The sequence below is a fragment of the Triticum aestivum genome, chromosome 7A, assembly GCF_018294505.1.
Source record: "Triticum aestivum cultivar Chinese Spring chromosome 7A, IWGSC CS RefSeq v2.1, whole genome shotgun sequence".
NCBI lineage: Eukaryota > Viridiplantae > Streptophyta > Magnoliopsida > Poales > Poaceae > Triticum > Triticum aestivum.
Genome location: NC_057812.1, coordinates 511972190 through 512044278, shown reverse-complemented (window position 1 = coordinate 512044278; position 72089 = coordinate 511972190). Strand labels below are relative to the sequence as shown.

The 72089-nt window shown below is 44.3% G+C and overlaps 1 protein-coding gene across 1 annotated transcript; it reads left to right on the top strand.

Annotated features, from left to right (window-relative positions):
- The first annotated feature begins 24566 nt into the window (after positions 1-24566).
- On the top strand, positions 24567-31814 carry LOC123147896 (polyadenylate-binding protein-interacting protein 8). Its single transcript, XM_044567216.1, has 10 exons — positions 24567-25149; positions 25664-25774; positions 25856-25900; positions 27103-27175; positions 27261-27373; positions 27492-27551; positions 28321-28368; positions 28466-28534; positions 31272-31333; positions 31434-31814. Exons 1-10 carry the CDS (start codon positions 24736-24738, stop codon positions 31489-31491), a joined length of 1053 nt encoding a protein of 350 aa, XP_044423151.1. The 5' UTR covers positions 24567-24735; the 3' UTR covers positions 31492-31814.
- Positions 31815-72089: the final 40275 nt, after the last annotated feature.

The window sequence follows — 72089 nt, the reverse complement described above, 5'->3', positions numbered from 1 at the left end:
TGAAACTTCAGATCAAGTTACTACTGGACCTCGTAGGTCGAACAGAGCATGTTCCGCACCAGAGTGGTACGGTAATCCTGTGTTGGAAGTCATGTTACTAGACCATGACGAACCTAAGAACTATGAAGAAGCTATGATGAGCCCAGATTCTGATAGATGGCTTGAGGTCGTGAAATCTGAGATAGGATCCATGTATGAGAACAAAATGTGGACTTTGGTGGACTTGCCCGATGATCGGCAAGCCATTGAGAATAAACGGATCTTCAAGAAGAAGACAAACGTTGATGGTAATGTCACCATCTACAAAGCTCGACTTGTCACGAAAGGTTTTCGACAAGTTCAAGGGGTTGACTATGATGAGACCTTCTCATCCATAGCGATGCTTAAGTCAGTCTAAATCATGTTAGCAATTGCTGCATTTTATAATTATGAAATTTGGCAAATGGACGTCAAAACGGCATTCCTTAATGGATTTCTTAAAGAAGAGTTGTATATGATGCAACCAGAAGGTTTTGTCGATCCTAAAGGTGCTAACAAAGTGTGCAAGCTCCAACGATCCATCTATGGACTGGTGCAAGCATCTCGGAGTTGGAATATACACTTTGATGAGGTGATCAGAGCATACAGTTTTATACAGACTTATGGTGAAGCCTGTATTTACAAGAAAGTGAGTGGGAGCTCTGTAGCATTTCTGATATTATATGTGGATGACATATTGTTGATCGAAAATGATATAGAATTTCTGGATAGCATAAAAGGATACTTGAATAAGAATTTTTCAATGAAAGACCTCTGTGAAGCTGCTTACATATTAGGCATCAAGATCTATAGGGATAGATCAAGACGCTTAATAGGACTTTCAAAAAGCACATACCTTGATAAAGTTTTGAAGAAGTTCAAAATGGATTAGTCAAAGATAGGGTTATTGCCTGTGTTACAAGGTGTGAAATTGAGTTAGACTCAAAGCCCGACCACTTCAGAAGATAGAGAGAAAATGAAAGCCATTCCCTATGCCTCAACCATAGGTCCTATCATGTATGCTATGTGTACCAGACCTGATGTGTGCCTTGCCATCAGTTTGGCAGGGAGGTACCAAAGTAATCCAGGAGTGGAGCACTGGACAGCGGCCAAGAACATCCTGAAGTACCTGAAAAGGACCAAGGATATGTTTCTTATTTATGGAGGTGACGAAGAGCTCGTCGTAAATGGTTACGTCGATGCTAGCTTCGACACTGATCTGGATGACTCTAAGTCACAAACTGTTTACGTGTTTATATTGAATGGTGGAGATGTCAGTTGGTGCAGTTCCAAGTAGAGCGTCGTGGCAGGATCTACGTATGAAGTGGAGTACATAGCTGCTTCGGAAGCAGCTCATGAAGGAGTCTGGATGAAGGAGTTCATATTCGATCTGGGTGTAATACCCAGTGCATCGGGTCCAATAAAAATCTTTTGTGACAACACTGGAGCAATTGCCTTGGCGAATGAATCCAGGTTTCACAAGAAGACTAAACACATCAAGAGACGCTTCAACTCCATTCGTGAAAAGGTCAAGGATGGAGACATAGAAGTTTGCAAAATACATACGGATCTAAATGTAGCAGACCTGTTGACTAAGCCTCTTCCGTGAGCAAAACATGATCAGCACCAAGGGTCCATGGGTGCTAGATTCATTATAGCGTAATCTAGATTATTGACTCTAGTGCAAGTGGGAGACTAAAGGAAATATGCCTTGGAGGCAATAATAAAGTTGTTATTTTATATTTTCTTATTCATGATAAAGGTTTATTATTCATGCTAGAATTGTATTGATCGGTATCGGTGTCAAAACCGGCGGATCTCGGGTAGGGGGTCCCGAACTGTGCATCTAGGATCGATGGTAACAGGAGGCAGGGGACACGATGTTTACCCAGGTTCGGGCCCTCTTGATGGAGGTAATACCCTACGTCCTGCTTGATTGATATTGATGATATGAGTATTACAAGAGTTGATCTACCACGAGATCGGAGAGGCTAAACCCTAGAAGCTAGCCTATGGTATGATTGTTGTATATGATCTATCGACTAGCCTGGCCTTGGTTTATATAATGCACCAGAGGCCTAGGATAACAAGAGTCCTAGCCGAATACGCCAGTGGGGAGGAGTCCTTGTCTTGATCACCAAGTCTTGTGGAATCTTCCATGTATGCGGCAACTGTCCAAACTGGCCCATGAGTATACGGCCATGGGGGTCCTCGGCCCAATCTAACAGATCGGGAGACGACGTGGTGAGTACCCCCTAGTCCAGGACATCGTTAGTAGCCCCCTGAACCGGTCTCCAAGTTAGGGACGCTCCTCGATTCTTCCGAACTGTTCTTCATCTTTGGTTGTCGGTCTTGAAAACTGGTTCAACAAATCTTCTCATCTTCGATCTTGAGGATCGCTGAAATGCATTCAACGGGTTTATACGTCGGGTATCCGAGGAGCCACTTTAAGTTTCCGGCCTTTATCAATGCCTTGTTATTTTTATGCCACACCTCAGGTTTGAAGTTGTTCCCAGGAGGCAGTGTCCTCTTGCAGTATCTTTTGCAGCCGAGCACCAATGCCGGTCTGCTTCCGAGCTCCAACGCCGAAATGTATCCGATCTCCAATGCCGAACTGTTTCCAAGCTCCAACGCCGGACTATATCCAAGATTTCACAGATCGTCTTGGTCCAAAAAAGTTGAAGGAGTTTAGCCGAGCTTAATGCCGGAAATACCCTCTATGGAGCTAGCCACTAGCGCCCGAGCTTTATGCCGGACTGCTTTCGAGGTGGCGCACCACCCTAACTGTGGGCTTATTTTTTTATCAATATTTTTTATTGGTGTAATTTATTCTCTGCCGAGATATATAGCCAGTAGCCCTCAAGGTGTGTATCGGTCTAAAACCCGAGATGCACCTGAAGGATGATGTAAGACCGCTGATCCCAGTAGCCGCTGAGACTCAGGCTGATTTGCAAAATCGGCCTGAGTATCAAGTCCTAGCTCAGCAGAATACTTCGGGACACAAAAAGCGGCGTGCTCAGTCCTCGAGACTCGGGTTGGGTGCGGCCGACCAACTTGAGGATCAAAATCTCCTCGGCAACTATATTGCACTTAAAATTTTCTGCATTGATCAGGCAATGCAGTAGCCCCCGAGACACTGGTCGGGTGGCAACACCAGATCAGGGGATCAATGTGCCCCTTTAATATGTTTAAATAATAAGCCCGAAGCCCAGTAGCCCCCGAGCCTTAATGCGGGCACGGGTGGCCGAATTAAGGATCGATATCCATAGTAAAATCACAAATTATGTGTAATGACTCTATGTATCGAAGTACTTTACGTCATTAATGCTCGGATCCGCATTGTTCAAAACTTTGTTGACCGACCATCGATCTGGCCATATGGTTTTATAAACAAAGGTACGTAGAGAGATATGTTATATTACTGTTTAACATAAGAAATGTCTTCCAAAGAAAATAGTCCCGCTATCGGTTCCTTTCTTTGGGTTGTCATGCTAAGCATGATCATGAAACCTCAGCTCCAATGTAAGAGCAAAATATCGAGGATTTAGTTTGGGAGGCCAGTTAATAGCCCCCGGCAGTGTTCGGCGACATTCGAGGTCAAGCCGTAAACACTTCGGCCATTGTTATGAATGGCCCGTCATTTAACACAGTCATCGGATCGCTGACCAATTTACCGGGATTTGTGACAGTCAGTTTTCAGCTTTCTCCACTGAGGTGCTTAACCATGTGAGCTGGAAGCACAATCGCAGTGGTTCTCCCTTTGCACGCCTAGCCAAACAAAGCGGAACGTAGGAAGCAAGTGCAGGAGCCGGGCAACCCAACTATTGACCAAAGACACAATTCGAAACCGATGCATATATAGCAATATCCGAGAATGTTTTTGCCGAAACTCTAAAGGTGTCCGGCGTTGCAACTGTGAGACTTGTGCTGAAAACACACAAATAGTTTAAAAGTGCCACTAGCTTGGAAAACCAAAAAATGTCAGTAAAAACTTGACGTCCGAACAAGATCAAGTGTTCGGTGCCAATCCAAAAATTGGCCTTAGAAAAAAAGTGCTTCTATTGTGCTTTAACATGAAACATTCTATCTCAAGACTTCAAGCGGGTCAGCCTACGGCTTCAACCTCCTATCCCGAAGGCGGAGTACTTCTCGTTAGGCCATCTTAGCAAACTAAACTCTAGCGGCTTTGAGAGGGAAATTAGGCTCCCCGGCTAGTGACCACACACTCGTGTCGAAAAAATGAGTGATAAATAATAATAAAACTTTGCAACGACTAAGAAGAAGATCACTTATTATAAAACGGCTCAAATAAACTTAAGAGCCCCCAATTGACTTGGGTAAAAGAATGATTGCATGTACCTAAGTACTTATATCATATCTATGTTCAACCGAACTTTAAACGCGTCTTAACTGACTGTCGGCTTCTCCCTCTTCGGTCAAGGACCGAAAAGTGTTATGTACTCCATCTGTTGAGAATATCGACGGTGTTTCCAATAACCAGGCAATCAGGCCATAAGGCTGTAACAGACAAAGCGTGCTCAGGGAACTTATGCTATATTACTGCGAAGTGTAAGAAGCATCTTCGAAGAAAATAGTGCCTCCACCGATACCTTTCTTCGGTGCTCATTGTTATTATGAGACTTGTGCAATAGATTTTTTGTACTCATGAGTTCCATTGTGTGCCGACCATGATTGAAAACAATAAGAGCGCTAGCTTTCGGCTTCACCCAATCTGAGGTCAGAGCTCGGAGGACCCAGTCGTGACAATCGCAGAGGTGCTCCCTTTACTCCCTAGCCGAACAACCGGGAACGTAGGGGTAAGCACGGGAGCCAGGCAACCCAGCTTGCAAATCGCTTAGGTCAATATGGTGCATATTGTGGCGTAATACATGAACAAGGAACGAAGCCGTACAAATATAATCATATGCAAGAGGAAAAGCTTCATGAAGGAAGCCCCCAAATGAATTGGGTATTTGAATTTGCATGTCACAAACAAAGTTTTGGCAAGGAGATTTTTTACAAGCAACTTTTTTCCAAAAAAGTATAATGCTTAGTCGAACCGAACACAAGTTAAAAATTTAAAACTTGGAGCATGAAGGCAACTTAGCTGGTTAATGTGTTCGGTATTGACGACGCGGTCCGAGCTTGATACGGGACAAGGTTCCATCCGCCAAGCCGGTCCCGTGGTGGCGGAGCAAAGAGCTCGGCACTCCAAAGTGGTGACATAGTGCGGTCAATGCAGGCCAGCAGAGTGATGCCGAAGTCCCCGACCTGGGGTAATGAAGTGTTGACGAAGCCCCCATCCAGCCGAGGTGACGCCAAAGAATGTAGTCCAGCTGGATCATTTTCCTATGCGCAAAAAATAGTGCAAACCGGAGATAATAGTAATAATAATAATTAAAAAAATCGTTGCATAATAAATAATTTATGCAAAGTGAGTAATAAAATAAATATGGTCTGGTGCCGAAGTCAATGTCGATGCAGGGCGTCGGCGTGATGCGGTAAAGGCGTGGTAAAGCCTGAATTCACAAGTCGGTCCGAGTTCCGGATGCGACGTTCGCCGGACTATGTACAGAGACTGACCGAACCACCATGCGACGTCGTTAATGCGGTCACCATTTGATAGACCTGTGTACATATGATGGACAAACCAGAGTAATAATTCCTTCGGAAAAATGGACCCAAACAAGCAAAAAATACTAGGATTAATAGCACCTGGTTTATTTGTTGTAGCAATTCGAAGGAAGGTGATTCCCAAAATTGGGACTCGATCTGCACACCCATTGCCTGATGGGCGATAAAACAACGGCATGACAATGCTGGCAAAGGTTGGCTTGCCGAGGCAAAGCCCTCGGTCCAGCTAATCGTGATGAAGTTGGTCGGCTGGTGACGCCAAAGTCACCGGAGTAGGTTGATGAAGAGATGATGAAGCCCCCGGTCCAGCCGAGACGTCAAAGCCTCGATGTCAGCCGATGAGTCGAAGTAGGTCGGCGTGACGGACACCAGCTTGAAGAAGCAACAGTGTGGCCCTGCCGATGCAAGTCGTGACGTGGTCAATGCCGGCTTGATGAAGTGACCGTGCGGCGATGCCGGTGTGCCCGCTCCGTGTAATACGTGGGGCGGCGATATTGGTGATGATTTATCCTTCGCGATGCCGGACTCTTGTTCAGCTTGCCGAGATGATGATCCGAATAAGTTGAGCTCGGCTCGGCAAAGCGGCGACGTGTCTAGCGCAGGTCGGCAGCCTTGGAGCAATATTGCCAGACTGGTTTGACACCAGCATGATGATGAAGACGACCTCAGAGGAGGCTTTAAAATTTTATGGGCACGTGTTTAAAAATGACGCACAATACCCTAGAAGAGAATTTCTCTAAAAAGGTTGTACAATATCACGTTCATAAAGAAACGTGAATTCGGGTCGGATCCGTATTCGCGTAGAAAACAGATCCGAAAATTGGTCCACTCATCGGAAGGTTCCCGGAGTTTGAACCATCGGATCGAGCTGAAATTTGGAGGGGTGGTAGATATGGGAATTCCGCAGCCGATCAACGGTTGGATCTTACAAAGGACGTCCGAGCTAGAAGCTGGACACCACGCCCTAAACTCGTCCAGATTTTCGTCCAGATTTGACAGGGCTCCGGTATATCGTGGATTGCCGGAGATTCCTCCATCGAAACTCGAAGAAATTTTCCAGGGTTGTTGTAGACAACATTCCGCACAATTCCGCCGAAGCAATCGTTAAAAAGACACTTGAGGAGGCGGTGGCGGCGGACACAAGTTTGATGTCCAGAAAAACAGCACGGTCGCCCGAGGGCAATGTTGACGTTGAGCCCCCGGGCTCCCTGGATGATTCCTCCATGATCTTGATAGAGATCGGAGTTGATGTTTATAAAGGACCTCATCCGAACATGACGATCGGAGGTAGGGAGCAGTCCTAGGTCAAACCAAGGTGACCAGTCGAGCTGGTGACGAAGATGCCGAAGTCGCAGTTGATCTGCAGGCAAGCCATCAACCTTTTGCTGAACACAGAGCAGAACTCTCAATGAAAGCACCAATGTCGGTGTCAAAACCGACGGATCTCGGGTAGGGGGTTCCAAACTGTGCGTCTAGGATTGATGGTAACAGGAGGCAGGGAACACGATGTTTACCCAGGTTCGGGCCCTCTTGATGGAGGTAATACCCTACGTCCTGCTTGATTGATATTGATGATATGAGTATTACAAGAGTTGATCTACCACGAGATCGGAGAGGCTAAACCCTAGAAGCTAGCCTATGGTATAATTGTTGTATATGATCTATTGACTAGCCTGGCCTTGGTTTATATAATGCACCAGAGGCCTAGGATAACAAGAGTCCTATGGGGAGGAGTCCTTGTCTTGATCACCAAGTCTTGTGGAATCTTCCATGTATGCGGCAACTGTCCGAACTGGCCCATGAGTATATGGACATGGGGGTCCTCGGCCCAATCTAACAGATTGGGAGACGACGTGGTGAGTACCCCCTAGTCCAAGACACCGTCAATAGGAAACTTAAATACATGTGTGAATACATAAACAAATACTGTGTCCCTGGTAAGCCTCTACTAGACTAGCTCATTGATCAAAGATGGTTAAGGTTTCCTAACCATAGACATGTGTTGTCATTTTACAACGGGATCTCATCATTCTCCTAATGATGTGATGGACAAGACCCATCCGTTAGCTTAGCATATTGATTGTTCAGTTTATTGTTATTACTTTATTCATGTCAAATATATATTCCTCCGACTGTGAGATTATGCAACTCCCGGATACCGGAGGAATACCTTGTGTTCTATCAAATGTCACAACATAACTGGGTGATCATAAAGATACTCTACAGGTATCTCCGGAGGTGTTTGTTGAGTTGGCATACATCAAGATTAGGATTTCTCACTTCGAGTATCGGAGAGGTATATCTGGGCCCTCTCGGTAATACACATCATAAGAAGCCTTGCAAGCAAAGTGACTAATGAGTTAGTTGCAGGATGATGTATTACGGAACGAGTAAAGAGACTTGTCGGTAACGAGATTGAACTAGGTATGGAGATACCGACGTTCGAATCTCGGGCAAGTAACATACCAATAGACAAACGGAATTACGTATTGAAAGATCGTGGATGTCGCCTAGAGGGGGGTGAATAGGCGCTTTAAAATAATTACGGTTTAGGCTTGAACAAATGTGGAATAAACCTAGCGGTTAATTTGCCAAGCACAAAACCTAAAACAACTAGGCTCACCTATGTGCACCAACAACTTATGCTAAGCAAGATAAGCAACTATGTGATAGCAAGATATATGACAAAGAACAATATGGCTATCACAAAGTAAAGTGCATAAGTAAAGGGCTCGGGTAAGAGATAACCGAGGCACGCGAAGACGACGATGTATCTTGAAGTTCACACCCTTGCGGATGCTAATCTCCGTTTGGAGCGGTGTGGAGGCACAATGCTCCTCAAGAAGCCACTAGGGCCACCGTAATCTCCTCATGCCCTCGCACAATGCAAGACGCCATGATTCCACTAAGGGACCCTTGAGGGCGGTCACCGAACCCGTACAAATGGCAACCCTTGGGGGCGGTCACCGAACCCGTACACTTTGGCAACCCTTGGGGGCAGTCACCGGTACCCGTCAAATTGCTCAGGGCGATCTCCACAACCTAATTGGAGACCCCGACGCTTGCCCGGAGCTTTACACCACAGTGATTGAGCTCCGAACACCACCAACCGTCTAGGGCACCAAGGCACCCAAGAGGAACAAGCTCTAGGGTGCCCAATCACCCAAGAGTAATAAGCTTCTCAAACTTCACTTCCACGTATCACCGTGGAGAACTCAAACCGATGCAGCAAATGCAATGGCAAGGGCACACGTAGTGCCCAAGTCCTTCTCTCTCAAATCCCACTGAAACAACTGATGCTAGGGAGGAAAATGAGAGGAAGAACAAGAAGGAGAACACCAAGAACTCCAAGATCTAGATCCAAGGGGTTCCCCTCACACAGAGGAGAAAGTGATTGGTGGAAATGTGGATCTAAATCTCCTCTCTCTTTTCCCTCAAAAACTAGCAAGAAATCATGGAGGGACTGAGAGTTAGAAAGCTCGAAGAAGGTCAATAATGGGGGAAGAACACGAGCTTAAAGGATAAGGTTCATTGGGGAAGAAGACCCCCTTTTATAGGAGGGGGAAATCCAACCATTATGTGCTCAGCCCGCACACGAGCGGTACTACCGCTCCATGAGTGGTACTACCGCTCGGGCGGAAGAAACAGGGAAAAGGAGCAACACAACATGAACCTTGGGGCGGTAGCACCGCATATGAGCGGTACTACCGCTAACCCCAGTGGTACTACCGCTGGAGGAGCAGAACACGGGACCAAAAGAGGCAGGGCAGAGCAGAGTACGACGGTAGTAATGCAGTAGCGGTACTACCGCCCGACCGGAGCGGTACTACCGCTTAGGCGGAACTACCGTGCCTTACTGCCGTGCAACTACTGCTAAACCCGACACGAAAAGAGCAGGACCCAAAATCGAGGCGGTAGAAGAGCGGCACTGCAGCGGTACTACGGTTGAGAGCTCCAAGCGATACTACCGCTTGGGATCGCGGTACTACCGCTGGGACCAGACAAAAGCCACTCTCAAGAAGACAAGAACTGCCATAACTTCTGCATATGAGCTCCGAATTGAGCAAACTCAAGCTTGTTGGAAACAAGACGACGAGTAGCATCAAAACAACGACTGGTAATAGTAAGAAGAGGCAGGGGAGGTATGCCTAACAAAAACAGGAGTGAAACCTCCAACCGAGAAGAACCGGCAAAACCTCCAACATCGAAAACATCATAGAAGATGCATGTGAACTCCGTTTTTGATGAACTCGAGCTTGTCATCAAGATGACCATAAGCTCCAAGACTCACAAAGAGAACCAAACAAGAACCAAGAAAGATGATGCAAGGATGCAATGGTTTGAGCTCTCTACGAACGATACGATCAAGCTACTCATCGAGAGCCCCCCTTGATAGTACGGCAATCGATCCTATAACCCGGTCTCCCAACTACCACTATGAGACCGGTAAAATAGAAAACCTATCAAGGGCAAACCTTTGTCTTGCACATAGTCCACTTGAGCTAGATGATGTCGATCTTGACTCTCTCAAGTTGGACCACCTTTCTTGATTGCGTTGGTTTGGTGAAGACTAGTAGATTGCTCCCCCATACTCCACTATGGGTGAGCAACTCTTCCGCACATCTTCACAAGTCCATTGCCACCACAATGGACGGCAAGCTTCAAGCACTTGATCTCTTCATGATGCATCACTCGAACTTGCACACGGCAACCTAACCCCACACAGAACTCTCACGAAGACCATGGGTTAGTACACAAAGCATAATGGACAATGCTTACCATACCATGGGATCACTTGATCCCTCTCGGCACATCTTCTATGCTTTGTGGGTTGATCTACTTGATTCACTCTTTGACTTAGTCTTGATCAACCTCTCACAAGACCAATCTTTGGATATTCCTTGAATAACACCTTGGTCGACACCAACTCTCCTTGAAACCAACACATGTACTCCAAGAAAAGCCTATGGACAAAACCTTCAAATATAACTCAAGGCAACCATTAGTCCATAGAGATTGTCATCAATTACCAAAACCAAACATGGGGGCACCGCATGTTCTTTCACGTATGTTGTCATAAGGTTTGACCGATAAAGATCTTCGTAGAATATGTTGGAATCAATATGGGAATCCAGGTCCCACTATTGGTTATTTACCAGAGAAGCATCTCGGTCATGTCTACATAGTTCTCGAACCCGTAGGGTCCGCACGCTTAACTTTCGTTGACGATATAGTATTATATGAGTTATGTATGTTGGTGACCGAATATTGATCAGAGTCCTGGATGAGAGCACGGACATGACGAGGAGCTCCAGTATGGTTCGGAGGTAAATATTGATATATGGGATAATAGTGTTTGTTAGGGAATGTAGCAGAAATTCAAAATTTTCCTACGTGTCACCAAGATCTATCTATGGAGAAACTAGCAACGAGGGGAAGGAGAGTGCATCTACATACCCTTGTAGATCGCTAAGCGGAAGCGTTCAAGTGAACGGGGTTGATGGAGTCGTACTCGTCGTGATCCAAATCACCGATGACCAAGCGCCGAACGCACGGCACCTCCGTGTTCAACACACGTACAGCCCGGTGACGTCTCCCATGCCTTGATCCAGCAAGGAGAGAGGGAGAGGTTGAGAAAGACTCCATGCAGCAGCAGCACAACGGCGTGGTGGTGGTGGAGGAGCGTGGCAATCCTGCAGGGCTTCGCCAAGCACCATGGGAGAGGAGAAGGACTTGGGAGAGGGGAGGGCTGCACCAAAGGCAAAGGTATGGCTGCCCTCCCTTCCCCCCACTATATATAGTGCCAAGGGAGAGGGGGAGGGCGCAGCCTTGCCCCTTCCTCCAAGGAAGGGTGCGGCCAAGGGGGGGGAGGAGTCCATCCTCCCCAAGGCACCTCGAAGGTGCCTTCCCCTTTAGGACTCTCCCCTCCTCTTGTCCCTTTGGCGCATGGGCCTCTAGGGGCTGGTGCCCTTGGCCCATATAGGCCAAGGCGCACCCCCTACAGCCCATGTGCCCCCCCGGGGCAGGTGGCCCCACCCGGTGGACCCCCGGGACCCTTCCGGTGGTCCCGGTACAATACCGGTGACCCCGAAACTTGTCCGGTGACCAAAACAGGACTTCCCATATATAAATCTTTACCTCCGGACCATTCCGGAACTCCTCGTGACGTCCGGGATCTCATCCGGGACTCCTAACAACATTCGGTAACCACATACAAACTTCCTTTATAACCCTAGCATCATCGAACCTTAAGTGTGTAGACCCTACGGGTTCGGGAGACATGCAGACATGACCGAGACGTTCTCCGGTCAATGACCAATAGCGGGATCTGGATACCCATGTTGGCTCCCACATGTTCCACGATGATCTCATCGGATGAACCACGATGTCAAGGACTTAATCAATCCCGTATACAATTCCCTTTGTCTATCGGTATGATACTTGCCCGAGATTTGATCGTCGGTATCCCGATACCTTGTTCAATCTCGTTACCGGCAAGTCTCTTTACTCGTTCCGTAACACATCATCCCGTGATCAACTCCTTGGTCACATTGTGCACATTATGATGATGTCCTACCGAGTGGGCCCAGAGATACCTCTCCGTCACACGGAGTGACAAATCCCAGTCTCGATTCGTGCCAACCCAACAGACACTTTCGGAGATACCCGTAGTGTACCTTTATAGCCACCCAGTTACGTTGTGATGTTTGGCACACCCAAAGCACTCCTACGGTATCCGGGAGTTGCACAATCTCATGGTCTAAGGAAATGATACTTGACATTAGAAAAGCTTTAGCATATGAACTACATGATCTTGTGCTAGGCTTAGGATTGGGTCTTGTCCATCACATCATTCTCCTAATGATGTGATCTCGTTATCAATGACATCCAATGTCCATGGTCAGGAAACCGTAACCATCTATTGATCAACGAGCTAGTCAACTAGAGGCTTACTAGGGACATGGTGTTGTCTATGTATCCACACATGTATCTGAGTTTCCTATCAATACAATTCTAGCATGGATAATAAATGATTATCATGAACAAGGAAATATAATAATAACTAATTTATTATTGCCTCTAGGGCATATTTCCAACAGTCTCCCACTTGCACTAGAGTCAATAATCTAGTTCACATCGCCATGTGATTAACACTCACAGGTCACATCGCTACGTGACCAACATCCAAAGAGTTTACTAGAGTCAATAATCTAGTTCACATCACTATGTGATTAACACTCAATGAGTTCTGGGTTTGATCATGTTGCTTGTGAGAGAGGTTTTAGTCAACGGGTCTGCTACAATCAGATCCGTATGTACTTCGCAAATCTCTATGGCATCTCCTAGATGCAGCTACCACGTTCTATTTGGAGCTATTCCAAATAACTGTTCTACTATACGAATCCAGTTTACTACTCAGAATAATCTGGATTAGTGTCAAAGTTTGCATCGACGTAACCCTTTACGACAAACTCTTTTACCACCTCCATAATCGAGAAAATTCCTTAGTCCACTAGTTACTAAGGATAACTTTGACCGTTGTCCTGTGATCCATTCTTGGATCACTCTTGTACCCCTTGACCGACTCATGGCAAGGCACACTTCAGGTGCGGTACACAACATAGCATACTGTAGAGCCTATGTCTTAAGCATAGGGGACGACCTTCGTCCTTTCTCTCTATTCTGCCGTGGTCGAGCTTTAAGTCTTAACTTCATACCTTACAACTCAGGCAAGAACTCCTTCTTTGACTGATCCATCTTGAACACCTTCAAGATCATGTCAAGGTATGTGCTCATTTGAAAGTACCATTTAAGCGTTTTGATCTATCCTTATAGATCTTGATGCTCAATGCTCAAGTAGCTTAATCCAGGCTTTCCATTGAAAAACACTTTCCAAATAACCCTATATGCTTTCCATAAATTCTACGTCATTTCTGATCAACAATATGTCAACCACATATATTCATCAGAAATTCTATAGTGCTCCCACTCACTTCTTTGGAAATACAAGTTTCTCATAAACTTTGTATACACCCAAAACTTTGATCATCTTATCAAAGCATACATTCCAACTCCGAGATGCTTACTCCAGTCCTTAGAAGGATTACTGGAGCTTTGCATACTTATTAGCATCTTTCAGGATTAACAAAACCTTCCGGTTGTATCACATACAACCTTTCCTCAAAAATCGTTGAGGAAACAATGGTTTTTGGCATCCTATCTGCAAGATTTCACAAATAATGCAATAATTGCTAATATAATTCCAACAGACTCTTAGCATCGCTACGAGTGAGAAAGTCTCATCGTAGTCAACTCCTTGAACTTGTCAGAAAACATCTTAACGACAAGTCGAGCTTTCTTAATGGTGACATTTACCATCATTGTCCGTCTTCCTTTTTAAAATCCATCTGCACTCAATAGCCTTACGACCATCGAGCCGTTCTGCCAAAGTCTACACTTTGTTTTCATACATGGATCCTCTCTCGGATTTTATGGCCTCGAGCCATTTATCGGAATCCGAGCCCACCATCGCTTCTCCATGGCTCGTAGGTTCATTGTTGTCTAGCAACATGACTTCCAAGACAGGATTACGTACCACTCTGAAGTAGTACGCATCCTTGTCATCCTACGAGGTTTGGGAGTGACTTGATCCGAAGTCTCATGATCAATATCATAAGCTTCCACTTCAATTGGTGTAGGTGCCACAGGAACAACTCTTTGTGCCCTGCTATACACTAGTTGAAGTGACGGTTCAATAACCTCATCAAGTCTCCACCATCCTCCCACTCAATTCTTTCGAGAGAAACTTTTCCTCGAGAAAGGACCCGATTCTAGAAACAATCCCTTATTGCTTTCGGATCTGAGACAGGAGGTATACCCAACTGTTTTGGGTGTCCTATGAAGATGCATTTATCCGCTTTGGGTTCGAGCTTATCAGCCTGAAACTTTTTCACATAAGCGTCGCAGCCCCAAACTTTTAAGAAATGATAGCTTAGGTTTCTTTAAACCATAGTTCATACGGTGTCATCTCATCGGAATTACGTGGTGCCCTATTTAAAGTGAATGTGGTTGTCTCTAATGCCTAACCCATAAACTATTGTGGTAATTCGATAAGAGACATCATGGTATGCATCATATCCAATAGGGTGCAGTTATGATGTTCGGACACACCATCACACTATGGTGTTCCAGGCTGTATCAGTTGTGAAACAATTTCCACAATGTCTTAATTCTGTGCCAAACTCGTAATTCAGATATTCATCTCTATGATCATATCATAGATATTTTATCCTCTTGTCACGACGATCTTTCAACTTCACCCTGAAATTACTTGAACCTTTCAATAATTCAGACTCGTGATTCATCAAGTAAATGTACTCAACATCTACTCAAATCATCTGTGAAGTAAGAACATAACGATATCCACTACATGCCTCAGCACTCATTGGACTGCACACATCAAAATGTATTACTTCCAACAAGTTGCTTTCTAGTTCCATTTTACTGAAAACGAGGCTTTCAGTCATCTTGCTCATGTGGTATGATTTGCATGTCTCAAGTGATTCAAAATCAAGTGAGTCCAAATGGTCCATTTGCATGGAGTTTCTTCATGCATATACACCAATAGACATGGTTCGCATGTCTCAAACTTTTCAAAAATGAGTGAGTCCAAAGATCCATCAACATGGAGCTTCTTCATGCGTTTTATACCAATATGACTCAAATTGCAGTGCCACATTTGCGTGGTACTATCATTACTATCTATCTTTTGGCATGAACATGTGTATCACTACGATCGAGATTCAATAAACCATTCATTTTAGGCGCAAGACCATTGAAGGTATTATTCAAATAAACAGAGTAACCATTATTCTCCTTAAATGAATAACCGTATTGCGACAGACATAATCCAATCACGTCTATGCTCAATGCAAACACCAAATAAAAATTATTTAGGTTTAACATCAATCTCGATGGTAGAGGGAGCATACGATATTTGATCAACCTTGGAAATACTTCCAACACATATCGTCATCTCACCTTTAGCTAGTCTCTGTTTATTCCATAGCTTTTATTTCGAGTTACTAACACTTAGCAACCGAACCGGTATCTAATACCCTGGTGCTACTAGGAGTACTAGTAAAGTACACATTAGCATAATGTATATCCAATATACTTCTATCGATAGCCTTCTCATCTACCAAGTATCTAGGGTAATTCTGCTCCAGTGGTTGTTCCCCTTATTACAGAAGCACTTAGTCTTGGGTTTGGGTTCAACCTTGGGTTTCTTCACTAGAGCAGCAGCTGAATTGCCGTTTCATGAAGTATCCCTTCTTACCCTTGCCCTTCTTGAAACTAGTGGTTTCACCAACCATCAACAATTGATGCTCCTTCTTGATTTCTACTTTGTGGTGTCAAACATCGCGAATATCTCAAGGATCATCATATATGTCCCTGATATATTATAGTTCATCACGAAGCTCTAGCAGCTTGGTGGCAATGACTTTGGAGAAACATCACTGTCTCATCTGGAAGATCAACTCCCACTCGATTCAAATGATTGTTGTACTCAGACAATCTGAGCACAAGCTCAACAATTGAGCTTTTCTCCCTTAGTTTGCAGGTTAAGAAAATCGTCAGAGGTCTTATACCTCTTGACGTGGGCACGAGCCTGAAATCCCAATTTCAGCCCTCAAAACATCTCATATGTTTTGCGACGTTTCAAAAACATCTTCGGTGCCTCAACTCTAAACCGTTTAACTGAACTATCACGTAGTTATCAAAATGTGTATGTCAGATGTTTGCAACATCCACAGACAATGTTTGAGGTTCAGCACACTGAGCGGTGCATTAAGGACATAAGCCTTCTATGAAGCAATGAGGACAATCCTTAGTTTACGGACCTAGTCCGCATAATTGCTACTATCAACTTTCAACTAAATTTTCTCTAGGAACATATCTAAACAGTAGAACTAAAGCGCGAGCTACGACATAATTTGCAAAATCCTTTTGACTATGTTCAGGATAATTAAGTTCATCTTATGAACTCCCACTCAGATAGACATCCCTCTAGTCATCTAAGTGATTACATGATCCGAGTCAACTAGGCCGTGTCCGATCATCACGTGAGATGGACTAGTCAACATCGGTGAACATCTTCATGTTGATCGTATCTACCATACGACTCATGCTCGACCTTTCGGTCTTCTGTGTTCCGAGGCCATGTCTGTACATGCTAGGCTCGTCAAGTCAACCTAAGTGTTTGCATGTGTAAATCTGTCTTACACCCGTTGTATGTGAACGTTGGAATCTAACACCCGATCATCACGTGGTGCTTCGAAACAACGAACTGTCGCAACGGTGCACAGTTAGGGGGAACACTTTCTTGAAATTATTATGAGGGATCATCTTATTTACTACCGTCGTTCTAAGTAAACAAGATGAATAAACATGATAAACATCACATACAATCAAATAGTGACATGATATGGCCATCATCACTTTGCTCCTCTTGATCTCCACCTTCGGGGCTCCATGATCATCATCGTCACCGGCATGACACCATGATCTCCATCATCATGATCTCTATCATCGTGTCTTCATGAAGTTGTCTCGTCAACTATTACTTCTACTACTACAGCTAACGGTTAGCAATAAAGTAAAGTAATTACATGACGTTTATGTTGACATGCAGGTCATAAATAAATTAAGACAACTCCTATGGCTCCTGCCGGTTGTCATACTCATCGACATGCAAGTCGTGATTCCTATTACAAGAACATGATCATCTCATACATCACATATATCATTCATCACATCCTTTGGCCATATCACATCACATAGCATACCCTGCAAAAACAAGTTAGACGTCCTCTAATTGTTGTTTGCGTGTTTTACGTGGCTGCTATGGGTTTCTAGCAAGAACGTTTCTTACCTACGCAAAGACCACAATGTGATATGCCAATTGCTATTTACCCTTCATAAGGACCCTGTTCATCGAATCCAATCCGACTAAAGTGGGAGAGACAGACACCCGCCAGCCACCTTATGCAACTAGTGCATGTTTGACGGTGGAACCGGTCTCACGTAAGCGTACGTGTAAGGTCGGTCCGGGCTGCTTCATTCCACGATGCCGCCGAATCAAGATAAGACTAGTAACAGCAAGCATGTTGAAAAAAATCAACACCCACAACTACTTTGTGTTCTACTCGTGCATAGAAACTACGCATAGACCTAGCTCATGATGCCACTGTTAGGGAACGTAGCAGAAATTCAAAATTTTCCTACGTGTCACCAAGATCTATCTATGGAGAAATTAGCAACGAGGGGAAGGAGAGTGCATCTACATACCCTTGTAGATCGCTAAGCGGAAGCATTCAAGTGAACGGGGTTGATGGAGTCGTACTCGTCGTGATCCAAATCACCGATGACCAAGTGCCGAACGCACGGCACCTCCGCGTTCAACACACGTACAGCCCGGTGATGTCTCCCATGCCTTGATCCAGCAAGGAGAGAGGGAGAGGTTGAGGAAGACTCCATCCAGCAGCAGCACAACGCGCGTGGTGGTGGTGGAGGAGCGTGGCAATCCTGCAGGGCTTCGCCAAGCACCACGGGAGAGGAGAAGGACTTGGGAGAGGGGAGGGCTGCACCAAAGGCAAAGGTATGGCTGCCCTCCCTTCCCCCCACTATATATAGGGCCAAGGGAGAGGGGGAGGGTGCAGCCTTGCCCCTTCCTCCAAGGAAGGGTGCGGCAAAGGGGGGGAGGAGTCCATCCTCCCCAAGGCACCTCGGAGGTGCCTTCCCCTTTAGGACTCTCCCCTCCTCTTGTCCCTTTGGTGCATGAGCCTCTAGGGGCTGGTGCCCTTGGCCCATATAGGCCAAGGCGCACCCCCTACAGCCCATGTGGCCCCCGGGGGCAGGTGGCCCCACCCGGTGGACCCCCGGGACCCTTCCGGTGGTCCCGGTACAATACCGGTGACCCCGAAACTTGTCCGGTGACCAAAACAGGACTTCCCATATATAAATCTTTACCTCTGGACCATTTCGGAACTCCTCGTGACGTCCGGGATCTCATCCGGGACTCCGAACAACATTCGGTAACCACATACAAACTTCCTTTATAACCCTAGCATCATCGAACCTTAAGTGTGTAGACCCTACGGGTTCGGGAGACATGCATACATGACCGAGACGTTCTTCGGTCAATAACCAATAGCGGGATCTGGATACCCATGTTGGCTCCCACATGTTCCACGATGATCTCATCGGATGAACCACGATGTCAAGGACTTAATCAATCCCGTATACAATTCCCTTTGTCTATCGGTACAATACTTGCCCGAGATTCGATCGTCGGTATCCCGATACCTTGTTCAATCTTGTTACTGGCAAGTCTCTTTACTCGTTCCGTAACACATCATCCCGTGATCAACTCCTTGGTCACATTGTGCACATTATGATGATGTCCTACCGAGTGGGCCCAGAGATACCTCTCCGTCACACGGAGTGACAAATCCCAGTCTCGATTCGTGCCAACCCAACAGACACTTTCGGAGATACCCGTAGTGTACCTTTATAGCCACCCAGTTACGTTGTGATGTTTGGCACACCCAAAGCACTCCTACGGTATCCGGGAGTTGCACAATCTCATGGTCTAAGGAAATGATACTTGACATTAGAAAAGCTTTAGCATACGAACTACATGATCTTGTGCTAGGCTTAGGATTGGGTCTTGTCCATCACATCATTCTCCTAATGATGTGATCCCGTTATCAATGACATCCAATGTCCATAGTTAGGAAACCGTAACCATCTATTGATCAACGAGCTAGTCAACTAGAGGCTTACTAGGGACATGGTGTTGTCTATGTATCCACACATGTATCTGAGTTTCCTATCAATACAATTCTAGCATGGATAATAAACGATTATCATGAACAAGGAAATATAATAATAACTAATTTATTATTGCCTCTAGGGCATATTTCCAACAGTGTTTACTCTCCGGAAGGGTTCTGAAATTCACCGGAAGGGGTTTCGGATGTTTCCCGAAATGTTTGGGTACGAGAACACTTTATTTGAGCCAAGGGGTAAAGCCCACAAGGGATTTGGAAAGTGCAAAAGAAAGTTTTGCGGAGGCCAGGGGCCAGACGCCGGGAACCCTGGCGTCTGTGCCTGGAGTCCGAGAGGGACTCTTGCCTTTCGGGCAAGACCGACTTTGAGGAGGCTTTTACTTCAAGTTTCGACTCTAAGGCTCAACATATAAATAGAGGGGAAAGGCTAGCACCCAAGACACATTAAGATCCACTAATCCGCGTGTCAGCAACCCCGTCCCTCTAGTTTATCCTTTGTCATAGTTTCCGTTGTGCTTAGCGAAGCCCTTGCGGAGATTGTTCTTCACCAACACCGTCACCACGCCGTCGTGCTACCGGAACTCATCTACTACTTCGCCCCTCTTGCTAGATCAAGAAGGCGAGGATGTCATCGAGCTGAACGTGTGCTAAACGCGGAGGTGCCGTACGTTCAGTACTTGATCGAGACAGATCGTGAAGGTGTATGACTACATCAACCGCGTTGATTAACGCTTTCGCTTATCGATCTTCAAGGGTATGAAGATACTCTCTCCTCTCGTAGCTTTGCATTTCCATGGATAGATCTTGCGTGTGCGTATAATTTTTTCTTGTTTTCCATGCAACGTTTCCCAATATGTACAAATGCCCATACACCTGCAATTAGACATGACACAAAAGTCTGTGAAGTATTTTTGTCTTGGATAACATAAATAAATTGCTGCATAGTTTGCATTAGAAATCACCTCACAAATATACATGTATACAATATTTTTGGTCGTATCCAAGGTAGTTATGTCCTTATCAGGAAGCCCCAAAATATAATGGTGCACGGGAATGATTTTACCTAGCAAGGAAAGTGCACATTCATAGACCGAAGATCAACCCCGTTTCATCTGATAGGAGCTAGGGCACTTTTATTGAGATTCTATAGAGGCCTAACCAAATAGATCTTGCTCCTAAGCTGCAACTAGTTCGTGCTTTACAGGTTTCGGCTACATTGCCCTGGCTCCTATCAGATGAAACATGGTTGTCGATATGTAACCAATAGAGAAAGTGAATCCAAATTTAAAGTTGTCGATACGTTTCTTAGAGTGCCAATCAAGTTCACAAGGAAATCCGCAGTCAAACTAGAGTTTATAATCCAAATTTAAAGTTGTTGATATGTAACCAGTAGGAGCTAGGGCACTTTTGGAAGCAACTTCAAGGTCATCCTCTAGAGTTTATAAACATATAATCATGCGCCGACGCTTGCTGACATGACCATGAAATAGGTAGTATTAGCGTCAACTTCATTAATCATATCTAACTACCCTTTCTTGTTTACTTGAATTTGCATAGTCTAATTTTATTTTTAACTTCTACACAAAAGTACACACCAAAGTTTGCATACATTGCGAGAGGGGCGTTTTGGAGCTCGGGCTCAGCTGCACCCGTAATCTAGCTCGTTGGTTTCTGTCTTGGGATGTGAACAAATCCAGCTGGGATGTCAGATACGAGCGTGAGAAAAACAGCGAAACCCCGAATACAGTACGAAACAGTGCACGGCTTGGCACGGCCCGACGGATGTCGCGGCGGCTCGGTCTGGGCCGTGGACTAGTACGTTGGCTTTCCTTCTAGGCCGTAGACCAGGAAGTTTGTTTTTTGAGTCTGGGCCAAGGATCAGATAATGGGTCTGTGACGATGGGCGCAATCTGTGCCGTCCTGTCGGTCGGAGGGGAACCCCTTGTGCGCGAAGAAAATGAAAAAAAAGGTAGATTTGTCCTCCCTTTCCCTAGCTCATTCCAGAGGGCCCTCGCCGCCGTGGTAACCTAGGGTGTGGGCAAAAAAAAGGGGAGATTGTCGCGGGGCACGGGCGACCTGACTGCGGCGGCGCCGGTGTTTCAACGTCGGGCTAGCGACGGATGGACGCCAAGGGTATGGAGTTCCTCCTTGACGCGGTTGACAGGTTGGTTCCGGGCAGATCTCTGCAAATTTTGTTATTTTGGATTACAGGCGCCGCTGAGTTTTGAGATGTGCTCGAACTGCCCTGCATACAAATCTGACCCTAATGCCGTCGATTCGCCGTTCCTCTCGTAGATTTCGTGCGGAATCTCCGACGAGTCTGCTCAATTGACTGACAAGGTGAATCCCCAAGCCCCGTGCTGGACAAAAAGGTCAGAGCACCTGTTGTTGTTTCTTCAATTTTCTCATGCAAAAAATTGATTTTACATGAGCACCATATATGTATATTCATTATATATAAAATGATACACAAAACGAACAAAGGGGCAGAAAAAATGTCAGCAACCCTGTGGTTGGATTGCAAATGCCTTGCAGAAATTAACTTTACATGAGGGCCCTGCATTCCTGTTCAGGATGCAAAAATTTAGGCACGAGCCCAGGATAAAAATGAGAAAATGACAATAGAAAGTACTGCTATTAGGAGCATCATATAGGAAAAACGGATTCGCGGTCATGAGAATGAAGTCCACCGCGTTGCTGTGTTATGTTTGCAAATTGCCCATGACGCAAACTGAAAAGGAAATAAAATGAAAAAGGAAACCTGCTATTTAGAAGAATCACCAGTGTGGAATAAAAACAGAAAAATGACTGCATTTTCTAATTTATCTTGCAAAAATGCAGGCTCCGGCACGGAAGTGCGCCACCAGACCGAGTGCCATGCCCATCGAGGATGAGCGCTCTCGAGCTTTCAATCCGCAAATATGCAGAGCAGCCTGACAAGAGCGTCGTTAGACCTGAGCTAGGTCTCAGTTTTGATTCATTGGACTCAGTACCAGAAAGATAATTCACTTAACCTGTCGTTCACATGTAGGCACTCGACACTTGCATGAAAGCCCTGGAGGTAGTGAGGATGGGTGATGCGAGTGCAGAAGTGTTGATCAGATGTTTGGTGGTCTAGAAGCTTTACTGGTGAGTGGTGCACCTTTAGCCGAGAGGAGAGATGGTTTGGGTTTTGAGGACCGCATATCCGGCTTAACTCCGGGTACATTACTTGGCAATGGAGAAATTGCATATGTTGATGACGAAGGTGCTGATATATGCATTAATACTAGAAACTCTGTTAGTGTGAATGCTCTCCATGGCCTAACGGCTCTAGAAAAAGCAAATGAGTGTTGGGAGACCAACAAATAGCAGAGAGAAAGCACCGTACGAGGGTTTGAGTAAGCGGACCAGATTATGCAACATATGCTGTCGAGAGGTTTGGTTTGAGTAAGTGGACCAGATTCTGCAGCATACGCCGTCGAGAGGTTTGGTTTGAGTAAGAGGACCAGATTCTGCAGCATATGCCGTCGAGAGGGGCACAAACGCACTACATGCCCGGAAAGAGGGCTGCTCTGAAGAAACCCTTGAGCCTGGAAAATGCAAGAATTTCGGTGTGGAAGGGCACCGCCGGAACACGCGCGCAAGGCGTCTTGCTGTTGCTGAAAAATGCGTCTTGCTGTTGCTGAAAAATGAAGTATGAACTTTGAATTTGTACTCTGTATTTTTGTTGCTCCGAGGATTTTCTAGTGTATTTCTGTGAGCATTCCTCCACGCTTGTTCCTGACTTTCGAGAGGCATGTTACAGACCTTTGAGCACAACTATGTTTCCTGAACATTTGTAATATGATCGTTGGTTCAGTGTTAACTGGGTCTATTTGCTTGTCCATGTTGGATGCTTTAGGCTTTTATCTGAAACCTATCTTCTGGTAAACTCATTCTGCTAAAGGGTACGGCCGGAGTGCAGCAGGGTTAGCATGTAGGCAAATGGTGATCTTTTTTCTTTGCCCGGCTGCATGTAGAGGACGAGCAGAGGGGATATGCATTTAAGGCGGCCTCACCTGCACGCCGTTTGTGAGTCCGCTGGTGTCCACGGCTCAGAAACGATGCCGATCCATCGATCCGCTGGCTGTTCCGCCACTCCAATGCGACGACGCCGTCGCATTGAATGCAAACCAGCTGTGGACTAGGAAAAGTGAAATACGGGCTATAAAATACATTGGTGGCACGAATCTGCATGCAAGGCTGTGGTATAGATTTCGGGATTAGCTGAGCCCGAGCTCAGAAACCAATTTTCGATACATTGCCCCGTATATTGATGTATAGTCACATTCATCTAGGGAACCAGTACACTGCTAAGTGTATAAAAAAATACACCATTGAAAGAAATTCCTACAATTTTGATTAAAAAAATAATGACTACTATTAACATTAGCCCTTTTTTCATGAAAAAAGAGAAAATGATCCTCGTTCTGCTCTTGTTGCCACTAGCATCATATGGCCACCTAACCCTCAGCTAGATCTCAGATGACAGAGTCTCACCAACCTTTGCACTCCGAGCTCTCGTTCCAACTCCCGTCGTTCAAACCACACATCAGTTTCATGCGCGCCGCATAATAATCGGTCAAGCAAGCTTAGCCCGAGAGGTGCCATCTCACATGGAGCTTCCCTACGTGCACACTGACTCCGCAACACGTATGGTTGCGAGCTTAGAAGATCTCGCCACTCGCACAGATGACTTGCCGTGCCATTCCACACGCCCATACGACTCAATCTACCCACCGAAAACCTTCCCCGTAAAATGATACAACTCTTTATTTTCCCTGCAAGAAAGTCTTTTTTCGGTGTAAAGGATAAGCAAAAAAATAAACGGATAAATACGGTGACAGGAGCACAACGGACAGAAACGGACACGAATACGCCCGGGGGCAATTTATTTCTCCCCAAGAAAGGATTTCGTGGCGCAGGAGAAAATGAAATAAAAACGAAAACGAAAAGGAAAAAGGATATTAGTCGCAGTAGAGAAAAGAGTGGGCTTGGGCACCTATTTATAGCCAACCTCCCCGAAAGCGATCTCGCTCGCCTCCTCCACGCTTTTTTCCTTCCATTCCTCCCTCCCCGCTGCCCCAATAAATAATAAAAACCCAACCCCCACGCCGAATTCCTTCGCTCGATTCGATTTCCTCGCCAATTCACGGGGGCCGCTAGTGCCGGGGGCGCGATCGGCGGTGAGATTCGTCGCCGGGCGGAAATGGTTGCCGTGGCGGCCGAGGGCCCGATCCGCGCCGACGCCGTGCCGCCGGCGGCGGCCGGGGCGGGCGCGGAGAGGGCCGATGCGGCGGCCGCGGGAGGCGCCGCGGCGGCCAAGGCCAGGGAGGACGAGGTCAGGGAGTACAAGAGTGACGTCAGGAAGCTCGAGGAGCTGTTCAAGAAGCTGAACCCCTCCGCGGAGGAGTTCGTGCCGCTCTCCCGCCGCCAGGGGGACGGCGCCCGCCGCCTGTCGGCAGACGCGCCCGTCTTCGTCTCGCCCGCGATCGACTACTACGCGCCCCACCACCCGTTCCAGCATCAGCAGATGCACGTGCTGCAGGTGGTCGGTGGCGGAGGCGGAGGGGGCAGGGACTCCAGCAGCGACGGATCCGCCAACGGCCAGCCGAATCGACGGGTAAGCGCGACCCGAATTGCCGATTTGGGCTCGGTTTTTCGATTTGTTTCCTGTGGGGGCTTTGGACTGACGACGCCTTGTGGCCAGATCAGTCGATCAGATTTGAGGTTTATGGTGATGTTGATGGGTTTGGGTTTTTTGATCTCTCTCCCACGCGATCGGCTCGGGGGTTGATCTTTTTTCTAGGGTTTTAGGTGTAGTTGGGTTCTGATGTTGGTACCGTCAATTTTGGGTGACGCGAATTACTTTGTTGAACGGATTTTTCTCATAGATCGATCGATTTCTTCTCCCCTCTTCTTGTACAAGAGATGTCAGTTTTTATGACTATACTAACGTTGATGTTTTATTGGATTCGTGTGGTTGACTTCATATCCGTTTGCTTTTCAGTTGTTGCTAGTTTTTTCACATGAATTTGTTTGTCAATGCTAATTGTACATTTCACCATATTTGGGTTTTAGGGGGCAGCACTTCTTTCTTGGTTATATTGATCAGCTGCATTGTTCTGTGGTTACAGAGAAGGAATGGCTTCAACCAGGGGAGACGTAGGATGGGAGTTCGGCCCCGGCGAACTGATAGGGAGGATAGTGTACGGCGAACTGTCTATGTCTCAGACATTGATCAACATGTGAGAATATCAAAGATAATTGAGCTGTTGTGTTTTTTTTCAGTTTTGTTATTGATCCCGGAATCCCCCATTGATTTGCAGGTCACTGAACAGAAACTTGCTGAGGTTTTCTCAAACTGTGGTCAAGTATGCTCTTAATTCCTTAATATTAGATCCTAGTTCTGATAACATATGATGTTTGTTTGTCATATGATGTTTTTCTATGTCTTAAAATAAGATAAGCTATATGTTATTTTAATCGCTTAAAATATTGCATGACAAAACTGGTGTAAGTGGAATTCATCATCTGGTAACTAGGATGAATTTGCTGTATATGTTAGATATCTTGAATCCAGAATATGTTGGAACTCATTTCTGTCTGTACGTTGTAGCACACCGCAAGCATGGGTTTGTACTATGACATGAAATAGATGTAATTCACCTGGGTGCCACTCTAGAGTTTCGACTCATTTGATTGAAGGCACTCTGAAACAAATATGTATAGTTCCCTTATTTTCTAATTAATTCTTTAATTATTCCTCCAATCCTCTTTGATCCCTGGCATGAGATAACTTGTCCCAACCCAATAGGAATATGGCCTAACCATTTTTCTTACTCTTATCTATTCATATAGTTTAGTTCTCCCTATTAGTATGCTAAGTTATAAGTTACAAACCAGCATATTTGTGCCACAGTTATACTTGCTGTCAATTAAGGTGGGATGCCATTTGTTTACTCATCTCAGAAGCACAACTAAATTGATCAAAACTGAACAATCCTCATTTAAATAACCCAACCACTACCACGTTTTTACTAATATTTAGTTTAGCAGTCTTTGGTGTATTGAGTATTGACAGAGAGATCATCCTCTGCTGCACCATTTTTTTATGCACATCCCTTTGGTAAGGTGCTTGCACCAGCTCTTGAAGTTAAATTATTTGAGTCCACCTTCACCAGTGCCAGGCTCTCTTGTGTCTTCTGGGGTGCTCTTATTTTTACCTCCCGTAAAGACATAACCCTATTTAAGTGTAACTGATGTATCAGATATTTGATTCCAGTCAATCTGGAACATCCTGTCCTAATTGTCATAATCATCAATTGATGAGAATTACTATCTTCCACGAAACAGATATTATATATCCCTATAAACAGGTGTTGTATGATTGTATCCCTATATTCCGAGTTTGAAGCGATGTGGCGTAAATAGGTGTGGCATAAATACACCCCAATCTTGAAATTCCTGGATCAACCCCTGCTTTAAGTAGTTGCTATATATAGGCAACATTGGATGCTTGCTTGTTTATCTCATTGTTTAGACTTAATCTTCTAACCATCTTTTGCACCTGTAGGTGGTAGATTGCCGTATCTGTGGTGATCCAAACTCAGTGATGCGTTTTGCTTTTATCGAGTTCGCTGATGATGGTAGTATCTTCAACATATAAATTGCTATTTCATAATTGTTATGTTGTAAGAAGCAATCCTGGATGAATTTCTACTTTTTCTGCAGTCGGTGCAAGAGCAGCTTTAACGCTTGGTGGAACCATTCTTGGTTTTTATCCTGTCAGAGTTCTGCCATCTAAGACTGCTATTTTGCCTGTGAACCCCAAATTTCTTCCTCGAGTAAGTAAACATATTTGATCACACAGTTTTCTTTTTCTAAAAATATAGATATAGATTATACTATTAGTTGATTTGTGATATCTATAATAATATTAGCCTGAATCTGCTTTTTGTGCAGACGGAGGATGAGAAAGAAATGGTATCAAGGACTGTGTACTGTACTAACATTGACAAAAATGTATGCTGCCTTCTCTTTCATTTCTGTTATGCTTGTAACTGCACATGTAAATTGTAATCATACCTATCATGAGAGCGTGCAAAATGTGAGCTGGATGTTCTTTCCTTCTTTTGTGAGCAGTTTAAAGACTCACTTGATATGTTGATGTTTTGTGATCGTAACTTAGTAGCCTGATTTGGTATTAGGTACTTTGTATTAGCTGGAACTGAAATCCGTTCCATTTGAACCAACGTACACTCAGATGACCGGTTATGATGGGTTGTGGGTTCGCGCTAGCTATTGCTAATTTTGAATAAGTTCCTTCAATAACGCATGATTTACATTACATTATACAAGTTGAAATCTAGGCGTGAGAATTGTTACTAATACGGACTGTTCTTTCAGATTTGCACACAAATTTCAGCCATGTCCTGAGATAGGGGGTTGATATTAGATCTTAATCGGAATGGATGGCTTAGTTTATGTGTCTACCAGATTTCTTTTGTTTCGGTATCCCTTTTTATAATAGTCTAGGTATTTTTTTGTGTAAGCTTAATGTGCCTAGACTCCTAAATTAATATCATGAGCTGTATTACTTCATTTCTTATTTTCTAGCAGTGAACATTTCAATTATGATCTAGAATAAAGATAAATAACTAAGCCAAAGGACAATTTGTAACGGTAAATCCAGATATCCTTTTGTTGTTCTTTGGTGATTTCTCACGGAGTTTGATATGGTGTTTGTACTGCATCTTTCTGCTTTCTTAGTTCTCTTTGTCTGAACATGTAGGTTCCAGAGGATGTTGTGAAGAATTTCTTTGAGGGAATTTGTGGGGAGGTATGTTCTAATGCTTTTATCTTTCTGAACACATGTTCTTGGATGACTCAGATGAAGTCATTTCCTCAAGACATTGGTACTTTCCCTTTCCATTTAGGTTGCTCGACTGAGGCTGCTCGGTGATTATGTGCATGCCACATGCATTGCCTTTGTTGAGTTTGTTCAGGTAAGCAAAACTTGATATTGTACTTAAATTCATTATAAGTTATCAATAATGTTCTATTTTACCTTCTAAATGCTGCTAATCTCCTAAGATTCTAAAGTGTAGATAAATATAAGATTTTCTTTATGTACTAATCCAACAACTGTAGTTTCTTTTACATAAAGAAACTGCAAACATATAACCAAAGAAACCTTTTGTGTGTGTAACTATCTATCTGCTGTGCTGTTTCATTCTATAGAAGTGTTAATTTTCACAGTCGAACTTAATTTGACCATCCTTTGACATTTGTATTGCGCAACACATTATTTTCTCCTTTCTTTGTGTTACATTCAATCATTCCTTTGCAACACCTTCTGGTTTATGCACATCCAAAATAATAATAATCAGAAACACAGTTTCTGTTCTTACAAAAAAGTCAGATGGAAGTTGCCAAGCATCTGATCCTTTGCACCTAGTTTCTGATTTCCGTTCTTACAGGAAACATCAGATAAATTGTAGAGCGGCCAAACATTTCGGCCTCTGGTACACAATAACAGCAGTACTTCCAAGTTGTTTATGCATAACATTCTAGAAAGTGTTAAGGAGTATTAGTATTGGTCTAGGAGTCCTTATTAGTCTATGTTTAGTTTCCTTGCACCTCAAGTCATGTGTAATATATATATGCCCCTTGGGCCTTCAATAAGTTGCTTTCCTAACATGCTGCTCTAAAATAACACTAAGAATGCGCAAATTTTTATTCAGTCTGAATTCTGAAACCATCCTGCAAAGCATGCAGCAAGCTGCTTACCTTATGATCTGAAACTCAGAGACATTTTGCTTCAGAAGTCATTTTTTTCTTAACCAAGGTCTCTAGGTGGGGGCGACTCCCACCCAAAATTTCTAAAATCATGTTCGAGTATCTTTCAAACTTCATGATCCAAGGACTGTCATTAGGGATGTCAAGTTCTGCCTGCACTCTTGTTCTTAAGGATGTCAAGTTTTAACTTCTGAACCCCCCGCACCATATGTCCAATTCCTAGCCCTGGGAAGTCACCAAGTGCATGATTGACATTCAGTTATATTTTGAAAGCGAAATGCACGTTGCACGATGTTTCAAACTGCAAAGTTTCTGACAAATCATGGAATTGACAAGTAAATTTGCCTTTCCAGCATCATTTGATCAAATATTCTTTATAAAAGGCAAAAACTGTATAGACATTAACTATCTAGAAAGGCACACCCGTGAGAACCGAGTGATGTGTACTATACTGTAACATTAGCTCAGTTCTGCTTGCACTTCTCTGTTGCGATTTCAGTGTTTTTCAGTCATTGTTAGGCACTGTTGCTTGAATTTCAACCACATCTACCTGATTTCTCCCCATTAGATTTTTCAAAATGTGATATTGTACCACCTAAACAGTTTTTGATAGTGAAATTATTGTTAAAAGTAACCCCTTAGTATACGATATCTCTCTGTTACTGGTTTAATTACCCAGCTATCAATATTCCCATAAGCTGATTGTGATTAATTCCCATGTTCGTTAAACCAAGCTGTCATAATCTTGTATGCCACCATGTAAGTCCCGAAATAGATGATGCTTTAGAAACTGCATAGTGGAAGTTCCTTATCATTGACAACTACTTCCTCTATCAAAATATAAAATGTCTTATATTTTGATATGGAGGGAGTAATTGTTAAAAAACTATTTATGTTAGCTGGATGCAAATGATTATCGGTCTAGCTTTACCTGAACCTTTTCTTTTCAGTTTGGTATTTTGTTGTATTGTCTTTGTTGCATGCCATTGCTTACATTTCAATTAACATCTCACTGGTTTCTCCTAAATCTTTCCAAATGTGATACTATCCTACCGGTTTCAAACATTTTTACCATAGCGAAATATTTGTTAAAAGGCTAATTCCCAAATAGACATCCTTTAGTAAGTGTGCAGTCAAATTTCCCTATCAATGACTTAACTATTTGTTAAAAAGGAGTATTTATGTTAGTTAGGTGGACATATTACCATCGTTTTTTTTCATAAAAACTACTTTCACAATATAATCTTGTATGATGTTATACTTGCGTATTTTGTACAAAAGTAACATCAAAGTTTCATGTTGTAGAATATGAAACATAAGAAGAGTCATCTACTATTTTGGAATTGATGGTATCAAGGATTTGGTTATTCAAGGGCTGCTTCCAATCTAACTACGTTTGAATTAGTTCATCTTGCCGCGTGGAAACGTTCAGAAGTTAGGACAAAAGTAGAAAGCTTTTATAAGTCTCATATGCTTGAAGTTTGGTGTGATGTCATTAGTAAGTACAGTAAGTATATCGTAGCTGATCAAGTTTGGAGATACTATTATGACTGATTCACAATTTGTTGGTACTCTTTCTATGGTTAAATGTGAGCACTATTATGACTGATTCACAATTTGTTGGTACTCTTTCTATGGTTAAATGTGAGCCATTTTCTACCCAGTTGTACTCTAAATCTCTTAAAAGCATGACACATTCAAGATTCATTACTTATTAATTATAATGTTCTCCTTGGTATACTATTGTTTATTTTAAGGTTGTTCCTTGCAAAGAAAATCTACTGGTTTCGTTTGGGTGTCGGCATATTGTCACAACTGCTTGATTGAAATCTTTGTACCTAATTGTTATATTTTCTATATACAGTACCATATGTGAGGTTTTTTTTGGCTTTACAGTCTTTGTCTAGCCCTTTTGACCTTTTTTTCTTTTATTTGTACATGTAGGCAGAAGGAGCAATTTTGGCCCTGAACTGCAGTGGCATGCTTCTTGGCTCGCTTCCTGTCAGGTAATCACATGCTTTCCATGCATGTTTTGAATTATTGTTACTTTTAAAAAGCTGATTTATGGCGATGTGCTCAACTGTTTCCTTGTTGTGGATTGTGCAGGGTGAGCCCATCCAAGACCCCAGTGCGTCCCCGTTCGCCTCGTGCGATGTCGCACTGAATCTGTCTCTCGTCTGAAGCCGGCGTCCAGGGCAGCAATTCCGGGCAACAAACCCCTAGTCGTGGCCTTAGAGACTGTTGCGTCGCGGATCAGTAACTGTCGTTGAAGAGAGTGAGTGTTACCGTTTTGGTTATCTAGGCTAGAAGAAGGCCCTTCCTTGCTGATCAGATGAGAGACCCATCTGTATGTTCTTCGCTGGGAGCTCTATTTTCACTTCTTCTTTTTTTGCTATATCCTTATTAATCCGTTTGTTAATTATGGATGGATGCTGTAGCTGCCTTCGACAGGCATTGGAACCATAATGTCTATGGCTTGTTCTATTTCGGACTTCATTCTCACTGATGTTGATGTGCGTGTAACATAAGCTTGCTGCACTATGCATGCTATGAAGGGCATCTTTCGGGGGTAGTGGACAGGGGCATGTGGCTGTGTGTGGCCGTTAGAAGCAGGGCCCACCATTTCTCACAAATGGAAATACTTCAGTGGTTTCAAAATAGGTGTCGTGATAGGATTTTCAAGTCGATCGAAGAGGAACCAAAACACTCCTCGACCGGCCTTGGACAAGGAGCCTGCGATCCTGTCAGCTGTCAGGCTAACTAAGAGTCAACTCAGTGAACAACTAAACAAAATTCGTATTTAGCTACATTTTAGTTTCTTTTTGAGAAATCAACTCCATCTTAGTATTCTTGTTGATTTGGTGATTGGGTATTCCAGCCCAATGCAACACTGATCTCTCCAATTCATACATCCAAACGGGAGTTTAATTTTTATCTACTTCGGTCTAAAGAATGCGTGCTCCAATTCATACATCCAAGTAGAGCCTTAGAGTATCTACAGCAAATCTGGCCCCTCGTCTCTCATGCTCGGCAGCCACATATCTTAAATCCGTACTTTATGCAAACCCAGGCACATCAATCATACAAGCCAATGTTGCATGTAAATAACAAATATTGATACTGAAAATATATAGTTCTCACATAAAATTAATTTTAAGTGCACAACTCAAACATTAGCTCATTGGTTCCCATTGTGAGTCCATATATGCTCCACAAGATCATTGAGTAGCTGCGCGTGCATCTGATGATCTCGAAGATACGAATGCATCTGCAGAAAGTTCATAAGTTGATATGCATCTTGATCTTCCGGTATTTGAACTTGTCTCCAGGCGCTTCAAAATCATTGTTTGTGCAACACCATCACTCTCAGCGTCGATAATCATATTGTATAAAATACCACAACATATCATTAGCTGCCATAAAGTTTCTGATTCTCACATCATTGCAGCTCCACAAACAATTTCCCAACGAGATTGAAGCACACTAAATGCCCTCTCCACATCCTTCCTAGCTGCTTCTTGCTTGTTGCAAAGTGGCTTTGTTTGTTTTCGTATGGTTCGGATATGGTCTTCACAAACGCCGCCCACTAAGGATAGATGCCATCAGCAAGATAATATCCCATGTTGTAGTCATGGATGTTGACAGTGTAGTTGCACGGCGATGATTCCCCATTACAAAGCCTCCTGAACACAGGAGATCGTTGAAGCACGTTGATATCGTTGTGAGAACCCAACATTCCAAAGCATGCCAAATCCATAAGTCATGTGATGCCACTGCTTCCAATATGATGGTGGTCTCTTTGGTGTGATCTTGATACATTCCCCACAAATCTTTGGGGTAGTTCTTCCATTGCCAATGCATACAATCAATTGATCCGAGCATTTCTGAAAATCCTCTGGCCTCTTCAATAGCCAACAACTTTTCTGTGTCCTGCACATTTGGTTCTCTCAGATACTCTGCTCCAAACACCTGCACCATGGCGCGGAAAAACTTGACAGTAGTCTTCAGGCATGTGCTCTCCCCCATCCGGACCATCTCACCAATGGCATCTGCGGCAGTACCAAGTGCAAGCATCCTTAGAGCGGTCGTGCATTTTTGCTTAGCAGAGAAAGAAAGTTGGCTATAGCAATCCCTTGTGAGCTTCAAGTAGTCATCATGTGCCTCCACTCCCCCCACAATGCGCAAAAACAATGGTTTCTGCGTGTGAAAATGGGGACGAAACCATGGATCATCCGGGAAAGTTGGGTCCGGAGCAACGTAGTCCTTGTGCAGTAGCCATGCTCCGGAGACCCTATCCCGACTGATCACTCCTCTCCATTTGATTGAGCCCTTGAAGTTGAGAATATGCTTCACCTGCCGGTCCATTTCCTCTTGCATGCTTATGAGCATGATCATGTCCACTTCTTCGTCCGAATTCGACAAATTGAAGAACTCATCTTGAATCATTTTATCAAGCTTCATCGGTCCATAGTCCTCGTCCAATGAAGCATTAGAATTCATCGCTTCCCTACAAATAAATCACAAAAAACCGGGGCGGACAATGTGTCGAACACTTAGAGTGCAAGGGGCAGCCCGAGAGTTGCCCGACGTACCGCGGTGGTGCCTTGGCCGGCGACGATGTCCGTGGCGGATAGCATGGGTGAGAGGACTGCTCTCCTTTTCCTGGCGGCATGATGCTCGGAACAGCTGAGTAGCAAGGGTGGCGGCGAAGCTGCGGGACGTCTAGTGTCGGAGGAAGAAGAGAGGACAGAACAAATGGATCCGGTAGGTCGACGGGGTAGGCATGTCGGGTCCAACGTGGTGGGCACGCCTGGGCATCCCCATATCCGCCCCATATTTGGGCTGGATATGAGGGGTGCCGGTTAGCCCGGGCGTTTGTGGCATGTTTGAGCCGCCCGTCTGGGTCATTTTTTTGACCGGTCAGTTGTTAGTGACCGGGACGTCCGCCTAGGCATTTGAGACGGGTTTGGGGCCCCTGACTTTAGATGCTCTTGATGACCCACAAGTATAGGGGATTAATCGCAGTCCTTTCGATAAGTAAGAGTGTCGAACCCAACGAGGAGCAAAAGAAAATGACAAGTGGTTTTCGGCAAGGTAATGTCTGCAAGCACTGAAATTGTAAGTAACGAGGAGTTTGATAGCAAGATAATTGGTAACGTGCAAGTAACGATAATAGTAACAAAAGTGCACCAAGGTAGCCCAATCCTTTTGAGGCAAAGGGCAGGCCAAAACGGTCTCTTATGATAAGCAAAGTGTTCTTGAGGCTACACGTGAATTTCATCTAGTCACTTTCATCATGTTGGTTTGACTTGTATTCGCTACTTTGATAATTTGATATGTGGGTGGATCGGTGCTTAGGTGTTGTTCTTACTTTAACAAACCTCCTACTTATGATTAACCCCCTCGCAAGCATCCGCAACTACGGGAAAAGTATTAAGAATAAATTCTAACCATAGCATTAAACTTTTGGATCCAATCGGCCCCTTACGAAATAGCGCATAAACTAGGTTTAAGCTTCTGTCACTCTCGCAACCCATCATATAATAACCACTCCACAATGCATTCCCTTAGGCCCAAATATGGTGAAGTGTCATGTAGTCGATCTTCACATGACACCACTAAGGGAATCACAACATACATACCATCAAAATATCGAACACATATAAAATTCACATGATTACTTGCAACAAGATTTCTCCCGTGACCTCAATAACAAAAATAACTACTCACAAATGATAATCATGCTCAAGATCAGAGGGGGTATTAAATAGCATATTGGATCTGAACATATAATCTTCGACCAAATAAACCATATAGTAATAAACTACAAGATGTAATCAACACTACTAGTCACCCACAAGTACCAATCTATAGTTCCGGTACAAAGATTGAACACAAGAGATAAACTAGGGTTTGAGAGGAGATGGTGTTGTTGAAGATGTTGATGGAGATTGCCCTCCCCAAGATGGGAGAGTTGTTGGTGATGATGATGACGATGATTTCCCCCTCCGGGAGGGAAGTTCCCCCGGCAAAATCGCTCCGCCGGAGGGCAAAAGTGCTCCTGCCCAAGTTCCGCCTCGAGACGGTGGAGGTTCGTCCCGGAAGCCCTCTCCTTATTTTTTCTAGGTCAAAATGACTTATATACCATAAGATGGGCACCGAAGGTGGGCTAGAATGAGCACAACCCACCAGGGCGCTCTTGGGGGTCAGGCGCGCCCTGGTGTCTTGTGCTCACCAGGTGGCCCCTCTCCGGTAGTTATTTGCTCAAGTATTTCTTATTTATTCCATAAAATTTCCTCGTGAAGTTTCAGCTCATTTGGAGTTGTGCAGAATAGGTAGCCTGACGTAGCTTTTTCAGGTCCAGATTTCCAGCTGCCAGAATTCTCCCTCTTTGTGTGGACCTTGCATATTCTGGGAGAAAAGGCATTAGAATTACTCCAAAAAGCATTATTATGCATAAAAACATTATAAATAACAGTAAGTAAACATGATGCAAAATGGACGTATCAACTCCCCCAATCTTAGACCTCGCTTGTCCTCAAGCGAAAACTACAATCGAAAAACATGTCCACATGCTTAGAGAGAGAGAGAGGTGTCGGTAAAAAAATACGGATATAGAAGCATCATGTAAATTTTATATAGAACTTTTATCATAGACTTCTCATGAATAAGTAACTATTCATCACAACATCGAAGTATAAAGCATAAACTCTATTGGACACCAATAAACTATGTTCTCAGTCAACTTTACAACTACAATTCATCATCTTTTCAGGAAGGGTTACGTATCGGAGCCTTTAGGCAAGTCCACATACTCAACCATCATATAGTCTTCTATGATTGCTAACACTCACCGCATACACATGAGAAAAACGTTTCAATCTGACACATAGAAAGATAGGGGCTTATAGTTTCGCCTCCCAACGTATTCACCTCAAGGGTGATGTCAACAATAATAACTCATGCTATCCATATCCAACTGGATATATGTGCCTAGATCTTTCCTCACCACATGATGCTTGCCAAAAGATTAAAATAAAAAGGAATAGAGAGAAATTTTTGACTCTTGCAGAAAAGTAAATACATAAAAGTAAAAGATAGGCCCTTCACAGAGGAAAGCACAGGTTGCCATGCACTTTTTGTTTGTATGCTCAATCCCTTAGTGCAAAAGAACGTCATGTTATATTGCCCCTTGTGATAGCAACCTTTATTATGCAGTCTGTCGCTTTTATTCTTTGCCATCACAAGTTCGTACAACGCTCAATTTTCTCTTACACTAATTGATCTAACATTTTTAGAAGCAATTTTTATTGCCTTGTTGCACCGATGACAACTTACTTGAAGGATCTTACTCAACCCTTAGGTAGGTATGGTGGACTCTTGAAAATAAGATTTGGGTTTAAGGGTTTTGGATGCACAAGTAGTATCTCTACTTGGTGCGGAATTTTTGGCTAGCAAAGATGGGGGGCAAGCACCACATGTTAAAGGATCTATGACAATATAACTTCTATGTGAATATGAACAAGCATAAATCATTACATTGTATTCCTTGTCCAACGTCAACAATTTTGGCATATAATATTTTGATGGGGGCTCACAATCAAAAAAGATTTCCAAGATAGTGTATTTGCACGTGAATCTTCTCTTTCCTTATTAATTATTTCATGAATTGCATCATTGATCAATGCTATATTTGTCAATCTCCAATAAAATTTTCTACTTATGCGGTGTCATTACTTACCATAAGATTAGCATATGATCTTTTTCATTTATTTCCTTTCTTTTTTATTGAACATGAAAGTAAAGAAAACAAAACTCAAACTAAAATTTATTATATATCTCGCACACGATTACAAAGATAGTTCAGTAAGCAAACTCTCGAGGAGAAAGCATCGAACTAAACTTTTATTCATCTAAAGCAAAAGATAACTATGGATCGAACTAAGATAAGTAAATGCAAAAGATAGTGGGGGTGATACGATACCGGGGCACCGCCCCCAAGCTTGGCGAAAGCCAAGGGGAGTGCCCATACCCGATACTCAATGTTCTTTTGGTGATGAAGAAGGAGCTGGTGGTGATGAAGTGGTAGCGATCCTGTCCTCGGGTTTCCATGGCAGAGGCTCACCATCATAAGAGGAGAAGTGAGTCTCGCGGGTCCTGCAACTGGCAGCCAAACTCATACCTTTAAACCTTGCCTCATATTCAAAGACTTGGTTTTGAAGGTCATAGATCTGGCTCTAGAGGAAGTTGATTTGCTCGTTGAAGGAGAAGACGATGTCCTTCATGGACTTGCCATCCACCTTGAGATCACAGGTGTAGTCCGTGATCATGAGGTGATTGGCATTGAGTCCACGTTCCACCATCCCCTTGCACCGAAAGACTTCCTGCTCCATAGCTTCAAGCCTGACCTCCACGAACTTGTTCCTGCATCACTTTCTCTTGGACGGGATATGTCCCAATTGGACGGTATATGCATACGGGGAGTATTTTCGAACCCATAATTGTGAATCAAATTGTGAAACTTTTTATGATGTAACCTATGTAAAGGTCTCCTTGGCAGGAGTTCTTCTTGAACTTCAGGGTTCTCTTAACTGTTTGATGATCTTATGGCCTGATGAGGATTAGGACGAGTGGAGATGCTAGCCAATGTGCCCCTCTCGGAAGCCGGAGAGTGAACCTCGGGAGAGTTTCCTTCATCTTCCTCCATGGCAACTGCTACCTCTTGAGCTTGCGTTGGTTTTTTCCTTGAAGAGGAAAGGGTGATGCAGCAAAGTAGAGTAAGTATTTCCCTCAGCTTTTGAGAACCAAGGTATAATCCAGTAGGAGACAACACACAAGCCACCGAATACCTGCAGAAAAAAACACCAACTTGCACCCAACGTGATAAAGGGGTTGTCAATCCCTTCACGGTTATTTGCAACGTGAGATCTGATATAGATGGATAAACGGTAAAGTAATATTTTTGGTTTATGCAACGGAAAGTAAAAGATTGCAAAGAAAGTAAATAGGAAACTAAAATTGTAGATCGGAAACTTACATGATGGAAAGTAGACCCGGGGGCCATAGGTTTCACTAGAGGCTTCTCTCAAGATAGAAAATATTACGGTGGGTGAACAAATTACTACCGAGCAATTGATAGAACAACGCAAAGTTATGATGATATCTAAGGCAATGATCATGAATATAGGCATCACGTCCGTATCAAGAAGACCGACTCCTGCCTGCATCTACTAGTATTACTCCACACATCGACCGACTCTTGCCTACATCTAGAGTACAATACGTGTCGGTTCCCCTTCTATCACTAGGATCGAGCACCGCAAGATTGAACCCAAAGCTAAGCACTTCTCCCATTGCAAGAAAAACCAATCTAGTTGGCCAAGTCAAATCGATAGTTCGAAGAGACTTGCAAAGATATCAAATAATGCATATAAGAATTCAGAGGAGATTCAAATAATATTCATAGATAAGCTAATCATAAATCCACAATCCATCGGATCTCAGCAAACACACCGCAAAAGAGTATTACATCGAGTAGATCTCCAAGAACATCGAGGAGAACATGGTATTGAGAATCAAAGAGAGAGAAGAAGCCATCTAGCTACTAGCTATGGACCCGTAGGTCTATGGTAAACTACTCATGCTTCATCGGAGAGGCAATGGTGTTGATGTAGAAGCCCTTCGTGATCGAATCCCCCTTCAGCAGGACGCCGGAAAAAGGCCCCTAGATGGGATCTCACAGGTACAAAAGGTTGCGGCAGTGGAAAAGTGGTTTCATGGCTCCCCTGGAAGGTTTTGGGATATTTGAGAATATATATAGGCGGAAGAAATAGGTCGGTGGAGTCACGAGGGGCCCACAAGGGCGGGGGGGGGGCGCGCCCTACCCCCTGGGCGCGCCTCCCGACCTTGTGTCCGCCTCGTGGCTTTCCCGACGTGCACTCCAAGTCTTCTGGATATCGTTTGGTCCAAGAAAAATCATCGCGAAAGTTTCATTCCGTTTGGACTCCGTTTGGTATTTCTTTTCTGCGAAACTCTAAAACAAGGAAAAAACAGAAACTAGCACTGGGCTCTAGGTTAATAGGTTAGTCCCAAAAATAATACAAAATAACATATTAATGCATATAAAACATCCAAAGCAGATAATATAATAGCATGGAACAATAAAAAATTATAGATGCGTTGGAGACGTATCAAGCATCCCCAAGCTTAATTCCTGGTCGTCCTCGAGTAGGTAAATGTTAAAAATAGAATTTCTGATGTGGAATGCTACCTAACATATTTATCCATGTAATTTTCTTTTTTGTGTCATGAATGTTCAGATCCATAAGATTCAAAAGAAAAGTTTAATATTGACATAAAAACAATAATACTTCAAGCATACTAACAAGGCAATTATGTCTTCTCAAAATAACATGGCCAAAGAAAGCTATCCCTACAAAATCATATAGTCTGGCTATGCTCCATCTTCATCACACAAAATACTCAAATCATGCACAACCCGGATGACAAGCCAAACAATTGTTTTTTTCATACTTTTGGTGTTCTCATACCTTTTCAACTTTCACGCAATACATGAGCATGAGCCATGGACATAGCACTATAGGTGGAATAGAATATGGTGGTTGTGGAGAAGACAGAAAAAAGGAGATAGTCTCACATCAACTAGGCACATCAACGGGTTATGGAGATGCCCATCAATAGATATCAATGTGAGTGAGCAGGGATTGCCATGCAACAAATGCACTAGAGCTATAAGTGTATGAAAGCTCAAAAAGAAACTAAGTGGGTGTGCACCCAACTTGCTTGCTCACGAAGACCTAGAGCAATTTGAGGAAGCCCATCGTTGGAATATACAAGCCAAGTTCTATAATGAAAAATTCCCACTAGTATATGAAAGGGACAACATAGGAGACTCTCTATCATGAAGATCATGGTGCTACTTTGAAGCACAAGTGTGGAAAAAGGATAGTAACATTGCCCCTTCTCTCTTTTCTCTCTCTTTTTTTGTTTGGTTTCTTTGGCCTCTTTTTTACTCACATGAGACAATGCTCTAATAATGAAGATCATCACACTTTTATTTGCTTACAACTCGATACTTAGAACAAAATATGACTATATGAATGCCTTCGGCGGTGTACCGGGATGTGCAATGACTCAAGAGCAACATGTATAAAAAATGATGAAAGGTGGCTTTGCCACAAATACTATGTCAACTGCATGATCATGCAAAGCAATATGACAATGATGAAGTGTGTCATGATAAACAGAATGGTGGAAGTTGCATGGCAATATATCTCGGAATGGCTATGGAAATGCCATGCTAGGTAGGTATGGTGGCTGTTTTGAGGAAGGTATATGGTGGGTGTAAGGTACCGGTGAGAGTTGCGCGGTACTAGAGATGCTAGCAATGGTGGAAGGATGAGAGTGCGTATAATCCATGGACTCAACATTAGTAATAAAGAACTCACATACTTATTTCAAAAATCTATTAGTCATCAAAACATCCAAAACAAATAATATAATAGCACGGAACAATAAAAAATTATAGATATGTTGGAGACGTATCAAACATCCCCAAGCTTAATTCCTGCTCGTCCTCGAGTAGGTAAATGATAAAAACAGAATTTTTGATGTGGAATGCTACCTAACATATTTATCCATGTAATTCTCTTTATTGTGGCATGAATATTCAGATCCGTATGATTCAAAACAAAAGTTTAATATTGACATAAAAACAATAATACTTCAAGCATACTAACAAAATAATTATGTCTTCTCAAAATAATATGGCCAAAGAAAGCTTATCCCTACAAAATCATATAGTCTGGCTATGCTCCATATTTATCACACAAAATATTCAAATCATGCACAACCCCAATGACAAGACAAGCAATTGTTTAATACTTTTGATGTTCTCAAACTTTTTCAACTTTCACGCAATACATGAGCGTGAGCCATGGACATAGCACTACATGTGGAATAGAAGGTTATTGTGGAGAAGACAAAAAAGAAGGAGATAGTCTCACATCAACTAGGCGTATCAACGGGCTATGGACATGTCCATCAATAGATATCAATGTGAGTGAGTAGGGATTGCCATGCAACAGATGCACTAGAGCTATAAGTTTATGAAAGCTCAAAAAAAAAACTAAGTGGGTATGTATCCAACTTGCTTGCTCATGAAGACCTAGGGCATTTTGAGGAAGCCCATCGTTGGAATATACAAGCCAAGTTCTATAATGAAAAATCCCCACTAATATATGAAAGTGACAATATAGGAGACTCTCTATCATGAAGATCATGGTGCTACTTTGAAGCACAAGTGTGGCAAAAGGATAGTAACATTGTCCCTTCTCTCTTTTCTCTCATTTTTTTCGGGCCTTCTCTTTTTTTATTTGGCCTTTTCTCTTTTTTTTATTTCCTCACATGGGACAATGCTCTAGTAATGAAGATCATCACACTTTTATTTACTTACAACTCAAAAATTACAACTTGATACTAGAATAGAAATATGACTCTATGTGAATGCCTCCGGTGGTGTACCGGAATGTGCAATGAATCAAGAGCGACATGTATAAAAATGATGAACGGTGGCTTCGCCACAAATACGATGTCAACTACATGATCATGCATAGCAATGTGACAATGATGGAGCCTGTCATAATAAACGGAACGGTGGAAAGTTGCATGGCAATATATCTCGGAATGGCTATGGAAATGCCATAATAGGTAGGTATGGTGGCTGTTTTTAGGAAGGTATATGGTGGGTGTATGGCACCGGCGAAAGTTGCACGGCACGAGAGAGGCTAGCAATGGCGGAAAGGTGAGAGTGCGTATAATCTATGGACTCAACATTAGTCATAAAGAACTCACATACTTATTACAAAACTCTATTAGTCATCGAAACAAAGTACTACGCGCATGCTCCTAGGGGAATAGATTTGTAGGAAAATACCATCGCTCGTCCACGATCGCCACTCATAAGGAAGACAATAAAAAAATAACTCGTGCTCCAACTTCATTACATAACGGTTCACCATACGTGCATGCTACGGGACTCACAAACCTTAACACGAGTATTTCTCAAATTCACAACTCCTTACTAGCATGACTCTAATATCACCATCTTCATATCTCAAAACAATCAGAAGGAATCAAACTTCTCATAGTATTCAATGCACTTTATATGAAAGTTTTTATTATATCCCTCTTGGATGCCTATCATATCAGGACTAATTTTATAACCAAAGCAAATTACCATGCTGTTTTTAAAGACTCTCAAAATAATATAAGTGAGGTACGAGAGTTCAACAATTTCTATAAAATAAAACCACCGCCGTGCTCTAAAAAGATATAAGTGAAGCACTAGAGCAAATTTGCCTTGCTCAAAAGATATAAGTGAAGCACATAGAGTATTCTAATAAATCACGATTCATGTGTGTCTCTCTCAAAAGGTGTGTACATCAAGGATGATTGTGGAAAAATAAAAATCAAAGAATCAAATCATACAAGACGCTCCAAGCAAAACACATATCATGTGGTGAATAAAAATATAGCCTCAAGTAAAGTTACCGATAGACGAAGACGAAAGAGGGGATGCCTTCTGGGGCATCCCCAAGCTTAGGCTCTTGGTTGTCCTTGAATATTACCTTGGGGTGCCTTGGGAATCCCCAAGCTAGGCTGTTGCCACTCCTTATTCCATAGTCCATGAAATCCTTACCCAAAATTTGAAACTTCACAACACAAAACTCAACAGAAAATCTCGTAAGCTCCATTAGTATAAGAAAATAAATCACCCCTTTTGGTACTGTTGTGAACTCACTATTTATTTATATTGGTTTAATATCTACTATATCCCAAATTTTCCATGGTTCATACCCCCCGATACTAGCCATAGATGAATCAAAATAAGCAAACAACATGCAAAAAACAGAATCTGTCAAAAACAGAATAGTCTGTAGCAATCTGGAGATTTCGAATATTTATGTAACTCCAAAAATCCTTAAACAATAGGACGACCTAATAAATTTGTTTATTTATCTTCTGCAAAAATAATCAGTATTTTATGGCGTTTCTGCTAAAAATGAAAATTAATTTCCTGAGCGTAAAAGTTTCTGTTTTTCAGCAAGACCAAATCAACTATCATCGTAAGCTATCCCAAAGGTCTTACTTGACACAAACACTAACTAAAACACAAAACCACACCTAACCAGAGGCTATATGAATTATTTAATGCAAAACAGAACCTAAAAAGTAAAAAAAAATGGGTTGCCTGCCAACAAGCGCTATTATTTAACGCCATTAGCTAGGCATAAAACACAAATAGATCTAAGTGTTTTCATCTTCGGTATGCAATTCGTCAATCTCACACCTATAACCCTTAGGAGGTTCTTTAATTTTGTTAATGATCAAACTCCTAGGCAAGAAATCAAGAAATTCACTTGTAGCAATTGGTTCCTTAATAATAATAAAAAAATTGGGATGAACACTTATTGTTTTGAGATCTTCATTTTCCTTACTAGAAAATTCACCCTTATTCTTAGGAACGTAAGTAAACTTGGCAATCTTAGTAGGAGGAATATTTGGAGTAGTTTTAACGGAGGAAAAAGCGGAACCGAAGTTGGTAATAATATCTTCTAGTTTGCCAATTTAGTAGAATCTTGATCTATCTTTTCATTAATTATGGGTTCCTTTTCCCTAAGGTTCCTTAGAGTAACTCCTACCTTAGATCCATATTGAGTAATCTGATTATGAATCCTTTTATCCAAAATTTCAATCAACTCCACGGTAGTAATTTTATTTTCAATAATATCCAATCTTTGCATTACATGTTCCAAGGTTAAAACAGTTCCATTGACCAAAAGAGGTGGTGGGCCTAGTAAATCTATCATGGCATTGTAAGAATCGAAAGTATGGCTCCCCAAGAAATTTCCCCCAGTAATGGTATCTAGAACATATCTATTCCAAGGAGTAACGCATACGCAAAAATTGCGAAGAAGAACGGAAGTAGATTGCTTTCGAGTAGATCTATTTTGAGCATTGCAAATTCTATACCAAGCATCTTTTAAATTCTCTCCTTCCCTTTGTTTAAAGTTGAGGACCTCATTATCGAGAGCGCTAACAAGAATGTGAGGACTATCAATGACGGCAAGATAAAAGATCTAACGCACAAGCGAACAAAGAGAAAATGAAGAAGACGAACGGAAGAGGGGCGAAGGAAAGGCAAATATTTTCAAAAAACGTTTTAGAAGTGGGTGAGAGGCAAACGAGAGGCGAATGACAAATAATGTAATGCGAGGGATGAGAGTTTATGATGGGTACTTGGTATTTCTCGGCTTGGCATAGATCTCCCTGGCAACAGCGCCCGAAATTCTTCCTGCTATCTCTTGAGCTTGCGTTGATTTTTGAGAGAAGTGCATATTTCAACCCTGAACTCTTGCCCTAGTTTAATTCACAACCCCGAACTTTAATACCGTCTAAATTACAACCCCCAAGTCTCAAAACCGGTCAGGATTCAACCCTCCCCTCCCTGTTGACCGGTTTTTGACCCGGGGTGACCAGTTTTGACTAGTCAAGGGGTCCAATCAGCATGCCACGTCAGATTTTTTTTCAAAATTTCAAGAAAAAGTAAATAAAAATCTGTAAGATCAGGAAAAAAAATATAAAAAAGCAAAATTCCGAAAAAATTGTTCACGAAAAAAGCTAGGGAAAATTAAAAATGATTTTTTTTCTGGAAATATTTTTTTCTAGAATTTGAGTTTTTGGGTTTTTCTAGATTTTTTTTGGAAATTCGTTTTTTTATTTTCCGTGTTTTTCGGAAATTGGATTTCTTATTTCTTTTCCTGTATTTTCTTCGATTTTACAGGTTGTTTCCTTGGAAATTTTGCACTTTTTGTTGATGTGGCATGCTGACTGGACCTGTTGACTGGTCAAAACCGGTCAACCAGGTCAAAACCGGTCAACAAAGAGGGGAGGGTTGAATACTGACCGGTTTTGAGAGTCAGGGGTTGTAGTTTAGACGGTATTGAAGTTCGGGGTTGTAAATTAGACTAGTCCAAAAGTTTAGGGTTGAAATATGCACTTCTCTCTTGTTTTTTCCCTTCAAGAGGAAAGGGTGATGCGGCAAAGTAGAGTAAGTATTTCCCTCAGCTTTTGGGAACCAAGGTATCAATCCAGTAGGAAACAACACACAGGCCACCTACTACCTGCACAAACAAACACCAACTTGCACCCAATGTGATAAAGGGTTTGTCAATCCCTTCATGGTTATTTGCAAAGTGAGATCTGATATAGATGGATAAACGGTAAAGTAATATTTTTGGTATTTTTGGTTTATGGAACGAAAATTAAAAGATTGCAAAGAAAATAAATAGGAAACTAAATTTGTAGATCGGAAACTTATATGATGGAAAGTAGACCTGGGGGCCATAGGTTTCACTAGAGGCTTCTCTCAAGATAGAAAATATTATGGTGGGTGAACAAATTACTGCTGAGCAATTGATAGAAAAGCGCAAAGTTATGATTACGTCTAAGGTAATGATCATGAATATGGGCATCACGTTCGTATCAAGTAGACCAACTCCTGCCTGCATCTACTACTACTACTCCACACTGTTGGGGATAGTTGCAGAAATTTAAAAATTTCTATGCATCACCAAGATCAATCTATGGAGAGACTAGCAATGAGAGAGAGGGGAGTGTATCTTCATACCCTTGAAGATCGCAATGCGGAAGCGTTACAAGAACGTGGTTCGTGGAGTCGTACACGCATCGATTCAGATCGCGGTCGATTCCGATATAAGCGCTGAACAACGGCGCCTCCGCGTTCAACACACGTACAACCCGGGAACGTATCCTCCTTCTTGATCCAGCAAGGGGAGAGGAGAAGTTGAGGGAGAACTCCGACAACACGACGACGTGGTGGAAATGGAGCTCGTGGTTCTCCGGCAGGGCTTCGCCAAGCGCTACGAAGGAGGAGGAGGTGTAGGAGAGGGGGAAGGGCTGCGCCAGGGGAAGGGTGTGGCTGACCTCTCTCTCCCTCACTATATATAGGGGGGAAGGGGGTGGAGGAGGCGCCCTAGGGTTCCCTAGGGGAGGGGCGGCGGCCACAGGGGAAACCCTAGATGGGTTTGGGCACCCCACCCCTAGGAAACTTGCCCCCCAAGCCGGGATGGGTGGCTGCCCTAGGGGAGGCGCCCCCACCTCTCCAGGTTACATGAGATGGGGTGGGAGGGGCGCTCAGCCCCTTAGTGGGCTGATGTGCCCCCTCCCCTTGGCCCATAAGCTCCCCCAACGCTTGCCGGGGCCTCCAAAACCCCTTTCGGACACGCTGGTCGTCACCCCGTACCCCCAGAACAATTCCGGACTCCAATACCCTTCGTATAATATATCGATCTTCACCTCCGGACCATTCCGGAACTCCTCGTCACGTCCGGGATCTCATCCGGGACTCCGAACAACCTTAGGTAACCACATACTATTTCCCATAACAACTCTAGCGTCACTGAACCTTAAGTGTGTAGACCCTACGGGTTCGGGAACCATGTAGACATGACTGAGACATCTCTCCAGCCAATAACCAATAGCGGGATCTGGATACCCATATTGGCTCCCACATGTTCTACGATGATCTCATCGGATGAACCACGATGTCGGGGATTCAATCAATCCCGTATACAATTCCCTTTGTTTACCGGTATGTTACTTGCTCGAGATTCGATCGTCGATATCCCCATACCTCATTCAATCTTGTTACTGGCAAGTCTCTTTACTCATTCCGTAATGCATGATCCCATGGCTAACTCCTTAGTCACATCGAGCTCATTATGATGGTGCATTACCGAGTGGGCCTAGAGATACCTCTCCGTCATACAGAGTGACAAATCCCAGTCTCGATTCATGCCAACCCAACAGACACTTTCGGAGATACCTGTAGTGCACCTTTATAGCCACCCAGTTATGTTGTGACGTTTGGTACACCCAAAGCATTCCTACGGTATCCGAAAGTTGCACAATCTCATGGTCTAAGGAAATGATACTTGACATTAGAAAAGATTTAGCAAACGAACTATACGATCTTGTGCTACGCTTAAGATTGGGTCTTGTCCATCACATCATTCTCCTAATGATGTGATCCCGTTATCAATGTCATCCAATGTCCATGGTAAGGAAATCATGACCATCTATTGATCAACGAGCTAGTCGACTAGAGGCTTACTAGGGACATGTTGTGGTCTATGTATTCACACATGTATTATGATTTCCGGTTAATACAATTATAGCATGAATAATAGATAATTATCATGAACAAGGAAATATAATAATAACCATTTTATTATTGCCTCTAGGGCATATTTCCAACAGTCTCCCACTTGCACTAGAGTCATTAATCTAGTTCACATCGTTATGTGATTAACACTCATAGTTCACATCGCCATGTGACTAACACCCGAAGAGTTTACTAGAGTCAATAATCTAGTTCACATCACCATGTGATTAACACTCAATGAGTTCTAGGGTTTGATCATGCTATGCTTATGAGAGAGGTGTCAGTCAACGGGTCTGCAACATTCAGATCCGTGTGTTCCTCACAAATCTCGATTTCATATTGTAGATGTTGCTACTATGCTCCACTAGGAGCTATTCCAAATGGTTGCTCCACTATATGTGTCCAGTTTGCTACTCAGAGTCATCTGGATAGGTGTTAAAGCTTGCATCAACGTAACCCTTTACGCCGAACTCCTTATCACCTCCATAACCGAGAAACATATCCTTATTCGTAAGGACAATTTTGACCGTTGTCCAATGATCCACTCCTGGATCACCCTTGTACCCCCTTGCCAGACACGTGGCAAGGCACATTGCGGTACACAACATGGCATATCGTTTAGAGCTTATGGCTAAGGCATAGGGGACGACTTTCGTCTTTTCTCTTTCTTCTGCCGTGGTCGAGCTTCAAGTCTTAACTTCACACCTCACAACTCAGGCAAGAACTCCTTCTTTGACTGATCCATCTTGAACTCCTTCAAGATCATGTTAAGGTATGTGCTCTGTGAAAGTCTTATCAGGCGTCTTGATCTATCTCTGTAGATCTTGATACCCAACATGTAAGCAGTTTTACGCAGGTCTTCCTTTGAAAAACTCCATTCAAACAACCCTTTATGCTTTCTAGAAATTCTACATCATTTCTGATCAACAACATGTAATCCATATATACCTATCAGAAATGTTGTAGTGCTCCCATTCACTTTCTTGCAAATACAAGTTTCTTGCAAACTTTGTATAAACCCAAATGCTTTGATCACCTCATCAAAGCGTATGTTCCAACTCCGAGATGCTTGCTCCAGTCCATAGAAGGATCACTGGAGTTTGCATACCTTTTAGCATCCTTAGGATTGACAAAAACCTTTTGGTTGCATCACATACAACCTTTCCTCACGGAAACCGTCAAGGAAATTTCGTAAATGAAAATGCAACAACTGCTAACATAGTTCTAACAGACTTTAGCATTGCTATGATTGAGAGAGTATCATCATAGTCAACTCCTTGAACTTGTCGGAAACTTCTTTGAGACAAGTCGAGCTTCACAAATGGTGACATTACCATCAACGTCTGTCTTCTTCTTAAAGATCCATTTATTCTCAATGGCTTGCCGTTCATCGGGCAAGTCCACCAAAGTCCATACTTTGTTCTCATACATGGATTCTATCTCGGATTTCATGGTTTCTAGCCATTTGTTGGAATCCGGGCCCACCATCGCTTTTTCATAGCTCATAGTTCATCGTTGTCCAACAACATGACCTTTAAGACAGGGTTAGCACTGAGAAGTTGTACACACCCTTGTCGACCTACGAGGTTCGATAGTAATTTGATCAGAAGCTTCATGATCTTCATGATCATCATCATTAGCTTTCTCTTCAACTGAAGTAGTTTCCACAGAAACATCTTTTTGTGCTACGCTACTCTCAGGTTGAAGAGAAGGTTCAACAACCTCACCAAGTTATATCTTCCTCCCACTCAATTCTTTCGAGGGAAACTCTTTCTCGAGGAAGGACCTGTTCTTAGCGATAAACACTTTGCCCTCAGATCTGAGATAGAAGGTATACCCAATCGTCTTGTTTGGGTATTCTATGAAGATACAATTTACCGCTTTGGGTTCGAGCTTTTTTGACCGAAGCCTATCGACGTAAGCATCGTAGCCCCAAACCTTAAGAAACAACAACTTTGGTTTCTTGCCAAACCATAGTTCATACGGTGTCGTCTCCACGGACTTAGATGGTGCCCTATTTAAAGTGCATGTAATTGTCTTTAATGCATAACCCCCAAAAATAGCGGTAGATTGGTAAGAGACATCATACACCATATCCAATAAGGTTCGATTACGATGTTCGGACACACCATCATGCTATGGTGTTCCAGGCGGCGTCAACTGTGAAACAATTCCACCTTGTCTTTAGTGATTGCCAAACTCATAACTCAGATAATTTCCCTTTGATCAGATCGAAGGAACTTGATCTTCTTGTTACGATGATTCTCAACTTCACTTTGAAATTGCTTGAACTTTTCAAACATTTTAGACTTATGCTTCATTAAGTAAATATAGCCATATCTACTCAATTCACTGGTGAAGGTGAGAAAATCACGATATCCACCGCACGCTTCAACACTCATCGGACCGCACACATCAGCATGTATGATTTCCAACAAGTCGCTTGCCCATTCCATTGTTCCAAAGAACGGGGTTTTAGTCATCTTGCCAAAGAGGCATGGTTCGCATGTGTCAAGTGATTCAAAATCAAGTGAATTCAAAAGTCCATTAGCATGGAGGTTCTTTCATGCGCTTTACACCAATATGACCTAAGCGACGGTGCCACATGAAAGTGGTACTATCATTATCAACTCTACATCTTTTGGCATCAATGTTATGAACATGTGTATAATTACGACCGGGATTCAATAAACCATTCACATTGGGTGCATGACCATAGAAGGTATTATTCATGTAAACAGAATAACCATTATTCTCTGACTTAAATGAATAACCGTATTACAATAAACATGATCTAATCATGTTCGTGCTCAACGCAGACACCAATGCAAACAACATTTATCTAGGTTCAACACTAATCCCGAAGGTAGAGGGAGCGTGCGATGGTGATCACATCAACCTTGGAAACACTTCCAACACACATCGTCACCTCTCCCTTAGCTAGTCTCCGTTAATTCCGTAGCTTTTGTTTCGAGTTACCAATATTAGCAACTGAACCGGTATCTAATACCCAGGTGCTACTAGGAGTACTAGTAAGGTACACACACATGTATCAATTATACTTTTGTTGAAGTTGATAGCCTTCTTATCTACCAAGTATTTGAGGCAGTTCTGCTACCAGTGACCGTTCCCCTAATAGAAGCACTTTGTCTCGGGTTTGGGTTCTTGGGTTTCTTCACTGGAGCGGCAACTGGCTTGCCATTCAAGAAGTTTCCCTTCTTGCCCTTGCCCTTCTTTGAAACCAGTGCTCTTGTTAACCATCAACACTTGATGCTCCTTCTTGATTTCCACCTTTACGGCCTTAAGTACGATGAACAGCTCCAGGATTATCTTCCCTTGCATGTTATAGTTCATCATGAAACTCTAGTAGCTTGGTGATAGCGACTGGAGAACTTTTATCAATCACTCTCTTATCTGGAAGATTAACTCCCACTTGATTCAAGTGATTGAAGTACCCAGACATTCTGAGCACATGCTCACTGACTGGGCTATTCTCCTCCATCTTGTAGGCAAAGGTCTTGTCAGAGGTCTCAACCTCTCAACACGGGCATGAGCCTGAAATACCAATTTCAGCTCTTCAAACATCTCATATGTTCTATGGCATTCAAAACGCTTTTGGAGCCCCGACTCTAAGCCGTAAAGCATGGCGCACTAAACTATCAGGTAGTCATCAGAAGTGTCTACCAGATGTTCACAACATCCACAGACGACGCCAGAGGGTGAAAGATCATGGATGTCACCTAGAGGGGGGTGAATAGGTGCTTTAAAATAATTACAGTTTAGGCTTGAACAAATGCGAAATAAACCTAGCGGTTAATTTGTCAAGCACAAAACCTACAACAACTAGGCTCACCTATGTGCACCAACAACTTATGCTAAGAAAGATAAACTACTAGGTGATAGCAAGATATATGACAACAAACAATATGGCTATCACAAAGTAAAGTGCATAAGTAAAGAGCTCGGGTAAGAGATAACCGAGGCACGCGGAGACGACGATGTATCCCGAAGTTCACACCCTTGCGGATGCTAATCTCCGTTTGGAGCGCTGTGGAGGCACAACGCTCCCCAAGAAGCCACTAGGGCCACCGTAATCTCCTCACGCCCTCGCACAATGCAAGATGCCGTGATTCCACTAAGGGACCCTTGAGGGCGGTCACCGAACCCGTACAAATGGCAACCCTTGGGGGCGGTCACCGAACCCGTACACTTCGGCAACCCTTGGGGGCGGTCACCGGTACCCGTCAAATTGCTCGGGGCGATCTCCACAACCTAATTGGAGACCCCGACGCTTGCCCGGATTGAGCTCCGAACACCACCAATCGTCTAGGGCACCAAGGCACCCAAGATGAACAAGCTCAAAGGTACCAAGCACCCAAGAGTAATAAGCTTCTCAACTTGTAACTTCCACGTATCACGTGGAGAACTCAAACCGATGCACCAAATGCAATGACAAGGGCACACGGAGTGCCCAAGTCCTTCTCTCTCAAATACCACCGAAGCAACTAATGCTAGGGAGGAAAATGAGAGGAAGAACAAGAAGGAGAACACAAAGAACTCCAAGATCTATATCCGAGGGGTTCCCCTCACAAAGAGGAGAAAGTGATTGGAGGAAATGTGGATCTAGATCTCCTCTCTCTTTTTCCTCAAAAACTAGTAAGAATCCATGGAGGGATTAAGAGTTAGCAAGCTCAAAGAAGGTCAACAATGGGGGCAAAATCGAGCTCAAGAGATTGGATTCATTGGGGAAGAAGACCCCCTTTTATAGGTGGGGAAAAATCCAACCGTTATGCTCACAGCCCGCACAGAGCTGTACTACCGTTCCAAGGCGGTACTACCGCTAGGGCGGGAGTACCCCTTTGAAAAACAACAGCGAGGAGGCAAAAGGCTAGTAGAACCGTCAGAGCGGTACTACCGCTCGTCCTCACGGTACTACCGCTCGACCTCACGGTACTACCGCAAATGGTAGCGGTACTACTGCTTGCGAGCGGTACAAAAAAATACTTCCATGCCTACTTCCGCTGAGCAAAACACGAGATGTTGGTCTGGAGCGGTACTACCGCTTAGGAGCCGCGGTAGTACTGCTCTGGAGCGGTACTACCACTCAGGAGCCACGGTAGTACTGCTCTGGAGCGGTAGTAAAAAATTACATCCGCTCTAGCCACGGTAATACCGCTGCAGCCTTTACAAAAGCAGCCATAACTTCTGCAAACGGACTCCGAATTCAACGAAACCAGGTTTGTTGGAAAGCTAACGACATGGGCTAACACAATATTGATAGAAATATCAATAAGAAGAAAATGAGAAAAGGCCCATAAGAAAATGGTGAGAACCCTTCCTCGGATAAAACCGGTAAAACCTCCAACACCGAAAACATCATAGAGATGCGTATGCTTAGGAACAAACCAAAGCTAGAAGAGACAACTCTCTAAACTTCTCCACAAAACTCTCTGAAACTTATCCCCCATTGGCATCAATTGCCAAAATGGGCGAAAAGCTTAGAAGGCCAATATAAATTGTGGTCCTCCATAAATTGTGTATTTCTCAACAAGTGAGTGAAATGCAATACACATATCCAACGGTAAATACTTGGAGGAAGACAAACTATACTGAGGCCCAAAGATTGCAAAAGGAAGATATGCCACAAAGACATAATCAAAGAGAGAAACAACCAATCAAGCAATCAAAAGATACCAATTGAAGCAAGCTATCAAAATATACCAATTGAACCAACTAGGCCAATGATCCTACGAGCCACATGAATAAAGGATATTATGATAAGAGCGGAGCAGTGTTCTAAAGAAACTAGAGAAGCTCCCCATGATTTGTGCACATCAAGAATTTTTGTATTTCAATACAAATTGCACAAAATAGGATCATAGCTCCCCCAAATTCAATAGAAACTTACAACAAGTGCAAGAGAGCATATAGGAAACTAAGCCTAGTACTTGCAACAAACACATGGTTGAGCAACAAGTAAGAGAGGCAACTTAAGAGTGGGCTCAACCAAAAAGATGTGTGAGAGTCAAGGCAATGCACTTGAGAAGACTAATGTACAGAAGAGCATTAAGCATCAATAAAGTCTTCAAAGAATGAGGCACACGGTGCAAGGCCTATCATTCCCACACACAACTAGCAAATGGGTTCACAAGCTTACTAATAAGCATATAGAGAACCTATGCTTGTGACAACCCGCGGTGAAGATAGAAGATGAAAGGTGCATCAAGACGAGGGATGCCAATTAAGATGGCAAAAACCTCGTAAAGATAAGCATGAGGAAAATAATCTTCACCACACAAGAGCGCATCAAGATGCAACGATAGAAGACACGCACTCAAGGCAAAAGCTTTCACGGAGCCACCAAAGAAATAACATAAGAAAGACAAGGTGGACGTGAAAGAAAGGATATCATCTAGATATGCAACTTCTCTCAAGTGTATAAGATTCTAGGTATACGAAATCATGATGATATATATATCTACAAAGAAGGGTGTACACCCAAAATAGTTACAACATGAAGGAACAAGATATCCAAAAGGAAGTCATACATATACCAATAAGATATTTGCTTGAGAGCATAGCACGTGGCTAGATATGGTCTTATTGTATATAAATGAATTCCAACCACACGAACATCAAAGACATCACAACTAGCAACAAGACATCATTGTTGGGATGCTTTGAGAAAGGAAACAAGTATCACAAGAAAGAATGGATAACATGCCATGATACAACCTACACAAGGTTGATGCAAGAAATGTGTGCATGAAGTATATGAAGATACTTGTTACCGAGATAACATTGGAAGGATGTAGTAGATACCAATTGAAGGTACAAAGTAGTTCATTGATCATCCTAGCTTGACTCCAATAAGCACATGGTGACAACACCTTCCTTGTGAGTGAGCCGAGCATCCAATGCATCTCCACTTGTTCCTAGAACAACAACACAAACAAAATGGTACCCAAACTCATTGGGACCAAAGAGTTAGAGAACCAACAACACATAAGACAAACTCCACATAAATATGTGCATATAGATATGAAAATGAATTTCATGCACATCTCATTCAATTTGAGACTTGGTGGAGTTCCCCCTATATATTGGGTCAAAGAAAGAAAACACGCCAAAGAAACTACAAGAAGTAAATATGCATGCTCAAGACTTTCAAGAACCGAGACCAAAAGACAAAGAAATACCAAGCGAAGAAAAGATACCAAATGAATAAATCATCACTTGGAGGATATCCATAAAAGATACATCAAGGAATGAGATATCCATTGATACACTCAAAAAGAAAGATGCCAAACTCCCAAAAGAGAGAATGGTTCCAAACAAACCAAGCCCTCTACAAAGTTTCATGATGGCACAAAGCACCAAAAAGAAACGGCTTGCCTTCCACAAACACACACTTGATAAGGATCACAAGATGAGTGTTTTATAGAGAATAGGATAGCTCCCCCAAGACTAGTGCATTATAGAGAATTCACATTTGAATACAAAATGCATGAGGTGGGATCACCACTTTCACTATATCTAGAAAACACTAGACACGGTCAAGAAATTAACAAGATCCACAAGTGGTATGGAATACAATAGGAGTTGACACAATCCTAGGCAAGAGATAAAGCAAATAAAAGCAAAGGCCAATGTAAAGATGATCAATAATTTCTACCACACATAAGTGAGTACCAATTGTCAAAAGACAAGAAGTATTTGGAAATAATTTCCGGTGGTAGATAACAAGGATATCCGACATCATCTTCACACCAAACAAAAAGCAAATTGCAACTTGTAGAGCTAACATGCCACCTAGGAACAAGATAATTTACAATACCAATTCTACGTGACAATATATCAAATGTACACATTTTCTAGGCTAGTAATATACACATAGCATATTACTCCCCCATAATGTGATACCAATTAAAGATAAACAAGAGGCAAAATAATGATCCAACACGAGATAATTAATGGACAATATAGAATTTGAATTTCTCATGAGAAGACATACCACATAGCGACTAGATAATCTTGAAATATCAATACTAGATGGTATTACTCATGTACACACATATATAGGATTGTGAGGTGCACAAAGCACATCACTCCCCCATAATGGGATATTCCATTAATCTCTCACAAGAGCCAACTAAGAAAAGAACAAGATGCAAAAGTCTCAATGCATGACACACACGTACATGATGTGCAAACCAACACACACATACTTGATTGCTCAAGATAATCAAGTTGGAAGCACAACATATACAAACACATGCAAGGAACAAAACCAAACATGCAAAGGGGTAAGTAACTATCAATGTAAACACTTTAAGCACGAGTTACCGCATGGAGAAACATTGGATATAAGATAGAAACTTGATAATTCGAATAACTTGGCTTGAGACAATTAGAATGATGAAGTCCCCTTAATTCTTCATAAAGTAGCCAAGTCTCCAATGCCCTCCAACAACACCTATTGATCAAGTTTGAGCTTGTTGGTCCCCAACTAAGTTGGGTCCTAAGAGGTTAGTCACAATAGGCTTGGCTACCCAAATGGTTCTCTTCTTGACACCACTTTGAGTGCCAACAAGTTTGGCAAACACATTGCCAACCTTATCCTTCCCAAGAGAATAGATATCATCAATAATAATTGGATTGGATAAGTTACCACTAGTGCATGAAGAGGCGAGGTGACCTTTCTCACGACATAAGTAGCAACGTTCTACTCTTCATTTTCTTGTCACTTGATTTCTCAACTTGAGAAGCATTAGCTTGAGGATTCTTGGGAAGAGGACTTTCTTAAACTTGTGGTTGAGCATGATATCGAACTTGTGGCCGCTTCCCTTGTTGCTTGTCACTAATGGCCTTCTTCTTCAATGGGCAATGTCGGTGTCAAAACCAGCGGATCTCGGGTAGGGGGTCCCAAACTATGCGTCTAAGGCGGATGGTAACAGGAGGCAGGGGACATGATGTTTTACCCAGGTTCGGGCCCTCTTGATGGAGGTAAAACCCTACATCCTGCTTGATTTATTCTTGATGATATGAGTATTACAAGAGTTGATCTACCCCGAGATCAGAGAGGCTAAACCCTAGAAGCTAGCCTATGGTATGATTGTTGTGATTGTGTCCTACGGACTAAACCCTCCGGTTTATATAGACACCGGAGGGGGCTAGGGTTACACAGAGTCGGTTACAAGGAAGGAGATCTTCATATCCGTATTGCCAAGCTTGCCTTCCACGCTAAGGAGAGTCCCATCCGGACACGAGACGAAGTCTTCAATCTTGTATCTTCATAGTCCAACAGTCTGGCCAAAGGTTATAGTCCGGCTGTCTGGAGACCCCCTAATCCAGGACTCCCTCAGTAGCCCCTGAACCAGGCTTCAATGACGATGAGTCCGGCGTGCAGTATTGTCTTCGGCATTGCAAGGCCGGTTCTTCCTCCGAATACACCACGGAAGAATTTGAATACAAGGATAGTGTTCGACCCTGCAAAATAAGTTACACATACCACCGTAGAGAGAATAATATTTCCACAAATCTAATCTGCTGACTTGTTTTGGCAACATGATATTAAGCCATGGCCCGGTGATTATTCGAACCGTTTCCTTTAACTAGCTCCGCACATAACACGAGGTAGTTTTTTTTGACACGTCTTGTGTCCCCCTTATTACGGGATTCTCATCAATACGGGCATGGGTAATCCAACCGCGCCATCGATTATGGCGCTTGGGGGATAAGCGAGTTTTACCAGGCTAGTGGGGGCGCATAGTTTCGGCCGCCCTTATAAAGGGACAAGGTTTAACCTTTTTCTACCCACGTATTCCTCCTCCTTGCTCATGCACTCTTGCGCACTTGAGCTCCAACGCCCAAGCCCACATCCTTCTCCTCAACCTTCTCCAATCATGTCCGGAGCGGGAGGCAAATGTATGGCTTCCTCTGTTATGGAGGGACACATCAAGAAGCTGTGCAGAGCCGGATACTTGGCCGCGAATATCACGCATCGGCTGCCCGCTGCGGGGCAGATCGTTCCTACCCCTGAACCTCACGAGAGGGTAGTCTTCCCCCACCACTTCCTCCGCGGACTGGGGTTTCCCCTCCATCCATTCGTTCGTGGTCTCATGTTCTACTACGGGCTGGACTTCCATGATCTGGCCCCGAACTTCGTCCTCAACATTTCGGTGTTCATCGTCGTGTGTGAGGCTTTCCTCCGCATCCGGCCCCACTTCGGCCTGTGGTTAAAGACCTACAATATCAAGCCGAAGGTGGTGGGCAGCCAACAAGCAGAATGCAGCGGAGCCATGGTGGGCAAGATACCCAACGTTATATGGCTTGAAGGCTCCTTCGTGGAGACCATAAAGGGGTGGCAATCGGCGTGGTTCTACATCACCGAGCCACGCGACGCCAAATGGGTGGCTGCCCCCAAGTTTCGATCCCGAATCCCCACGCGGCTCACCTCCTGGAAAGAGAAGGGCCTGTCCTGGGGTTCATCGGTAGAGCTGGACGGACTCCAGAAACGTATCTGGAATATGGCCGGCAAGAAGCTCAAGCTTGTCAATATAGTCCAAGTCATGCTCATCCGCCGGATCCTCCCGTGCCAACAACGGGGCTTCAACTTGTGGGAGTTCGACCCGGCCCAGCACCAGACTCTGAGTGAGCTCTTCGACACAACGCACAAGGACGTCTGGAAGGTGCTATTCAAGGGCGCCGAGGTCCCTCCCTCCCTCACCGAGGACCGCATGCTAAGCGTGAAGTGCCAAGCGCATTCGGTGAGTTCTATACATCCGGTAGGATATTTATTTCCCCTAGCTTAACCATGTGCGGGGTCTGAGCTCCATGCCTTTGACAGGACTGGGTGGGGACGTTGGGGCAGATTAACTGTCCGGCCCCTCTGCCCGAAGACACTGTGGATGCTCTCCTGACGGAGATGCTGACTCCGGCTCCTTACAAGGTGCCGGAGAAGACCAAGAAGGCCAAGGGAACCCGAAAGAGTTCCCGATGCCAGGCGTTATCGGACTTATCGGCCGATAACTCCGCGAAGCACTCCTCCCCTAAAGACGAGGATGAAGATGAAGATGCTCCCCCTCTAGTCGGGGAAGACAAGAAAAGGAAGGCCGCCCCAACCGGGGGGGGGGGTGAAGGGTCCAACAAGGGAAGGACTCTCCTTCCGGACTTCTCCACCACCGCCGCCGAAGGCGAAGACGAGTGGCTGCTCAGGGCCAAGCCCCTGGCGAAGTCGTAAGTATTCGGATGCTAGAGTAACTCATAGTATACCTTTGTCGCACTGCCTCTCCTAACACCGAATTATGACTATGTAGACCGCCACGAGCCCTTATCGACATATCGTCGGACGGCTCCCTGGGCTCGTCGGATATGGATAGTGATCCACTTCCGACTGCCACCTCCCCTTGCCCTACGGACAACGCCGGGGTATTGTCTCAAGAGGCACCAGGTCGAGGGGAGACAGTCCTGGAGGCGCCTCAAGGTGACCTTCCAGACTCCGGGAGCAGAGGAAGCAAGGCTCTTGAGGGCTCCGAGTTTGGCCCTCAGCCGAACACCGCGCCACAACCCCCAGTGGTTCCGAACTCGGGCAGGCGGCTTCCTTCCAAAAGGGGCAAGACGCCTGTGCCTGTGACCTCTGTCCATCCAGAGGCATCGGACAATTTGCTGGGAGTGCTTCGCAGCGCTTCCATCGATGAAGAGCACCGCACTATTATGAGTGCGGTGGTCCAGAAGGTTCAGTCCGCCAAGAGCGGACTGACTGAAGCCTATGCCAGCCTTCTAACAGGCTTTGAGGTAAGTTTTTGAAATATGGGGAAAAGATTACCGCATAGACAGTAGCCCCTGATGCTCTGTTCGGTGTTCACAAAGAAAAGCCGAACAGAGGATCAAACAATATCGCAGGAGTCTAATATAAGTATGTCAATATGCGTATGCAGGTTTCGCTGCTGGCATCTGCCGCACTGACTGCGGAGGTCACCGCACTGAAGCAGGACCTTAAAGGGTCCAAGGACGAGCTCAGCCTTGCCAAGAGGCAGCTCGAGGAGAACAAAGGTAAGTAGTACCTAGTATATGGATATGTATAAAAAGAATGCGATTGCAAAACGACAGGATCATCGTAAATTTGCCAGGGGCCACGACCGAGGTGGCGACCCTGAAGCAAGCGCTATCCGAGGACGAAAACAAAGCGGCCAAGGAGCGCACCGAGCGGGAAAGGCATGAGGCACGGGTGGGCGAGGTGCAGCAAGAGCTCCACGCTCTCGTGACGAAGCACGAGGCGTTGGAGCTTGACTTGAAGACGCGAGAGTTTGAGCTTGCTGCGGCCCTCGAGAGCGCAAAGAGTGCCAAGGCCAAAGCCCAAAAGGCCCTCCAGGAGATTGATGCGATGAAGAAGATAGCGGCGGGTAAGGTATTCTATATGCAAAGCAAGCATGTGAAAGTAAATTACCTGTTACTTACCCGAATCCGGAGCTCTCTAGGAGCATTCGCAGATTTGCCCCGCAGTGTGTCAGATGCCGCACAGTTTTACCAGGCCGAGAAGGGAAGCTCAACGGAGAAGATGTTCTGGTCTTAGTATACTGGGACCGAACACCCGATGCCTCTGAGCGACCAGCTGAAGCAACTGGTTGAGCTGCACAAGGCGGCCGAACATGCCATGAAGGGCTTTATAGTCCGGATGTGGCCTGGCGACGCCCTTCCCAGCAGCTACTTTAGCCTGGTGAGGCGGCTTGTGGATGCCTGCCCACGGCTGGAAGTCATCAAGCGGTCCGTCTGCATCGAAGGTGCACGCCGGGCTTTCGCCCGTGTGAAGGTGCAATGGGCCAAGCTGGACGCCGTGAAGCTGATTAAGGAAGGGCCACCGGAAGGCAAGGAGCATCGTCACCCCGAGATGTACTATGAGGGTGTTCTGAAGGGTGCTCGTCTCGTAGCGGACGAGTGTACGAAAGATATAATATTCGAGTAAACTCGCTCGTGTAATCCCGTAGTTATGAAAACTTGTTCATATGCGCTATGCAACGCTTGTTTGAATTTAAAATATTACCTTCTGTTCGGCTGTTTATCAAATCTGAGAGATGGCTAGTCGTCAGCTTCTGCCCCCACGCCACGAGTTCTGGGGTGTTCGGGATAAACCTGAGCACTCTTGTTCCCATTGTTGGGTCCTTCGAGGGAGGTGCTCAGCACAACGAACAAGGCTATCGGACTATAATGCGTTACCACTCTCACTTAGCCATAGAATTCTATAATTTTAAATTTCGGCGAAGCCCCTAGTATTCGGAAGGCCGAATTCGGGGCACGATACACGCCTTAAGCCGGACAGGGCCGGCTCCTCGCTCTAAGCGGCATAAGCCTTTAGGGACTCGAAACCTCTCGAACAGCGACCAGTCTCTCGCCTTATCATGACAGTCAGTTTTAGCTTTCTCTACTGAGGTGCTTAGCCCAGCAGAACCGGGGCACAATCGTAGTAGTTCTCCCAGTGCTACCTTAGCCGATATAGCGGAACGTAAGGTACCAAAACATGGGAGCCGGGCAAACCCAAGTATTGACCCAAGACATGATTCGGAGCTGATGCATATAATTTTATAAGTTCGGGGTGCCGCACTTGTGAAAGTGTTCGGACTTCTCACACCATATTGTGGGGTACTTAAGCCCCTGGTGTATTGGCCGTACCAAAGTGTACGGTTGCAAGGTGTCATTAATGAACACATATATAAAAGAAAAATGCAAAAACAGACTGAAGTTATGCATTGTTTATTCGGAAAGATGCATTGAAGCAAAACAATACAAGTAGTGCGATAAGCAGAAGGTGGGACTATTTGACATGTCCCCTCCAGGGGCGAGCTGCGGAATAGTATTTAAGACAGGTATTTTGCTCGTTATAGAGACCACATGGGATTTCCACAGTGTGACGTAGCTTTTTGCCTCCATGGTTGTTGTATCGTGTGTGCGGCAATTGTACTGCCGTACAGGTCTTCCGAAGAGTAAAGTCCTGAAAGTAAGAAAAAAATGGTAAAATCGGCAGCCCCTAGTGCGGTTGAGCCGCGTTTTTGGGGCGTGCCGTGGTCGTGCCCCTCCCCCTGTGCCCATGGTATTTTCAGAGCATAATTATGTACGCGTAGCACGGATTTCGCCGTTTCGCGAGGGCTGGGGTTGGGCCCGTATTGCTACGCTCCTTAGAACATGCCAGTCGGTCTTGTTGTAGGTTACTCCGGGCGCGTTTGACGGTGTCCGGACGTTTTATCGCCGGACTGGAGAATTGCCTTGAGAGGCTGCTTTGGACTTCCGCTGCGAGGGCCGCCGTGTGCTCCTCCGTTCGGAGAGAGCGCTCGGTGTTTCCATTGACTGTAATGACTCCCTGAGGTCCTGGCATCTTGAGCTTGAGGTATGCGTAGTGCGGCACCGCATTGAACTTTGCAAATGCGGTTCGCCCGAGCAGTGCATGGTAGCCACTGCGGAACGGGACTATATCGAAGATTAACTCCTCGCTTCGGAAATTATCTGGGGATCCGAAGACCACTTCAAGTGTGACTGAGCCTGTGCAATGGGCCTCTACACCTGGTATGACGCCCTTAAAGGTCGTTTTTGTGGGTTTAATCCTTGATGGATCTATGCCCATTTTGCGCACTGTGTCCTGATAAAGCAGGTTCAAGCTGCTACCGCCATCCATAACGACTCGAGTGAGGTGAAATCCTTCAACAATTGGGTCTAGAACCAATGCGGCAAAGCCGCCATGGCGGATACTAGTGGGGTGGTCCCTGCGATCAAAAGTGATCGGGCAGGAGGACCATGGGTTGAACTTTGGGGCGACTGGCTCCAACGCATATACGTCCCTTAACGCACGCTTCCGCTCCCTCTTGGGGATGTGGGTTGCGTATATCATGTTCACCGTCCGCACTTGCGGGGGAAACCCCTTCTGTCCTTCGGTGTTCGGCGGTCGGGGCTCCTCCTCGTCGTCGCTATGTAGCCCCTTGTCTTTGTTTTCGGCATTTAACTTGCCGGCCTGCTTGAACACCCAACAATCCCTATTGGTGTGGTTGGCTGGCTTGTCAGGGGTGCCATGTATCTGACACGAGCGATCAAGTATACGGTCCAAACTGGACAGGCCCGGAGTGCTTATTTTGAATGGATTTTTCCATTGACCGGGCTTAGAGCCTCTGAATCCGGCATTAACTGTCGTATCCTCGGTATTGTCGCTGTTAATGCAGTGCTTGTGCTTGTCATGACGTGACCTGCCATTGCTGTCCTTGGTATCCGAATTACCAGGGCTCTTTGACATGTTATTGCTACGAGCTAGCCAGCTGTCTTCTCCCGCGCAAAAGCGGGTCATGAGTGTCATGAGGGCTGCCATAGATTTCGGCTTTTCCTGTCCAAGGTGCTGGGCAAGCCACTTGCCGCGGATGTTATGCTTGAAAGCTGCTAGGGCCTCTGCATTCGGACAATCGACGATTTGATTTTTCTTAGTTAGGAACCGTGTCCAGAATTGCCTGGACGATTCCTCTGGCTGTTGAATTATGTGGCTCAAGTCATCGGCATCTGGTGGTCGCAAATAGGTGCCCTGGAAGTTGTCGAGGAATGCGGCTTCCAGGTCCTCCCAACAACCTATGGATTCTGCTGGCAAGCTGTTGAGCCAATGCCGGGCTGGTCCTTTAAGCTTGAGTGGGAGGTATTTGATGACGTGTAGATCGTCACCACGGGCCATGTGGATATGAAGGAGATAGTCCTCGATCCATAACGCGAGATCTGTCGTACCATCATATGATTCGATATTCACGGGTTTGAAACCCTCTGGGATTTGATGATCCATTACTTCATCTGTGAAGCATAACAGGTGTGTGGCGCCTCTGTACTGGGCTATATCACGACACAGCTCGAATGAGTTTTGTCTGTTGTGTTCGGCCCGGCCGGATTTTCTTTTGTTGTATCCGACGTGACGGTTATCGTCTCGTGTCGTGGGGCGCCCACGCGATCCGTAGATCCATCTTACTTGCCTTGCTTTGTCCTCCAATATATCTCGCAGGTCTAGCGCATTTCCCCGAGCCTTGGTATTTTTTGAGTGGCGCCGGGGTGTTGCTTGAGTTGTGGGCCGAGAGGCCTCTCTGTCGTGGCCACGAGGTGGCCGGTCAGCCGCGTCATACGCTGGGGATGTAGGTTTAGATGCTTCCTTTTCTAATCGGGGTAGCAACCTGCGTTTTGGGTAGTTTTTGGAGGGGCGTTCGAGTTCATATTCCTCGGACGCAAGGACTTCAGTCCATCTGTCGGCTAGCAAGTCTTGATCAGCTCTAAGCTGCTGCTACTTTCTCTTCAGGTTATTTGCCGTGGCCATAAGCCGGCGCTTGAAGCGCTCTTGTTCAATGGGATCCTCAGGCACGACAAATTCGTCGTCGTCGAGGCTTGCCTCGTCTTCGGAGGGAGGTATATAATTATCATCATCTTCCTCTCTATCTGCTACTCTCTCTTGAGGGCTGGCTTCTCCATCCTCCTGTGCTGAATCTTGCTGGAGGGGGTTGTCTTTGGCACTGCCCGGGGTGTTATTATCTCCTGTGCCGGAATCACCGTTTTTGCTTTGGCGGGATTTAGAGCGGGCCGCTGACGCCGGCGCTTAGGTTTCTTCTTGGAGGGGCCATCCTCCGATGTTCCGCCGCCATTACCTTCTTTGGGTGTGTCCACCATACATATGTCATATGACGAGGTGGCTTTCCAGTGCCCTATAGGCGCTGGTTCCTGTTCGTCTCCTGCATCGTCGTCCATACCGTCAATGTCGAGCATGTCGGTCAAGTCATCGACAGTGGCTATGAAGTGGGTGGTGGGTGGGCGTCGAATTTCTTTGTCGTCCGCATCCCAATCCTGCCGGTCATAATCCGGCCAGGACTCTCCTGACAAAGAGAGAGACCTTAGTGAATTCAGTATGTCGCCGAAGGGCTAGTGCTAAAAGATATTCGCGGCAGTGAACTCCATGATCGGCGCCCAATCGGATTCGATTGGTAGGAGCGCGGATAGTCCAGAGTCCGGAGGAGAGTCCGGCGATGGGGAGTCACGGGCCTCGCGAAGGATAAGGTTGGTGTTCGGTTCGATCTTCGTTGAGGCTGCTGCCTCCGCGGCGGGGTCTAACCACCCGCCCTCGGATGGCACAGTTGGCTCCGAATTAAAGGTCGGAGCGGCTGTAGGTGCGGTCTCTAGGACACTGTTTGGTGGCAGAGCTAAATCATGCCCATCGTGACAGCGCGGCGCACTCGGCAGGGGCTCGAATCCGTCGAAGATCAAGTCTCCGCGGATATCGACCGTGTAGTTTAGGCTTCCAAACCTGACATGATGGCTAGGGGCATAGCTTTCAATCTGCTCCAGATGGCAGGGCGAATTGGCCCGCGGTGCAAAGCCGCCGAGTACAAAAATCTGTCCGGGGAGAAAAGTCTCACCCTGGACTGCATCGCTAACGATGATTGAAGGAGCCATCAAGCCTGATGATGACGACATAGAGGAACTCTCAATGAAAGCACCAATGTCGGTGTCAAAACCGGCAGATCTCGGGTAGGGGGTCCCGAACTGTGCGTCTAAGGCGGATGGTAACAGGAGGCAGGGGACACGATGTTTTACCCAGGTTTGGGCCCTCTTGATGGAGGTAAAACCCTACGTCCTGCTTGATTTATTCTTGATGATATGAGTATTACAAGAGTTGATCTACCCCGAGATTAGAGAGGCTAAACCCTAGAAGCTAGCCTATGGTATGATTGTTGTGATTGTGTCCTACGGACTAAACCCTCTGGTTTATATAGACACCGGAGGGGGCTAGGGTTACACAGAGTCAGTTACAAGGAAGGAGATCTTCATATCCGTATTGCCAATCTTGCCTTCCACGCCAAGGAGAGTCCCATCTGGACACGAGACGAAGTCTTCAATCTTGTATCTTCATAGTCCAACAGTCCGACCAAAGGTTATAGTCCGGCTGTCCGGAGACCCCCTAATCCAGGACTCCCTCAGGCAAGATCTAACATGATGCCCTTCTACTTTGCACTTGAAGCAAACAATCTTGGCCGAATTCTTGACTTGTTCTTGGCCCTTCTTTTTGTTCATCTTGGACTTCTTCTTCTTCTTGGAGTTGCATCCAAGCCCACCTTTGTCATTGGGGGATTTTTGCACACTCAAGATATTGTTGAGTGTGAATTTCCCTTCATGACTCTTTTCCAAGTCTTTCTTCAAAGAAGTGACTTGGGCCTTGAGCTCTTTGATTTCCTCTACATGGTTAGTCTCAACACAAGTACTAGAGGAAGTATAAGCTTCATTGTTAGAGCAACAAGGCAAGTAAAGCAATTCATCACAAGATGTACCAACATTGTGAGTAGATGAATTACAAGGACTAGCACATGGCAACATATCATTTTGAGTAGAAGTAGTCCTAGTATCCACATGAGGCTCACTAGATGTTACCTTAGCAATCATGGCCTCATGAGCTATCTTTAGCACATTATGGGATACTAGAAGATCATCATGAGAGCTTGAGAGCTTTTCATGACTTTCTTCCAATTTCCCATAATTGCTAGATAGCAACTCAAGTTGAGCCCGTAGCTCAACATTCTCCTTCAAAATGGATGCTTCACAAGCAATAGAGTTAGTAGCACAAGCATCATCACTAACAACAAGAGGAGAGGACAACTTGGAAAGCTCTTTTAAATAAGAAGCTTCAAGTTGAGCATGAGACTCGGTGAGTTTGATGAGCTCACCCTTAATGACCCTTGAGCCATTTTCGAGGTGCTCAAAATCCTCAAGGAGTCTAGCATGAGCAACTTCAAGCTTAGCATTTTTAGTTTCAAAATCATTGGCCACCACAAGAGCTCTATCACGAGATTCCCTCACTCTAGATAATTCTAGAGCAAAAGTCTCCTCAAGAGATTCCTTGGTGGTTTGTTCAAGTTCAAGAGCTTGAGAGAGGTCTGCAATCTCGTTAGCGTAATCACGCTCATGACCTTCCATTTTATCAATGGTGACCTCATGCTCCTCAAGACGAGATTCCAACTCATCAATATATTTATTGCCCTCAGTAGCAATAGACATGATTTCCATGAAGTTGGAACGAGCAATTTTATTCTTAACAAGAGCTTTAAAAATCATTTCCCCCTTAATTTTTAAGGAGGCAACATCATCATAATCAACATCATCATCACTCTTCCCATCATCAATATCATCACAAGATATATTGGGATTCAAAGTGGGAGATACCTTTGAAGCCTTGGCCATAAGGCAAAATGCAATAGATGATGATTTAGGATCCCTTGAAGCACCATCCAAGACCACATCTTGTTCCATGGAGTGTTGGGTTTCCTCTACATTTTTAGCACAACAACTCGAGGAAATACATGCATTTTCATCATGGCAACAAGATATAGCAAGCATATCATCATGAGATTTAGTCAAGCAATTTCTATATGATATGCAAGGACTATCAACACAAACATGTGAAACATTTGGAGTGCTCGAAGTGCTAAAGTCCAAAGATGAAGCATTGCAATAAGAAAGTGATGAATGATTATCAACAATGAGCCCACTATCATCATTGCAATGAACACCACTACTCACCATGTCATTACCTTGTGGCAAACCACACATAGGTGAAGTAGAATAAGTTGAGAACACAACACGGCCAGAGGTGGAGGGAGAACAATCATCCCCACAAAACTTGGACACGCCATATTTATCTTGAAGCTTTGTCCACAACTCATGAGCATCCCGGAACGACATGAGTTGAAATATAACTACATTGCTCAAAGCATCGAAAAGCACATTAGAAGCTTGAGCATTGAGATAAGAGTTTTTCTCATCCTCTAAAGATAATCTTAGGGGATCCTTTGGAGGAGAAAAACCCATATCTACAATTCGCTCTAAATTTGGGTCCATGACCCTAAAGAGCTTAAGCATGCGAATTACCCAAACATCAAAATTTGTGCCATCGAAACTAAGAGTGTCAGAGAATCCCAATCCCCTAGTCGACATCTTTACTCTCGAGGTGGTTAAGCCTAACAAAGAGAGACGAGGCTCTGATACCAATTGAAAGATCATGGATGTCGCCTAGAGGAGGGGGGGTGAATAGGTGCTTTAAAAATAATTATGGTCTAGGCTTGAACAAATGCGGAATAAACCTAGCGGTTAATTTGTCAAGCACAAAACCTACAACAACTAGGCTCACCTATGTGCACCAACAACTTATGCTAAGCAAGATAAACAACTAAGTGATAGAAAGATGTATGACAAGAAACAATATGGCCATCACAAAGTAAAATGAATAAGTAAAGGGCTCGGGTAAGAGATAACCGAGGCACATGGAGACGATGATGTGTCCCGAAGTTCACACCCTTGCGGATGCTAATCTCTGTTTGGAGCGGTGTGGAGGCACAATGCTCCCCAAGAAGCCACTAGGGCCACCGTAATCTCCTCACGCCCTCGCAAAATGCAAGATGCCGTGATTACACTAAGGGACCCTTGAGGGCGGTCACCGAACCCGTACAAATGGCAACCCTTGGGGCGGTCACCGAACCCGTACACTTTGGCAACCCTTGGGGGCGGTCACCGGTACCCGTCACATTGCTCGGGGTGATCTCCACAACCTAATTGGAGACCCCGACGCTTGCTCGAAGCTTTACACCACAATGATTGAGCTCCGAACACCACCAACTGTCTAGGGCACCAAGGCACCCAAGATGAACAAGCTCAAAGGTACCAAGCACCCAAGAGTAATAAGCTTCTCAACTTGTAACTTCCACGTATCACGTGGAGAACTCAAACCGATGCACCAAATGCAATGGAAAGGGCACACAGAGTGCCCAAGTCCTTCTCTCTCAAATCCCACCGAAGCAACTAATGCTAGGGAGAAAAATGAGAGGAAGAACAAGAAGGAGAACACCAAGAACTCCAAGATCTAGATCCAAGGGGCTCCCCTAACAAAGAGGAGAAAGTGATTGGAGGAAATGTGGATCTAGATCTCCTCTCTCTTTTCCCTCAAAAACTAGCAAGAATCCATGGAGGGATTGGGAGTTAGCAAGCTCAAAGAAGGTCAACAATGGGGGCAAAACGAGCTCAGGAGATTGGGTTCATTGGGGAAGAAGACCCCCTTTTATAGGTGGGGAAAAATCCAACCGTTATGCTCACAGCCCGCACAGAGCGGTACTACCGCTAGGGCGGAAGTACCCCTTTGAAAAACAACGGCGAGGAGGCAAAAGGCCAGTAGAACCGCCGGAGCGGTACTATCGCTCGTCCTCACGGTACTACCGCTCGACCTCACGGTACTACCGCAAATGGTAGCGGTACTACCGCTTGCGAGTGGTACAAAAAAATACTTCCGTGCCTACTTCCGCTGAGCAAAACACGAGATTTTGGTCCGGAGCAGTACTACCGCTTAGGAGCCGCGGTAGTACTGCTCTGGAGCGGTAGTAAAAAATTACATCCGCTCTAGCCACGGTAGTACCGCTGCAGCCTTTACAAAAACAGCCATAACTTCTGCAAACGGACTCCGAATTCAACGAAACCAAGTTTGTTGGAAAGCTAACGACATGGGCCAACACAATATTGATAGAAATATCAATAAGAAGCAAATGAGAAAAGGCCCATAAGAAAATGGTGAGAACCCTTCCTCGGATAAGACCGGTAAAACCTCCAACACCGAAAACATCATAGAAGACACCTGTGAACTCCGTTTTCAATGAACTCAAGCTTGTCATCAAGATGACCATAAGCTCTAAGACTCACAAAGAGAACCAAACAAGAACCAAGAAACATGTTGCAAGGATGCAATGGTTTGAGCTCTCTACTAACGATATGATCAAGCTACCAACTTGAGAGCCCCCCTTGATAGTACGGCAAACGATCCTATAACCCGGTCTCCCAACTACCACCACGAGACCGGTAAAATAGAAAACCTATCAAGGGCAAACCTTTGCCTTGCACATGGTCCACTTGAGCTAGATGATGACGATCTTGACTCCCTCAAGTTGGACCACCTTTCTTGATTGCATTGGCTCGATGAGGACTAGATGATTGCTCCCTCATAGTCCACTATGGGCGAGACACTCTTTAGCACATCTTCACAAGTCCATTGACACCACAATGGATGGCAAGATTCAAGCACTTGATCTCTTCGTGATGCTCCACTTGAACTTGCACATGGCAATCTTGATGACGATCACCACTTGATGTCATCCTTTCCATGGGTTGTATGATATCTTCCTCTTGACGCAAGCCCATGGACACGTACCTAACCCCACATAGAACTCTCACATAGACCGTGGGTTAGTACACAAAGTGCAATGGACAATGCTTACCATACTATGGGATCACTTGATCCCTCTCGGTACATATTTTACGCTTTGTGAGTTGATCAACTTGATTCACTCTTGACATAGTCTTGATCAACCTTGAATATTTCCAACTCTCTTTGTTTGGATGATGTCATGAAGGTAAACATGAATGATCACACAATCTTCTTCTTCAAGACATGCTTGCAATAAGCTCAACACTCACATGACCAATCTTTGGATAATTCCTTAATAGCACCTTGGTCAACACATAAACTCCTTGAAACGAACACATGGACTTTAAGAAATGCCTATGGACAAATCCTTCAAATATAACTCAATGCAACCATTAGTCCATAGAGAATGTCATCAATTACCAAAACTACACATGGGGCACCGCATGTCCTTACAGAGAAGTTGGCACACCGAGCGGTGCATCAAGGACAGAAGCCTTCTGTGTAGCAGTGAGGACAATCCTCAGACTACGGCCCTAGTCCGCACAATTGCTCACAATATCTTTCAACTTAGTCTTTCTCTAGGAACGTATTAAAACAAAGAGCTAAAGCGCGAGCTATTAATCCACAACATAATTTGCAAAGACAATTTAGACTATGTTCATTATAATTAAGTTCATCTAATCAAATTATTCAATGAACTCCCACTCAGATAGACATCCCTCTAGTCATCTAAGTGATACATGATCCAAATCGACTAGGCCGTGTCCGATCATCACGTGAGACGGACTAGTCATCAATGGTGAACATCTCCATGTTGATCGTATCTACTATACGACTCATGTTCGACCTTCCGGTCTCTTGTGTTCTGAGGCCCTGTCTGTACATGCTAGGCTCATCAAGTCAACCTAAGTGTTTTGCATGTGTAAATCTAGCTTACACCCGTTGTATTCGAATGTTAGAATCTATCACACCCGATCATCACGTGGTGCTTCGAAACAACGAACCTTCGCAACCGTGCACAGTTAGGGGGAACACTTTCTTGAAATTTTAGTGAGGGATCATCTTATTTATGCTACCGTCGTTCTAAGCAAATAAGATGTAAACATGAAAAACATCACATGCAAATCATAAAGTGACATGATATGGCCAATATCATCTTGCGCCTTTGATCTCCATCTCCGAGGCGCGGCATGAACACCATCGTCACTGGCATGACACCATGATCTCCATCATCGTGTCTTCATGAAGTTGCCTCGCCAACTATTACTTCTACTACTATCGCTAACAATTAGCAATAAAGTAAAGTAATTACATGACGTTTTCATTGACACGCAGGTCATAAATAAATTAAGACAACTCCTGTGGCTCCTGCCGGTTGTCATACTCATCGACATGCAAGTCGTGATTCCTTTTACAAGAACATGATCAATCTCATACATCACATATATCATTCATCACATCCTTTTGGCCATATCACATCACATATCATACCCTGCAAAAACAAGTTAGACGTGCTCTAATTGTTGTTGCATGTTTTACGTGGCTGCTATGGGTTTCTAGCAAGAACGTTTCTTACCTACGCAAAACCACAACGGTGATATGCCAATTGCTATTTACCCTTCATAAGGACCCTTTTCATAAAATCCGATCCGACTAAAGAGGGAGAGACAGACACCCGCCAACCACCTTATGCATCAAGTGCATGTCAGTCGGTGGAACCAGTCTCACGTAAGCGTACATGTAAGGTCGGTTCGAGCCGCTTCATCCCACAATGCCGCCGGATCAAGATAAGACTAGTAACGGTAAGCAAATTGAACAAATCATCGCCCACAACTGCTTTGTGTCTACTAGTGCATAGAATCTACGCATAGACCTAGCTCATGATGCCACTGTTGGGGAACGTTGCAGAAATTAAAAAAATTGTACGCATCACCAAGATCAATCTATGGAGAGGGGAGTGTATCTTCATACCCGTGAAGATCGCAATGCGGAAGCGTTACAAGAACGCGGTTGGTGGAGTTGTACACGTAGCGATTCAGATCGCGGTCGATTCCGATATAAGCGCCAAACAACAGCGCCTCCGCGTTCAACACACGTACAGCCCGGGAACGTCTCCTCCTTCTTGATCCAGCAAGGGGAGAGGAGAAGTTGAGGGAGAACTCCAACAGCATGACGACGTGGTGGTGATGGAGCTCCTGGTTCTCCGGCAGGGCTTCGCCAAGCGCTACGGAGGAGGAGGAGGTGTAGGAGAGGGGGAAGGGCT

Excerpts from the sequence above, each read along its gene's own strand:
- LOC123147896 (XM_044567216.1), top strand. The coding sequence starts at position 24,736 with ATGGTTGCCGTGGCGGCCGAGGGCCCGATCCGCGCCGACGCCGTGCCG. Across the intron at positions 25,150-25,663 it reads ACGGCCAGCCGAATCGACGG|AGAAGGAATGGCTTCAACCA; the intron begins GTAAGCGCGACC and ends CTGTGGTTACAG. Across the intron at positions 27,176-27,260 it reads TATCGAGTTCGCTGATGATG|TCGGTGCAAGAGCAGCTTTA; the intron begins GTAGTATCTTCA and ends CTTTTTCTGCAG.